The sequence below is a fragment of the Lactuca sativa genome, chromosome 2 (genome assembly GCF_002870075.4).
Source record: "Lactuca sativa cultivar Salinas chromosome 2, Lsat_Salinas_v11, whole genome shotgun sequence".
NCBI lineage: Eukaryota > Viridiplantae > Streptophyta > Magnoliopsida > Asterales > Asteraceae > Lactuca > Lactuca sativa.
This window is the reverse complement of record NC_056624.2, coordinates 113,647,893-113,719,981: the sequence shown is the minus strand read 5'-3', so window position 1 is coordinate 113,719,981 and position 72,089 is coordinate 113,647,893. Positions and strand designations below refer to the sequence as shown.

General features: G+C 36.3%; 3 protein-coding genes and 2 long non-coding RNA genes across 7 annotated transcripts; 4 read left to right on the top strand and 1 right to left on the bottom strand.

Moving 5' to 3' along the window:
* Window positions 1–20,653: 20,653 nt before the first annotated feature.
* LOC122194402 (F-box protein At2g02240) lies at window positions 20,654–22,117 on the top strand. Its single transcript, XM_023889929.3, has 3 exons — window positions 20,654–21,084; window positions 21,364–21,482; window positions 21,572–22,117. Exons 1-3 carry the CDS (start codon window positions 20,812–20,814, stop codon window positions 21,984–21,986), a joined length of 807 nt encoding a protein of 268 aa, XP_023745697.1. The 5' UTR covers window positions 20,654–20,811; the 3' UTR covers window positions 21,987–22,117.
* Window positions 22,118–26,937: 4,820 nt separating this feature from the next.
* On the top strand, window positions 26,938–31,458 carry LOC111893848 (uncharacterized). Of its 3 annotated transcripts, none has more exons than XR_002850974.3 (5): window positions 26,938–27,567; window positions 28,482–29,606; window positions 29,844–29,904; window positions 30,505–30,566; window positions 30,663–30,902. It is a non-coding gene; the product is annotated as an uncharacterized LOC111893848 (long non-coding RNA). The 3 variants fall into 3 exon arrangements; XR_008230215.1 differs by lacking the exon at window positions 30,663–30,902 and adding an exon at window positions 31,206–31,458 and having other exon boundaries at window positions 26,939–27,567; window positions 29,026–29,606; XR_002850975.3 differs by having other exon boundaries at window positions 26,939–27,567; window positions 29,026–29,606.
* A 12,192-nt stretch (window positions 31,459–43,650) lies between these two features.
* On the bottom strand, window positions 43,651–45,579 carry LOC122196604 (uncharacterized). The gene is made up of 3 exons (XM_042899704.2): window positions 44,919–45,579; window positions 44,638–44,816; window positions 43,651–44,517 (listed from the first exon to the last, which is right to left on the bottom strand). Exons 1-3 carry the CDS (start codon window positions 45,577–45,579, stop codon window positions 43,651–43,653), a joined length of 1,707 nt encoding a protein of 568 aa, XP_042755638.2.
* Window positions 45,580–47,551: 1,972 nt separating this feature from the next.
* Window positions 47,552–49,721, top strand: LOC111893845 (F-box protein At2g02240). Its single transcript, XM_042899703.1, has 3 exons — window positions 47,552–47,780; window positions 49,006–49,124; window positions 49,232–49,721. Exons 1-3 carry the CDS (start codon window positions 47,592–47,594, stop codon window positions 49,626–49,628), a joined length of 705 nt encoding a protein of 234 aa, XP_042755637.1. The 5' UTR covers window positions 47,552–47,591; the 3' UTR covers window positions 49,629–49,721.
* Window positions 49,722–51,772: 2,051 nt separating this feature from the next.
* LOC128132191 (uncharacterized) lies at window positions 51,773–54,669 on the top strand. Its single transcript, XR_008230214.1, has 10 exons — window positions 51,773–52,411; window positions 52,483–52,565; window positions 52,724–52,867; window positions 52,951–53,051; window positions 53,122–53,317; window positions 53,399–53,517; window positions 53,716–53,901; window positions 53,988–54,101; window positions 54,206–54,384; window positions 54,469–54,669. It is a non-coding gene; the product is annotated as an uncharacterized LOC128132191 (long non-coding RNA).
* The last annotated feature ends 17,420 nt before the right edge of the window (window positions 54,670–72,089 follow it).

Sequence of the window (72,089 nt, the reverse complement as noted above, 5' to 3'; positions counted from 1 at the left end):
TAGTTTAAGCGAACTAGGAATATGGATTTATTTCTAGACTTAAACTTAGAATGCTAAGCGATGATTGTGAGGTGTGAGCACTAGCTTATTTTAGGAATTGTGCCTAAAATGCTTTTATGTGCTAAATGCTTGTGCCTGATATGTTGTTATTTGTTCGGATCTATGGTTTGTTGCCGACCGGATCTGGAAAACCTTATGTGTTTAGGATTCTAAGCGTTTAACTACGATATTAGAACTAGCATATAAACGTTTCGGAGTGATAAGAATGATTTAAACGTCAATCCTAAGTAAAGGTCTAGATTCACCTTATTCGGCGTATAGATCAAGATGGCAAGAACCCGTAGCGGAAACGTGAATGCAAATGGGAACCGAGATCAACCCCCAGCGATTGAGCAAATACCGGTTGTGGTAGCCGCTGCTGAGCCAATAACGATGGCAGGAGTGCAAGCGATGATCCAAGCAATGTTGGATCGTCAAATGGAGGAAACCAGACGTTTGCTCCAGCAAAATCGAGAGGAAGCGACTATTCAGATCGAACAGCCCAAGTTGAACGAAGGGCAGACTGAGGAAGGAAACTACAGTGGGACTGTTGGTCAAGTCAACCCACCAATAGTTCGACAAAACAACCAAGATGACGAAGTCGAGAGGAATGGATGCAAGTACAAGGATTTTCTGACTTGCAAGCCATCGACTTTCACTGGAAAGTAGGATCCGATCGGGGTCATGGATTGGATCTCGGAGATGGAATTAGCTTTCATGACGTGCGGTTGCAAGGGAAAACAACAGACCACATTTGCAGTGCGTCAGTTTCGAGGAGGTGTTGTACGATGGTGGAATACCTTGGGAAAGACGTTGAGCCCCAATGAGCCCCTGCAACTAACATGGGTAGAATTTCTGGTGCATTTCAAACGTAGGTAGTGCTCAGCCCAAAATCTGCTCGAGCTAGAAAACCAATTCCTTACCTTAAAGAAAGGAAGCATGTCTATTGATGAATACACCAACAACTTCACAGAGAAGATGGAGTTCGCCTTACGTCTTGTTCCGGACGAGCTGACAAAAATTGAAAAGTACGCAAAAGGACTTCCATGGGAATATGCAGTGCCAGTGCGTCAGGCACCTACTTTGGAGGCAGCTATCTGGGCTGCCAAGTCGGTTGAGGAGATGATCAAGGGAAGAGCCGCCAACAAGACCGAGGTTGGCGAAAAGAGGAAGTTTGAGGGGTCTGCGAAGCCCGATGAGAGAAGCAAATCAAGTACCAGGAAGTTTAGAGGAGGAGGGAGTGAAGAAAGATGGTGCGAGAAGTGCAAAAAGAAACACTCTGGAAAATGCAGTGAGGAGGTAACTTGTTTCAAGTGTGGGAAGCATGGGCATTATGCCAACGAGTGTAAACTCAATAAAAGGGTGTGTTATGAATGTAATGAGGAAGGACACTTCAAGCAAGATTGCCCAAAGAGAGAGGGGGCTACAAAGCCAAATGTGCCGCCAAAGCCAAAGGCGAGAGCATTTCAAATGATCCTTGACGAAGCAGATGACAATGCGAGGATTCAGGAGTGACAACTTGACATCCAAAGATCGAGTTATGAGGTAGCCATAGAATCGTATGATGTAGCCTGTTAGAGGCATATTCTAGGGTGAACTTGAACACCTATGTAATAGTTTCAAGGAATAATAAAAACCTTCGTTTTGATATCTGATGTGTTAAGCTGTTATATGATTTTCTTGTGTGGTGACTTGGAAAACTGTGGGACAATACTTGAGACGAGTATGAGTAGGTGTGAATGGTAGTAGAGGCCTATACTACCGGAAGCACAGGACTCACACTTGGATCAGGGAAAGTCACAAGGTTACCAAGAAGCTAGTAACTGATTTTGTTTTATTCAAGTATGTCGTTACCATCGTTTCGGTAATGACTAAGAAGATTGTTGATATTCCGACCCTAGTGGTCATATCGAATCGAGTCCGACTACGATGAGTATGTTGTGTGGTTCAGAGAACCAAGTTTGATGTAGCGTCCGACTTAAACCAAACGGTTGAAATCAAAGCGATCAATAGAAGTATCGCACTCGTTGTTAAAGAATTTGGTGGCTAGAAATGCCTAATGTTAAAGTGTGATTATATCACATTAGAACATGAAGGAAGGCATAGTCTGTTTTAGAATTTAACTCAAAGAGACCTAAGTCTAAGTGTTGCAACATACGATGATAGGTCATTAGAACATGACACATCGATCTATAGTAGTAATAAAAGAACTTATCTCAAGTCCGTATCCAGCAAGGATCGAGATTGTGACTTGAAGGTCATAATTTGGAGTCTAACCTGAGGTAGAGAGCAGGTGCCCGATCGAGTACTCTTACAGTCAATGAGTTTAAGAGATAGAATTGAAGGAATGTAGAAGTTATAATTATTACCTAGGATGAAGAGATGACGTATGGAGTCATTATACGACCCTGTTTCGTTGATGATTCCGGGACGTAATCATCCTAAGGGGGAGATAATTGTAACGCCCGCAAATCTGGGCTAGTCAAATTAGAGGCATATAGGGGTCGAAAACGACTTTTTGACAAAAGATTATTTAGAATAAATAATCTTAACCAAGTTGTAGAGTATGTTACAAGGTCTTCGTACATATAAAGAACGCCGAAAACCGAGTTATAACGAAGAAGTTATGACCCGTTGAAGTTTCGCGACGGAACCGGCACGATACCGGGAAACGTAAATAGTGAATTTACGATAGAGCGAGATTTAGCCTTAGTGATCTAAACGAAAGTCATAGAATATGTTAAACTAAGAACATTGATAAAAAGAACGCCTAAATCTGACTTCGTATGAGGAAGTTATGATTTTTCTAAGATTTAGCATAGCAGTGCACAGCCCGAAATCTGAATTTTAGATCGGTCGATTTTTAGCCGACGGGATCTAAATGAAAGTTGTAGTACTCGTAAATACCAACGCGTGGATATAAAGAACGTCGATAATAGAGCTCGTATGCAAAAGTTATGGATGAAGCTTAGTCCCTACTTTTCGAGCGCGGCGAATTCGATACAGTTTTGTAAATACGAGATAGAATGAGAATTAGCCAACGAGGTCTAAATGAGAGTTGAATATCTCATTAATAGGAACTCAACGGTAAAAAGACAGACAAAAATGGAGCTCGTATGCGAAAGTTATGGACGAAGCTTAGTCCCTACTTTTCGAGCGTGGCGAATTCGATACAGTTTTGTAAATCCGAGATAGAATGAGAATTAGCCAACGAGGTCTAAATGAAAGTTGAAGATCTCATTAATAGGAACTCAACGGTAAAAGGACAGACAAAAACGGAGCTCGTATGCAAAAGTTACGGACGAAGCTTAGAGACTACTTTACTATAAAACTCCTATAAATACAAGGGTGAACTCCTCATATTTTCTTCACACCATAAGCCTCTCTTTCTCTCTCTAACTTCTCTCTAACCTCCCTAAACCCCTCCCAAGTCTAGGGAACCTCCCTATCACGAGAAGAAAGCCCCGGAGCGCCCGACGGCTCCGAGAAGAAAAGTTTTCGGCTCGGAAACGCTGCTCCAGCGAAGCCCGGTTTTTAATAAAAACCCGCTGTAAGTGAGCTATGCCTATAGTATATTTAATATAGATTTTATTTAATTATAGTAACATTGTTAGGACCTTAAAATAATTATTTAGGCTATTATTATGAGTTATATTGAGTGTTATTTAACGCTTATATAATAGTAATAATAGCTAGACTATTAAATTAGTCTCGTCAAGCGTTAGACTAAACTCTAGTGGTAATGATACTAGGTTTCGTCAAGGGATAATTGTTTTAAGAGTAACGAAGTGTTGTCCGAGTGCCGATTCACCACCTTTCAAGTGAGTGCATAGTTACTTTCATCTTACACATAGATACGAAGTATTTTATTATAAATTTACATGCTATGTGTGCATATTGTCTGAATACTTGCTGTCTATGCTGGTGAAAGATTTTTATACATGTTTTAAATGATGTAAATTGTATAAAGTATTTTATATCTACAAGATATGTTGGGTAAAACATGGGTAGATGAATGATGATGGATAAAAGCTGAAATAGAGGAACATTAGTAGTACGGACCTAGTGCCCTATAGGTATACATTGGCAGCAGTGGACCTAGTACCCTATAGATGAGCACTGGCAGCTGCACCACAACCCGTAGATGATTTAGATCTATGGTAAACGTCCTAGCAGCTGCGCTCTAAGGATAGTATCGGCAGTTGCGCCTAATAGGTAGCCTTATGACCATGACATTAGTGTTTAAAGGTCAATACCGGCAGAAGCGCCTCATAGAAAATGTCCTAATTCTGGCAGCTGAGCCTAAGTGACAATATTAGCAGCTGCGCTTGACCAATGTGTCATTGGCAACAATGGACTTCATGTTGTTTCCTTAGGATGATCCTTAGGAATGAATGAATGAGAAATAGCTGATTCTTAGGGTAGATCCTTAAGAATAAAGAAGATAATGGGGACGGGTAATTGGGTTGATTGTTTGATTGTTTAAACATAATAATTATATTATTGTGGGTTGAAAACCCTATGTACTCACCAGGTTTCCCAACCTGACCCACTCAGTTTATTTATATCACAGGTGTTGATATGAAGTGACATTACACTGAGAGATTTAAAGAGATGTAGATCACTAGTGTAAATAATTGTAAGTTCTGTTTATGCTTGTGTTTCTGTATTAACGATGACATCCCAAACGTTTTAAAATGAAATAAATACGTTTCTTCGAAAATGTTTTAATAACATATTTACCATGTTTTTCTGGGAACAAATTCCGCAACATTTTTATAAAATGAAGTACTCTGATTTTTATAAAGCATAAACAACATCGGTCTTTTCTGGCCGTGAAAATGGGGATGTCACAGTCATGAGCCACATGCAGAAAATGCAAAGGTATGTGGATCGTTTGCTGAAGCTTAATGTGAACTTCCCTGAGGAGCTTGCAATAGATATCTTTTTGCACTCCTTACCATCGTGCTATGATCAATTCCGCATGACATATCACATGAATAAGGAAGAGGTCACACTCAGCAAACTTCAGGGACTTCTCAAGACCGCAGAAACAGGTCTTAAGGGGAAGTCGGTTGTTAGCACTCCTACTCCAAACTCTACTCCGGTTTTGGCAATCGGGAAAAGTCGAGGGAAGAAGAGAAAGAGCTCTTCTAAGGGTACCAAAGCTCGGACCCTTGATGGCTCTTCTTCAAGTGGAACCAAGAAAGGTTTCGTCACTCTTTCTTCTGACCCAAAAGAGGCTGAATGCTTCTATTGCCATGAAAAATCACATTGGAAGCGGAACTGCCCAAAATACCAGCAAGATGTGAAGGATGGGAAGTTAAACCCAACCATGCAAGTATTTACACTATCATTTCTAATAACTCACCCCAATTCTTTATTTTAAAGCATTACCTTGTGATGGCATGTATGAAACAGTATCTGTGGTTGATAACTTAGGAAATCATGTATTGTGTATTGATTCTGTTAATAATAATAACTTGGATAAAGCATCATTATGGCATTGTCGTCTTGGACATATAAGCAAGAAACGCATAGGCCAACTCCAAAAGGATGGAGTCTTGGAGTCATTTGACCTAAAGTCAGATGATAGTTGCGAATCATGCTTACTTGAAAAAAATGACAAAGTTACCCTTCACAGGCTCGTGTGAGAGGGGTGAAGGTTTGTTGGACCTTGTACACACGGATGTGTGTGGACCATTCAAACATACCACAAGGGATTCTAATCGTTATTATTTGACTTTTACTGATGATTACAGTAGATATGGATATGTCTACTTGATCAAGCATAAGTCAGAGACTTTCGAAAGGTTTAAGGAATTTAAACAGGAAGTCGAGAATCAATTGGGCAGGAACATTAAGATGCTTCGATCCGATCGTGGTGGTGAGTATCTTAGTTCAGAGTTCCTTGACTATCTAAGGGAATGTGGGATAGTCTCACAATTGACACCTCCCAGGACACCACAGTTGAATGGTGTGGCTGAGAGGCGTAATCGAACCTTGTTTGATATGGTTCGTTCCATGATGAGTCGAGCTTCGCTACCAATCTCATTCTGGGGGTATGCCTTAGAGACTGCCGCCCATATCCTTAATCTAGTCCCTACAAAGAAAGTTGCCAAAACTCCTCACGAGATGTGGACTGGTAAAGTACCCAAACTAGACCACATCAAGATTTGGGGTTGCGAGGCTTTCGTGAGACGTGAGACTCATGATAAGCTCGAACCCCGAAGCGAGAGGTGTATTTTCATCGGCTACCCACAGCAATCCTTTGGTTACCTCTTCTACAGACCTAGTGAAAATGTGGTCTTTGTAGCTAGGAGGGCTTTCTTTAGAGAGAAAGAGAGAGTTCATAAGCCAAGGAAACAGTGGGAGGCAAGTTGATCTTGAAGAAATTCAAGAGTCAAGCGGTGAAGGAACTTCAAACCCTAGCACCCAACTTGAGGAGGAAACTCCTGTTGAGCCAATTCACAAGTCTGTACCTCTGAGGCGTTCCGCAAGGGTTAGGAATGCTCCTGAGCATTACTATGGATTCCATATTACTGCAAAAGGAGATACACTTATCAGTGATAAGACACTGATAGGTCTGGATGAACCTAACAGTTACACGGAAGCCATGGCAGGCCCTAAGTCAGCCAAGTGGAAAGAGGCAATGGACAGCGAAATACAGTCCATGTATGACAATCAAGTTTGGAACTTGGTTGAAAATGTACCAGGTCGTAAGACAGTTGGGTGCAAATGGGTCTTCAAGAAGAAGACCGACATGGATGGTAAAGTACACACTTATAAGGCTAGACTGGTTGCAAAGGGCTTCTCTCAAATTCCTGGAGTGGACTATGATGATACCTTTTCTCCAGTAGCCAAGATTAAGTCTATTCGGGTTCTGTTGGCCATAGCTGCATTTCGTGACTATGAAATATGGCAAATGGATGTCAAAACCGCTTTCCTTAATGGAAAGTTGGCTGAAGATGTTTACATGAGTCAGCCAGAGGGTTTTGTCAGCAACGAGTACCCTAATAGAGTGTGTAAGCTTGAGAAATCCATTTATGGATTAAAACAAGCACCTCGCCGATGGAATCTTTGCTTTGATGAAAAGGTCAAGGAATTTGGCTTTTCTAGGAGTGAAGATGAGTCTTGCGTGTATGTCAAGGCTAGTGGGAGTATAGTTAGCTTTTTGGTATTGTATGTGGATGACATACTATCATAGGAAATGACATCCCAACCCTGCAGGAAGTTAAGTCCTGGCTTGGGAAGTGTTTCTCTATGAAGGACCTAGGAGAAGCTACCTATATTCTAGGGATAAGGATCTTGAGAGATCGGAGTAAAAGACTAATTGGACTTAGTCAGAGTACCTACTTGGATAAGGTGCTGAAGAGATTCAACATGCAGGACTCCAAGAAAGGAGAGTTACCCATCCAGAGTAATGCCAGATTGAGTAAGACACAAAGCCCTAGCACTGAGGCTGAGATAGCAGAAATGAGTCGAATACCTTATGCTTCGGCTGTAGGATCGATTATGTATGCTATGACGTGTACTCGACCTGATGTAGCCTTTGCCCTGAGCATGGTTAGCAGGTATCAGGCGAACCCTGGCAAGGCACACTGGACTGCGGTAAAAAATATCCTCAAGTACCTACGGAGGACTAAGGACTGGGTCCTTACCCTCGGTGGGAGTGATGACTTGAGAGTTGTAGGGTATAGTGATGCTAGCTTCCAGACTGATAGGGATCATTTCCGCTCTCAGTCGGGCTGGGTCTTTACCCTAAATGGAGGAGCAATTTCTTGGAAGAGTTCCAAGCAAGAGACAATGGCTGATTCAACTTGTGAATCAGAATATATTGCAGCTAGCGAGGCGGTAAAGGAGGCAATATGGCTGAAGAACTTCATTGGAGACCTTGGAGTTGTACCAGCTATTAAAGAGCCAATGGAAATTTTCTGTGATAGTGAAAGTGTTGTTGCCTTAGCCAAGGAACCAAGGGATCACGGGAGATCCAGACACATCGACAGAAAATACCATTTTATCAGACATTGAATAGAATAAGGACTCCTCATGGCAAAGAGGGTATCATCGGATGACAACCCAGTAGATCCCCTCACGAAGGGACTGACTCGGGTTAAGCATCTCCAGCATGCTCGGAGCATAGGGCTGAAGGATGATATTAGATTTAGTAGTTAGATAACCTCGAAATTTGTAAAGTGTAATTGACATTAGATGATGAATAAAAGGTGTTTTATTTATGAGTAAAGTGTTGCTATCTCTTGTCGATCGTTTACTATATTTCTTTTGCATGTTTTGACTTCCAGAATAATTTTGTTTGGTATAACATATTATTCAAACCTCCACAGTCGGTCATATGTCGGAAGTAGGTATGAATCAAGACTGTCATGATTAGTTGCAGAGGTCTAAGGTGTTGGACAAGGCTACAACAATCATGAGTGCTCATAAGTTCTGAGCATTGGACTCAACCCACGCTCACTGGAATAACTTCATGGAATTCTATCTCGAGTGATCGTGAGACGGTAATATCATATAAGTCTTCAAACCTAGAGATATGATTTGTTACTTACAAGTTGGTTATGCATTGATTGTACGAAAACGCATTGGTAACTCGATGTTATAAAACATGCTTTTGTGTATAATTCAATGAGTGGTAGAACAAACATATGAGTCGAAGTTTATCTGTTCCTTCTTGGATTAGAAGCTGATATCTGGGCCCCTCGATGATTTTGTTTTGACCTATGTACCGGGCCCGGTCAGAACTAAGTTGATGTGTTCAATTAAGTTCTTTGTCAAACAAATCGGAAATCGGGAAACAAACTGCTGGACAATAAGTAAGACATTGTTCCATGTATTTGTCCGGCTGATATCTAGAACAGAGGATTATATGATCACTTATCTTAAATGGCGTATCAACATCTTCTCAGTTCCGAGAGACCTTGAAAGAGCTACGATTGCCGGTCAGTTCCTGAAGTACTGGAGTTATAGTTATTAGACTTATCCAAGTGGGAGACTGTTGGATAAGGTGTCTAAGTCCATAACTATTTCTGGTTAGTACTTGACCCGACCCGGCATGGTCCATTTGGGTTGCATGGCACCATGCAATTGGATAGACTAAATGAGAGGAATAACACTTGGAGATTATTAATATATTATAAGTTCTAATATATTAATAATATTATTTGATTAGTTTGGTCAAAGAATTAATTTGGAATTAATTAAGTGATCAAAAGATAACTAATTAAATATATGGGTTGATTATGTAAATCATATCTTGTATAGTGGGCTAAGAGGCTCCATGGATTATCAAGTTGGGTTCTACCCATAGGATGCTCCATGGATGCTCCATGGGAGTTACAAACCCATGGGTCATGGAAATGAAGAGTCATGACACATTAGGGTTTACATGGTGTAACCCTAGATGTGTCAACACTATATAAGGATCCCATTCTCCACCAAAATTGGCTATACATATGAAACAAGAGGGCTAGGCCGATTTCAAGAAGTGTGTATTCTCTCAAAAGTCTTTCCAAGAGCATTTGGTGTTGTGTGAAGCATTTGAGGCATCACACTTGGGGTGCTAGGCTCACAAGGTTTCAAGGAACATAAGCAACAACAAGGTAAGTTATTCTATCTTTCATACAAGTTAGAAATTGTTCCCCATGTATGCTAGATAGGAATATAACCTTGGAATTCAACTTTGCATGATAATTAGACAAACATAGATCCAAGGTTATTAGGGTTGTATGTACACTTAGGAAGTGTTAGAATGCTCAAAACCCATCAGGATTGCCTTATATTATAAGGTGGACGAATTCTATGGGGAAGCCCATATGAAATCGTCCAAGGCCTTAAGGAAAGGGCTCCATGGGTTGCTTAGGGCTTAAGCATCCAAATTAGGGTTTCCTTGTTAGATAACCCTAATTGCCTCCTATATATATATGGATCCCTTATGACCCAAAAACGTGGCTAAAGCTTCTTGCTAGGGTTTCACACGAGTTTTGGTAGCCTCCATCCTCTCTCCTCTTCATCCTCTTGCATATGGTGTTTGTGAACCATTAGAGGAGTGACACTTGTGACTCTAAGCCTTCCAAAGTCAATACAAGGAGATTTGGGATTGTTATTGCTACATAAAAATCAAGGTAACATTATAAACCTATTCTCATGTTAATATGATTATTTGAATGCTAGAATTAGGGTTTATAGTCTTGGATAACTTTCATGTACAATAGAGAAACCTAGATCCAAGCATTAGGGTTTGTATGAGCACATAGGATGTTCTTAGGACCAAAACCCATCACTTATGACCTTCCAGGGTCGGGTTTGGGTAACGTTTGTGGGCGGGACGCGTACCGTCTTGATGGAGGAGGCGCATAGATCGAAGTTCTCGATCCACCTCGGGGCCACTAAGATGTATTTGGACCTGAAGAAGGAGTATTGGTGGCCCTGTACGAAAAGGGATGTTGCATGTTTCATAGAGAGGTGCTTGACCTGTCGCAAGGTTAAGGCCGAACACCAGTGCTCGCATGGTAAGTTACAGCCGTTAGAGATTCCTGAGTGGAAGTGGGAACAAATCTCCATGGATTTTATCACCAAATTGTCGAGGACTGACAGGGTTGTCGATGCGATTTGGGTGATCATGGACATGTTGACGAAGAGCGATCACTTTCTTGCTATCAGTGAGAGCTCTTCTTCTGAGAGGTTGGCAGAGTTCTACGTGAGGGAGGTGGTATCGCCGCATGGAGTTCCGATCTCGATTGTTTCAGACCGATATGTGCATTTTACTTCCATATTTTGGAAGAAGTTTCACGAGGAGTTGGGTACAAGGTTGCATTTCAGTACCGCATACCACCCACAGACCGACGGCCAGACCGTGTGTATTGGATTTCGGCAGGAGTTGGGACATGTATTTTCCCTTGGCACAGTTTTCCTATAACAACAGCCATCACTCGAGAATTGGTATGCCAACTTTTGAGTTGTTGTATGGAAGGAGGTGACGTACCCCCATTTGCTGGGGCGAGGTAGGGCAGCGTGTGATGGGTAGTATAGAGATAGTGCTTCAGACAACATAGCAGATACAGCAGGTTAGACAGAGGTCGTTGACCGCTCAGAGTCGCCAGAAAAGTTATGCAGATAGGCGACGATCCGAACTCGAGTTCCAGGTCGGTGATTACGTGCTCCTGAAGGTATCTCCTTGGAAAGGAGTGATCCGATTCAGGAAGAGGGGCAAGTTGGGACCCCGATGTATTGGGCCATTTAGGGTGATCGCGAGGTTGGGTAAGGTAGCATATCGTTTGGAGCTACCTGCGGAGTTGGACCAGATTCATGATACCTTCCACGTGTCGCAGTTGAGGTAGTGTATTGCCGATGAGTCGGCAGTGGTACCATTAGAGGATATCAAGGTGGACGCAAGTCTGAATTATGCTGAGAAGTCGATCGCAATCTTGGATCAGAGGATCAAGGTTCTGAGGAACAAGGAAGTGCCCCTGGTTCAGGTCCAGTGGCAACATCGAAGAGGGTTTGAGCTGACCTAGGAGCCAAGGTCGGAGATACGGGAGCAGCATCCAGAGTTTTTCACAGCATGAGACTTCGAGGGCGAAGTCTGGTTCTAGTGGGGGAGAATTGTAACAGCCCAAAATCCAGGTTAGCTTTATGACCCTTCTATTTTGGAAAGTTGAAAAATTATTCCCTTAAACTTGAAAGGTGGATTTGGTGAGTACACTGGGCGTACTGGGGGTACGCCGTGCGTACTCGCGCGCTTATTTTGTACGCGGGTTCATCCGGGTATGCTGGGCGTACCCAAGGTTACGCCGGGCGTAACCGGCCCAGATGCAAAACCCTAATTCCTGGCCTTGCACTATAAAAGGAACATGTAGTCCTTTGCCCTAGCCACCATACACCCTTGAGTGAGTCCTTGGAGAGATGAGATTCGTGCTTTAGCATGTGTGTGTGTGTGTTTAAGCTTGAAGTTATCTTTTCAAGGTGAAGAAGGAGAAGAAGGAGCCATTGTTGGAGCTAGAAGTTGAAGAACAAGTGTAGATTCGAGTTCTACAGTGGTTGGAGATCCTTTCTGAGGTAAAAAACTCAAAGCTTTCCTTGTTCTTCATAAGTTTTGCCTGTTGGACCATTTTTAGGGTTTTTGGTTCAAAGTTGGAGACTTTATGTGCAAAGAGTCTCCATAAGCTTAGATCTGACCTTTTCTTGTGTAATATGTGTTGAGGAGTCACAAAAATCTAGTCTTGGACATGGATCTTGTGTCATGCATGAGTTATAGTCTCATTATGGAAAGAGGAAAGGTGTTTTTAGCACAAAGAGACCTTTACAACCATGAAAAGGCTTAAAGGTTTCAACTTTATGGATGCAAGTCTTAACCGATTAAGACCTGAATGTGTTGGATAAAGAAACTGGGCATTACGCTAGGCGTAATCCTAGTACACGCTGCGTAGGGGGTCGCGTACCCCGTTTCTGGAATGCAAGGGTACGCCCCGCGTACAATATATGGTACGCCCTGCATACTGCTTGTTGTTGACTTTTGTTGACTTTTAGAGTTTTAGTCAACATGTGGATTTTTGGTTCAGGGAGGGGTAGAATGGTCTTTTACCCTTCTGTGGAATTTTAGAAAGGAATATAGTATAGCCTTGAGAGCCGCTAATGATTTGGAATAATTACTTGATGTGATTAGGCGAGGCTAGGTCGTTGTTGCGAGATTCAGAGATATCTTGCATGTGAGACACTAGACATCATACGGGGTGAGTCTTCTCACTAGACTGTACCTGGAAGGGTACCTATGTGTGACCGGAAGGTCTGGTATGCTATAAGATATATGCATTGTATGATATTAGTTGCATGTTTTGTATGTGTTATGTATGCTATGCTTGATATGGGCCGGAAGGCATTATATTATGGTTCGGAAGGCATTATGATGTAGACCGGAAGGTCAGAGAGTTATGGACCGGAAGGTCAACACGGGTAGGACCGGAAGGTTTACCGGGTTGGGACGGAAGTCCCCTGAGACACATGGACCGGAAGGTCATGGCCTGGAAGGGCATAGGTGTGTAAGTGGTATTTTGGGGAACCCACTAAGCATTTATGCTTACAGTTGTTGTATTATGTGTTTCAGGTACTAGCGAGGACCGTGGGAAGGCGCCGACATGACTCGTACACACACCCGCAGGCGGATTTGGATTTAGTTGATCTTGGGATTTGACATGTTTTGTATTATGACTACGTTACATTGGATTTTTATGGTTTTTTTGAGTGAAATTATTTTGCAAAATTACGTTGTTACAACATTTCCATGATCCAACAATCTCTCCCTAAATGCTCACGAATGATGAGGGATACAATAAGTGATAAAAGGCTAAAATACAATAATCCGACTAGCAAGTGTGGTAATAAAATGAAACATAATAAGAACCAAATACTGAAATGTCTCTGAAACTCTGAAGTGTCTGTGATGTCTGAAACTAGCCATGAATCTCTAAACAGTGAAGGTCTTCAGCTTCAAAGCACCACCAATGAAGCAGAAAAATAAGATCTAAATCTTCAAACTAGTCATAAGCACCATGAGCAAGTAGAAGATCCAATAAAAGAAACACTTCGGCTTCAAAAAATCTGAAAAACATCTCTAATTCTCGAATCATAATACACTCAAAATTCTTCAAAGAATAACCTGCTAAAAATATGAAGCATCCATAAAAATGAAGTCCGGATAATAAATAACGTGATTCCACAGATTCAACAATGTTATTTTAAAACTCGTGAAAATATCATGCAAATAGTTCCACATGGAACATAAAATTATTTAATTATAAGTCTTTTATTTTTCTAATTACTTACATATAAATTAAAAATTTGATGCGGCTGAAAAAACAACCTACCGTCTACAAGATTAATAATAAACTAAACAAACACAAATAAAATGACAAAAATTATGCTAATCTACAATACGTCTACTTTTTATTATAACAAAAGTTTATTTAAAGATTAGGACATTGATAAAAGGTAAATTGTAAAAAATGATTTTTTTTTTTGAAATAGAAAATTGACAAAACTGCAAAAATGGTCCCTGTGGTATGCACTTTTTTGGGGTTTTAGTCCAAACCACGACTTTTTTGGATTGGTGGTCCTTTTGAGCTACTTTCGTTGCGTTTTTGGTCCCTCTGAATAGTGAAATGACTGTAATACCCTTGGGGTATTTATTTTCCATTTTTAAATTCATTTTTTTTAATTTAATAATTATTTATTCATTTTAATTATTAATTTAATTATTAAAAAAATGAAAGGGCCCACCTCTGTCTCTCTCTCTATTTCTCTCTCTGTCTCTCTCTCTCTCTCTCTCTCTCTCTCTCTCTCTCTCTCTCTCTTTCTCTCTACAAAGTCCATCCCTCCTCGTGTTCAGATAATCAACCACCACCACCATTTATGTTGCAAGGAAGGCAGGAAACCGCCATCCACCATCTTCATTGGCGAGAAAACCACCCACAACCACCGCCACTGTTGATTCCGACCACCACCGAGTTCCCCCTCCTCCTCCTCCACTCGTGTCTCGATTTAATTAAAATAGAAGGGAAGCAACAGAAGGTCGTCAAAGCAGCCCCCTGTCGCACGCCATCGCAAATCGCTGCCATTCGCTGTTGTTGCCGCTGACAGCCTCCAGCCACCGTCGTCTGCTGCTGCCGGCGTCGCTGGTAAGCCATCCATCCCCTCATTCCGTGTAGATTAGTTGTTTCCCCTTAATATGTTTCACCAGTCGAATCGAGGGACGAAGGTCTCGATTTTTTTTCTTGTGTGTTGAAGACGAGTCTGTCAATCACGAGTTGGAGAATGGTGGTGCAGGTAAGGAAGAAACAGAGAGAATGTTCGAGAATGGTGGTGCAGGTAAGGAAGAAGAAGAAGAACGGGTCGGGAAGTGGGTTTTTTTCAGAGAGAGAGAGAGCAAGTAGGTGGTCCCCATTCTTGATTTGATTTAACATTTATATTTAAATGAAATAAAAATAATAATTAAGTAAATGGAAAAAACAAATTAAAAGGGAAAAGTTGTCTTTTCAAGTTTATCGGGGACCAGTTTTACAATGAAACTAGTCCAAAAGTACCACGAATCCAAAAAACTCATGGTTTGGACCAAAACCCCAAAAAAATGCATACCATAAGGACCATTTTTGCAATTTTGTCTAGAAAATTATATTAAAATACCCAAGCCAAGCAAGTAGGTATACAAGAGCATGACAGGAACAAACCAAGAAAGGAATAAACAATTTACATAAAAGAAAATGAGAGATATTCCACTCAACCGAGTTACAATTTCCCTTGTTACCCATGCATTGGATCCATAGATATATTAGGGATTTGATGTAATATTTATGTGTGGTAGGCAAGGTAAAGACATGTTGGAATAGTCTAACGTTTCTAAACTTCCATCACCCCCCAAATCAATCCATAATATATGGTTTTGAATCTATTGTGTTTTTTTCACATGTTCCCTAATTTACTGCATAATAAAAGTAATTCTTGTACATTATTCATGTCAATATGATTCAATCCACAACATTTTAGATTTTGTTTACGCATCACCTGAGCGTAGGAGCATCTCACAAGCAAGTGATCCGACTGTTCCTTTACGCCAATGTAGGAGCTACATAGAGAATGTAAGGTTAACCCTATTGGAATAAGTGTCCAAGATGATAACAAAATTGGTCAACGTCATGACTAAATTGATATAACTTTATGTCATAAAAGTAAAGTCCTCTTTAGGTTGCCTTCTTAAAAAAAAATAACTACAATTCATAATAAGAGAGATATAAAATGATTTCGTTAATATATTATATGATTAATATAATGATTAGAAATTTTTAATTAATGATTGATTAATTTATTATATGATTAATAGATTAATTAGAAATAGATGAAATTAATTAATTATTCACCAGAATTAATTTAGGATTAATTAAAGGTGCAAAGGGTGAAATATAATTGTTCAATAGTTGAATAGAAGAGACAATTCTAGAACCTCCCATAGTAAGGATGGTTTTAAGGAGCATTCTAGGTTTCTACAATCCTTTTGGTAGCATATAAGGAAAGGATTGAATTAAAGGTTAAATATAATATTTAATTATTCAAATCTGGATTTATCTACATATTACCTAAACTATAAGTATGACCCTTTAGCTGTGATTTTTCTTTCATGACATTACCTGAAAGATAAAATATGATTTTACTTGTATCTCCTCTTTTTTTTTTGTAGTGTTCTAGGGTTTTAGGTGTGAACCATTAGAGGCGTACATACTTTTGGTGCATGCTTTCCATGGAGCATTCGAAGAACTCAAGAGATTGGTATATTTGATTTTTGTAAAGGTATGTTCTCCTAATAGTAATTCGATCATAGTCGGATAGAAGTTTTTTTTGTTTCATAAGTATGTTGCTATTAATGGTGAAAAGCCATAGATCCATTTAGGTAGCATGTACCATTAAATGTTAAGTTAAATTTCGCATGTACAATGTTATTGTAACCTAAAGTACCCAATAAACCCCTCTATGAATGAAAGCCATGGAAAAATGTATTCTATTTTGAGCTGCCCTCCAGGTGAAGGAAATTACTTTAATTGAAACCATATTAGCGCAGACTATTGTCAGGTTTGGGACCAATATATTATAGTGGTGAATCTTGTTCTATAGACCCTCAATTATCTTTTTCCATCTGATGCCAACACACACGTCCACTGATCAGTACCATTCATGATTTATATGGAAGCAATATCGGTCTATAACAATTCCAATTCATGAGATAGACCACCTACAAGGGGATACGATCTCCATTGCCATTGACTTTTTGGTGAGTGTACATTTTTTGTGGTTCCAGTTCGTACAGACTGGATATTTTCTTTTCATTGTTTCATTTCCGAGCCAACTGTCTTGAAAAAACAATGTGTTTTCATAGTGGATTATCTGTAAACGTCGTTGGTACAAATCCTATGTTTATTAAACTCTTTTTTGGATTTAATGATGATGTTCCTATGATACTTTCTTGTCTCGTATTATGAATACATGATATTATACAACTCCATAAAGATGAAGGTTTCGATTTCAACCTCCACCACCATTTAATTATAAAACCTACACTAAGAGCTCGAATCAATCCAACTCCAAGACCCCCTACCCTCCTTGGAAATGGTGATCTTATCCCAAGACACACAATGAATCTTTCCCTTCTCTTTATTTCCTCCCTAGAGGAACTTTCTTCAAATTTTCTCAAGCTTTTTATATTGAGATTAGTGCCTATAGTCATAATAAGCCTGATAATATTACTATAAATAATAGTGTCCTTTTGGGTTTCACACTAGAACCAAATAAAGCAAATAATAAAATATATTTATCTTACAGACTTATTTTGTAAATTAATTAATTGTTTAATTAATTAGTAGTAAATAAAGTAATATGGAATACTCCAATATGATTTGAATTCCATAAATAATTATAGTTAAGTTTAGTAATTATATCTACGGTTTCAAATCACCTCCCTACAAGTAGAGGGCTCCAAATCCAGATTTACAACATGTGAAATATACCTTTCCGTCACAAAGTCTCGGAACCCTCAAAAACCTTGAATCGTTGGAAACCCAATTCCTACGACATGTACATTAAATTGCCATGATGTGGTGATACTCAGATTCGTTTTTCACGAATCTGCTTATGGTAGAAGTTCAAAGGTGGTTTGGATCCGTTAGTATTTTGGTGCTTAGGTGCAATTATTAAAAAGGAACTCTACGTTAGGTTCTCCAGTCCAATGAATTGGCTCATCAAAAGAAGAAACCTACAAAGAAATCAAAGTATGTTTTTCCTACTTTGTGTGTCGTATGAAAGTTACATAGATTAGTTGAGTTAGATCTATCTCGGTTTGAGTCTTTGATCAGAATTGTTTATGTTTCCGCTGCCCAATTATTGATCTCTATGAGTCTCGAAACCCTTTATTTCTAACACCCCGATTAGGGTCATAAATAGGGACAGAAAGTAGGTTGGCAAGTTACATAAAATGTATTTTATGAGTTTTAAACGTCCTCCAAATGATAGTGATTTTGATTTTCCTGATGATAACTTGGAGTTAAATTTATTTATGATGGGTTTCTGTTTTTAGTCAAATTCAAGTTAGCCCCAACTGATACCCCGAGGCAGGTGAATGAAAGGGATCCAGCCTCATATCCCAGGATGTTTGCCCAATCCATTGTTTCCAAATTAGAGGCCCCAATCCCAAAAACTATAAATTTATGGAAACTAACTTTAAGGTCGGAGGACACATGGAAGCACCTTAGAAAACGAGAAAGGTTTTTAAGGTTGGATTGAGAACATTCGCCAACAAATAGTGCATCATCTGTATAAAATAAATAATAAACTATTAGGCCACCATATGGAATTCATACTCCTTTGAAAATGTCTTTTTTTTCCTACTAATTTAAAGGGCACATTTAATCCTTCCATAACGATTATGAATAAGAACGGAGAGACTCAATCGCCTTGGCGAACACCCCTAGTTATGTTGAATTCCTTAGTAGGTGCGTCGTTCATGATTATTGATGCATAAGACGAATGAAGACATCCTCGAATCCTAGATCTCCATCTATTACCAAACCCCATCTATGAGAATATTGAAATCCACCTTGAATAGCAACACCTTTTTCTTGATCTTCTTAGCCTATGCACATATCGTGTTGATGATCAATAGGTCATCCAGTATGTCACGCCCTCCACATAGCCCTATCGATAATAACCGAAACCTAAATTACCCGGTCGACCCGTTTTCAATCCGGGTAATTCGAGTTGGGAAACTCGGGTATATATTTTCAGGTATTTGGGTTACCCGATTTTTTTAGACCAGGTATAGGGTATATGATTTGGGTTTCGGTTATACCCGAAAATACCTGATTCATCTAAAAAAACAAAGGGCCCGTTAGGTAATAACCTCACTTATCCATATGTTGTTTACGACTTTACCCTCATTCCTGTTCATTGATTTAAAAAAAAAAAAAAAAAAAAAAAAAAAAAAAAAAAAAAAACCTTGTCCGTTTCTTGAGTCTTCCATCGAAGTATCGAATCCTATGAAGACAAAGAGACATCTCCAGTGGACTTCAAACTTAACTTAACTCGTCGTCACTGGTTATGAAGTCGTCACCAACAGTCAACGATTTAGACTTCAAACTTCAAAGTAAGTGATTACTTGATATTTCAAGTATTAATGACTAAAAAATCTCAATATTCAATGTTTGAGTAACTTCGTTTATGTCTCGTTATTTTTATAAAAAAAATACTAATTGAGCACGACATATTTACTTAATTATATTTATTTTCCGGTAATACCCGAATTACCCAAACCCAACCTACTACCCAAATTACCCAAATTTAATTCGGGTTGTGTAAAGGTATCTCTTTTAACATGAAAAACCCGAATTACCCGACACCCGAAAAATTTACCCGATCAACACCCTTACCTCCACTGCTCCACATTAGAGCTGACAAAAATCGACCAAACTCACCAATCCAACTCGAACCCAATCCAAAATTAGTAGGTTGGGTTAAGATTTTAAACATATTTAAGTTAAATCGACAACATGTCTAACCCATTTAATTAAATAGGTTAGGTCGGATAAAAATTATCAACTTGTTTTTAACCCACCAACCCATTTAACTTTAATTTATATTTAATTAAATAATTATTTAAATATTATCGTGTATTAATCTATGTATTAGTTTATACATTATAATGTTCCTATTATTATTTACATTTAAAAAAAAAATGAAATCCTAATTCCTACTTTTTTCTTGGCAACCACAACTCTAGTTACTCTCTAATATCACTTAGAAATTAAATATCTTTAATGTTATTTGAACAATTTCTTTATATATGTGAATTGAGATTGTGTTTTTGTCATATTTTGAAATGTTATTTAAGTCAGTGGTATAATCTTTAGTTAATTAACTTATTTATTTTTATTTTAAATGAATCAATCCAAATTTAACCTATTTATTTAATAGGTTGAGTTACGAACTAAATAAACATGTTAACCTGATAACACCCATTTATCTAAAAGGTTAGGTTGAATTAAAAATATCAACACATTTAAATAAAAAAGCTGGATTGGTTTGAAATTTTCAACCAATTTAATAAATATATTGAATCTGAACCCAACCTACATGATCCATTGCCATCTCTACTACACATAGACATTGTACATTATCGATTACTCCGCCAGCTCTACTCCACATAGACATTGTACATCATGGATTACTCCACCAATTACAGATTTAATCCTAGCGGCCAAAATCTTGGTAATTATGTTATACACGCATCCAATAATTATCTTATACCGTCAACTAAATGTCTCGAAAAAAGATGGTATTGATCAAATTGTTCTAAAATTACAATTATAGAAATTTACGTAAAATTAATTAGTCTAAAGGAAAAAATAATAAAAAAGATATTAAAATGAGTCAAAAGTTGATAGAAAAATTGATTTGTTTAGACATAATTTTTACAACTTTTTGATAAATAATTTATTTTATTGGACTGACGGTGGTTTTGACTTTTTGACCACGTTTTATATGGTGTGCATATTGAATTCCTCACCCTCCGAACACTTCCTGTTCCTGAAGGCAAGAAAGTACGTTTGAATTCCTCAACATTCGCCATTTGTAAACCGAGAGTCCGAGACTAGCACACACAAACATACACACACACACAAATAGAGAGAGAGAGAGAGAGAGAGAGAGAGAGAGAGAGAGAGAGAGATGATTAACAAAGCAGCCAGTCTCTCGGTGTTGCCGGAAGGATGTCTGTCGGACGTACTATCACTAACTTCACCGAGGGATGCGTGCAGTTCTGCCTCCATCTCCAAAGGATTCAAATCAGCAGCAGATTCCGACGCTGTTTGGGAGCGGTTTCTGCCACCGGATTACCGTGAAGTCATTGATAGGTCGGTTTCTCCGGTGGTTTTTGGCTCTAAAAAGCAACTCTATCTCAGCTTATCGGACGCACATATCCTCCTCGATCGTGGCAATTTGGTAAATCGAACATCCTTACATTACATTATTTTCTTTTTCATCGTTAATTGTTAAGTACGTCTACATATCCTCTTCAATCTGTGTGCCCAATTGTATAAAATTTCCCCTTAAAGTCAACTCTTGAACTCTTGAAAAAACTTGTTGGAGTTAGTTATATGAAGGGTAATCATTGAAATTAAATATTTTTTTGTTCAAATCCATTAATACCTTGCTACCTTGTAGAGTTTTACGATGTAAATGTTAATCAACTAATATTTAGCCTCATAATTCCACAAACAGAGCTTCCAGCTAGATAAGGAGAGTGGGAAGAAGTGTTATATCTTAGGAGCAAAAGAGCTATCAATTACATGGCAACACGACACTCAATACTGGGAATGGGGTCATATACCTGAATCAAGGTCTCTTTCTTTCTCTCTTTAGAGTCATCACGTTGGATTCTATCATATGTTACTATTTTACATCCATACATAAATTGCCATTTGTGCAGGTTCCCGGAGGTGTCCATACTTAGACAAGTATGTTGGCTTTCAATCCATGGAAAAATAGCAGCTGTAATGCTGTCCAAAAACAGCACATATGTTGCGTATCTTGTCTTTCGAACTACTGATGATTCCTGGGGACTTAATGTTCCAGCAAAAACAAGGGTAAGTTTTGGTGGGATAGAAGTGGAGACTGAAAATGTTTATCTCCGAAGACCACATCGTGTGCAAGAAAACTATGTGTTTCCTCATAGGAGAAAGGATGGGTGGATGGAGATGACGTTGGGAGAATTTGAGTACAATGAAGGAGATGATGGAGATGTACAGATGGCGTTTGAGGAAGTTGAGCATTTAAACTGGAAGAATGGTCTTATCGTGGAGGGCATCGAACTTCGGCCTAAAGAACTTGCAATGGATCTTTAGGTTATCTTATTCATGGATGTAATACAAAAACTCTTTTCATCTCTGTGTCATGTCAATTTTACAATTATCGGATTGCAACAATGTGATATATTCGACTCCTTACTTATAATTTATAATACATATGTTACTCATTTTTAATTTGTAATATTTATTCAAATACTAAAACTGATATGGTACATTGGTACTTTGTTATTTAATTGCTAATTACTAGGGTTGGGGGTGGGGTTTACTCTATTTTATATACACTAAGCCACTAAGGTATGTTTGATGGTTGTGCTCACGTTGGGTAATGTAGGTGTTTCCTTCACAAACGTGTGCAATATATATATATATATATATATATATATATATATATATATATATATATATATATATATATATATATATATATATATATATATATATATATATATATATATATATATATAAATAAAAGATCAAATAAGAACCATTAAAAGTTAAAAACCATAAAAACTATTTACTTTAGCTTATACTAATAAAGTATATTTTTCAATTCTAAATTTGATTTTTTTTATGTTTGATTACCGGACAAAAAGCAACGACATTTAATATCAAACAAACTCGTAACATCTCCCTATCTAATAAACAAAATCAAAACTCCACGTGTCCAAACACCAGAATAATTCCAAAGTAAAATACCGATAATACCGCTACTTTGTTTTAACTACAAATCAACATATATAGAACGCCGTGTTTTCTTTCCATTTACTAGGTGATAACAGCTGTACATATTAACTCAAAAATTCATTACATACCCAATTCATAGCATGTTATTATGGTATCCAATTTCGTATATAAGGTATCATATCAATTGCATTCATTTTGATCGTATTCTGCTCAATATATAATTCAAACATATGATATCAATCGTTTCTTTATGACATCGTGTTTCCAAGGTTTACAATCATCACAGTCGAAAATGGTCCACTTAATTCTAGATTTCAATCCTTTCGGTAACTTTATAAAAAACCTACTTCCAGATTGTTTGTTTATCTTTTGTTTCTTTTTGTGTGTGTGTGTTTTTTTTTTTAATTTCTGTGTTGTTTTTTTTTTCACATCAGTTTCTGCTTCTCAATGTGCATGATGTGTTAATCATAATCGAAAACTGTTTCTGCTTCTTAATGTGTATGTGTGTGTGTGACTGCTTAACTGTTGCTATTTCTATTTATGAACTAAATTGTTTTTTTAAGCCCTTGTTTCCCAGTCATCGAAAGAACATGGCGACCTTTATTTGCTCCCTTGTTGTTGCTATTTATGTTTAATATTAACCATCATCTTGATCTGAAAATGCATGTGTCTCGCTAGGGTGTTGTTCTTACATGGTTATAGTGATATCCATAACGAAAGTATTACTTTTAACATGAAACTTTTAGTAAGTTTTTTTTAACACAAAAGTGATAAATCAAACCTAGAAAATGTTTATTGGAGTAAAGTTATTGACTGATTGGATATATATTGACATGTTGACGAACACCGAGTGGATAGATATCGCCATATGTGACATTCCATTCGAAGAATCTGTATGGATCTTCAGCGCCAGTAATGGCGATGAGGAAAGCATTGACAGTGATAAAAACCGCCATATTTCGAGGCATTATCTTCATCGGCGATGGTGATTTACTAAAATAATTTCTCTTTCTATTTTCGAGAGAAACAAAATGAGATTTGAGAAGATTGAAGTAAATGAGGAATTGAAGTGTCGTACAGAGTGATGTAGGTGCAGTTGCTTATGTTGGGAAGGAGAGGATTAAAAGAAGGGGGTGAAGATTCGAGAGTGAAATTAAAAAAAGAAAATCAAAAGTATGTCTGTTGGGAATATATATATATATATATATATATATATATATATATATATATATATATATATATATATATATATATATATATATATATATATATTTCAAATGATTTTATGAGTCATATATTTCTACATGAATTCTCAATGTTAAATTATATGTATTTCTTAATCGTGTATATTGAAATATAAAGTTTTATTTGTGTTTTTAACAACTTTTTCATAAGAGCATATACTATTTCCAATATAACATACATTATTTCCGTATGTGTTTTTTTGTGTGTATTTGTTGTAACACAATACATAATTAGCATCACGATTTACTTTTTTGCCCCTACTTGATTAACTACTTTGTAATAACTCATATTTCTACAGTATTTTCTAGATATACCTACAATTTATGTAAATAAAAACTTATGTTTTTTTTTTCCAGAAACTAGCATGTAATTTACTTAAATCGGTTTATATGCATATTTTGTTATAAATTCGTTCTTAACAATAAAACTTTACAAATAACCCACAAAATATTACTGAAGTTTCAATTTACAAATATGTGTCATATGTGTGTGTATTGATGGTGTAAAGGAAGGACACAAAAATGTTTTTAAATAGTTTGATTAGCAATATATATGCAATAAAATTCGAAAAAAATAACAATTAAGGCATTGTACTTTTCATTTTTTTAAGTTCATTTATAGCATTGTACTATTTAAATGTCATAATTTTGATATGTCTAGTCAGATTCTTCAAAAATGATAATTTTAAGTTCATTAATAGCATCCTGCTATGTAAAAGTCAAAATGTTGAGATATTTGGTAGTAAATTTGTTTATTTAAGTATTGTACTTTGAAAGTACATTGCTATAATGCAAGAAATGTTCTCTATGTGTTACTCATTTAAATCAAGTAAAACAGGAGAAAAAAAAGTGTGTTTTCATCCTTTTAAACGTGCATTATAGGTACTAAAGAACTTAGTTGGACAATTTTGATCATTTTGACCATTTAACTCTATTTTGATATTTTGCTCAAAATGACCATTTTGCTCATCTCAATTAGTTAAACCATAAAAAATTATTATTTTCATCATTTTAAACTCTGCATTACATGAACAAAAAAACACAATAAGACTGTTTTGGTCATTTTGACCATAAGTCTATTTTTGTCATTTTGGTACAATGCTAATTTTGTTCATTTCAGTCGAGTATAAAAAGTTAGTATTTGAGTCATTTTTTAACTTGCCATTACAGATACAAAAGAACACATTTGAACCAATTTGGTCATTTTGACCATTTAAGTTTGGTTTTTTTTTTTTCGTTTGGTAAAAAATGGTAATTTTTGTCATCTTTCTAAATTTCAAAACATAAAAAAAGTATTTTGGTCTATGTATTGAATGTGTCACTGGAGGAAACTATGTAAAATGTCAATTTTGGCTTTTTTCAATCCTTTTGCTCAGATCTAGAAAAATTAAATTTCAATTACAGCTTCACACTTTTAGAAAAATTAAAAAGCAACCTTTAGTGTTTTAGTTTACCTGCTATAAAAGGTGTTCAGGTATCCATAAAACTTTGGATCTTTTGCATTTTCTTGGTTTCTAAATAAAACCAACGCCAAATTGAAAAATACAACTTTCCTTTTGTTTGATACCGTTGGTTCCTTTTTTTGGGGTGTTTTTTTTTGTTGGGACTTTTTTTGTGGTTTTTTTTGGCTTTTTTTTTTCAGTTTGGATTTGCACTTTTTTGTGTTTAAACCATATTGATGTAGAGTGTAAACTATCTTACTATAAACCGAAAATAAACACACATATTTATGTTTATAAAATGAGGGTATTACATTGTACATAAATAAATACATAGCATACATGTATACACTACAAAGAGCAAAAAAAAGGACGAAAATGCCCTCCACCAGACATCAAAACAAAAGTCACTCCACCAGTTGATAAAGGACAAAAATGTCTTCGCCAACCTAATAGAAGATAACTTTAGAAAGCTTGTTTAGTTCCATGGGATGTAATAAATGCAACCTAAATTACATACCATACCACTATTTTAGTTGATGCCACGATCGTCTGCAATCTCTTAGGGTATTTGAGACAGTTGTACATCTTTAAATTACATACCACTATTTAAGGGATTTTGAGTCGAAATTAATTAAATAAATCAGTTTTTATAAAAACAGTTGTGTTATTAATGATTTTAAGTCAAGTGACCAACTTAGAATCAAAGTGAAAGTATATTATTCATTGTGTTTCTCTTTAACATCTATTTAAATTTATATACTTTTTTACAAATATATATTAATATTAATTTTAAATAATCAATAAAAAAAGTGTTAAACAAACTTGACTCTTATTAATAATATAATTTTTTTATAAAATTTATACTCGTGGTTCTCATGGGTTGTAACCTACTATTATAATAAATCACACACTTTACTCTACATTTATAAATCATCAACTTATAAACACTTTTAAATTCTCTCACCTGGGTCGATCCGTTCATTTTGAAGGCCCCGTGCGAAGAATAAAATATGGGCCCCTATTATATATATATATATATATATATATATATATATATATATATATATATATATATATATATATATATATATATATATATATATATATATAACATCATCAATTACTTGAAAATATATGCACACAGATTCTTAATCTGTTTTGGATTCATAGAAACCAAATAATAAAGGGGTGATGAATTGCATGAGGAAAAGTAATACTTAAATCGATTAAAAGAAACCAAACCTGAATTTATCAAAGTTAGATAGGTGAAACTTGAAACTTATGAAAGATGATTTACCAAATTAAATTTACTATTAAACTTGAAGGGTCAAAGATGTAACTTTCATTAATTTGCTTAAAAAGATATAGAATGTAGAACGAACCCATGTCACACAATTTGTTTGCTTAAAAATGGGGATCGAACCCGTGTAACATGGAAAAATAATTGCATAGATGAGCGCTTTAGCCAGTTAAGCTAACCGAAGTTTAGTTTCTTACTTGAACAATATACATAAAATGACTAGATAATTTTTATTAAAACAAGGGCCTTATTTTTTTCCGGGGCCCTATGCGGCTGCACATCTTGCACACCCTTAGGCTGGCCTGCTCCCACCAACACAAAGCACCACCATCGGCCATCATCTCCCCCGTCGTTGTCTCGTATTCGCGGTGAACCACCACCTCCGCTTTTTCGTCTTCGGTGACGTGATTCCGTCGATTCTCTTTTGTGTTTTTTGCTTAGATCTATTTAGATCTAATGCCTCTGTTTCCTCATCTCTAGTGGTATTCTTAATCTAGATCTGGTAAGATCTACAACCTCCGTCGATGTCCATAAAACAGCTCTACTCAAACTTCCTCCTCCACCTTCCATCGAAGCATGTCGTTGGCCTCCAAAAGTTTTCGTTTTCATCATATCTAGAGTGGTTCGGTCCAGATCTATTATCTCTGGCAATAGATCTATGATCTACAACGACAAATATACAATTTTTGCCTCTAAATTTATCCTTTTCGCCTTCAAATCTTTGTGCTTCAACCAGATTTGCTCTGGTGATGTTTCATAGAGATCTACAAAAAAAAGATGGAGACGAGAAATCGGTTGCCTCTAAATATACCGGCCGCTGCTTATTTTTTAATGTCGCTCGCGATCACAACTCCGACCGTCTCAAGCTCTAATCGAACTTGACCATCGGCCGTCGGTGCTACAACTGGAAAAATGCGCTGCTTCTCTTGCATTTGATTTATATTTAGGTATGTCTTTTTCCTTTTTTTAAACTTCAGGTTAACTTGCTTATGGCGTATGCAGGCAAAGAGGGTGTTTGGCTTAACTTTTCACAGCCAAAAGTCCTTTTTAGAAAAGAAAAAAAAAAACAAAAGATGTTTGGCAAACTAGTTTTAGAAGCTACTTTTGAAGTTTTTACATAAGGAAAATGAACTTTTTGGAAAAGTCAGAAAATCCTGACTTTTTGTAACTTTTCCAAAAAAGACTTTTAGGGTTTGAAAAGCTAAGCCAAACACCCCCAAAGTCTACCTACATATTAGAAGAATCAACGTCTAAACCTACTTTAAAAAAAAAAGGCTAGCATTACTTTTGTAGCAATTATGTTTGACATGAGTTGTCTTGCTCCTAAGTATAATAAACAAATGTAACTATTAATTTAATTTATTATAATAAAATCATACTGAATAATATATGTTTGAATAAATAGATTGACGCGAATCTAGAAATAATATACATATTTATGGATTTAATGTCTTTGATATATAACATAAGAAAGTTTGAATGAAACCAAAAGGATATACTCTTGTTGTTAGATATAATAAACAATTATGACTATTAATTTAGTTTACTTTTTTGATTTATTTTTTATATATATTATTTGTCTTTGTCGCTTATAGATATATAGTTAGACAAAATTACAAAAATGGTCTTGTGGTATTATTTTTTGGATTTTTAATCCAAATCATGACTTTTTTGGTTTCGTAGTCATTTTGGATTAGTTTGTATGTGAAAATAGTTTATCTATAAATTGAAATGACTATAATGTATTTATTTTTCATTTTTATTTCATTTTTTTATATTTAATATTTATTTATTTATTTATTTTAATAATTAAAAATAATAGAGAACATATCTCTCTCATGAACATAACACCAAACACCAGAACCACCCCCACATCCATGAAAAAACGATGTGAATCTCGAGCACCACCGCCACCAAAATTGTAACACTACCACTAATTCGAAGCTACCTTGAAAGAAAACAAAAGTTTAGGAGATCTCAGTCTCTGTATGGAAGGAAAAATCTATAAAATCTCGAACGATAGTGTCAGTTCCTTCTAGTGTTGACCAACATCCAATCTGAAGGAAGAAATCAGACGAAAACTCGATGATAAGAACAGAAGGATAAACAATTTCAACACCCATCCTACCCTTTTAGCCCTGCAAATTCAGTTTCCAAATAGATCAGCGAATTGCTCCTTTTAAAATACGCATCATCATCCCTCAACTGTGTACCACTCCATCACATCTTTTCCACTATTACTACAACAACCGCACAATCGGACTACCGTCTCACCACCATTGCACCTCCAGAAACCCTAGCTGTCACAATCATTGCACCTGTGTCAGCCACCCCAACCCAGAAATGCAGCACTGCCACGCCTCTGTCTTTCATTCTGTATTCATCATTTCGATTTGTTTATGCAGATAGGTTTATGCCTTGATGAGACGTCCTGCAGCTTCTGACGAAGAAAAACCTCCGACACAACTTGAATTGAAAGAGCTGGAGCTCGAATTTGAATAATGATAGTTACATTCCCCCTACAGATTACATAAGCAAATGAATAAAGTTGACTGATATTTAGACCACTTGGCCGAAGCACACCCAGCTCCACCGAGTTCATCCCTTAAACAACGAGATCTTGTTGTCTGACGGAGTGAAGATTCTCAAGGATAACAGTTTCCCTGATCAATTGCTCTCCATCTCTGTCTTCTCAATTCTACATATCATCATCCCTAAACGCATTCCATTATCTTCTGCATTTCTCAAAAGGGGTTAGAAGAATGGGAAGTTGATTTTAATTCAACTCCTGCTTGGTTTTTCTTGTTCATATATGTCGCTCTTTTTTCCCTTCTTAAAAGAAATTCATACTTCTTTTTCTCTCTCTTCTTTTAGACGACCACAATGGAGGGAGGAGGAAGCAAGATTATGTTATAGAGGTGGTTGTCAGGGAGGCGATTGTGAACGGAGTGACAATGATTATGGCCATGACCATCAATCGATGACTGTACGTATGGATTATTTCCTTCTCAAAACTTTTCTCAGTATCTAGCCCTAACTTCGTACATTGATTTTTTTTTTTTTTTTTTTTTTTTTTTTTTTTTTTTTTTTTTTTTTTTTTTTTTTTAGTTTGTTAATGTTGTAAAGATGGTTTTGGTTTTGATATCCCGCATTAATAGTAAATTCAATTTAACAAACATAATTATTATTTATCCCCTTCTATTGCAATAATCATTTTGTATAGGTTTTGATATTGGGAGAAGGAAATTATATAATTGAAGAGAAAGGAAAAGAAAATCCCCCATGTAAGTTTTGAATATTTTTCTCTCCGTTTTTTCGGATTAATAGTTTAATATCCTTATTTCTTAATTTTTTTCTTGAAATGTGAAAAGAAATTTAACAATCAATATAAGGCGACAATAGGAGTGATATCTTGAGAAAATAAATGGAATTTGAGGATAAACGATTCACTCTAAGGTTAGTTGTTAGTGATGCTTATTTTGAAAGCATTATAAACTTGGTTATGTGGGTATCAATCAGAAACATAAAAAAGATGTAATTAAATATCGTGACAAACTTGAAAAGGTTTAGGCTTTAATATTCTAATTTCTTGATTCTCACTACCGATTAGGAATATAATATCAACCCAAATATTATCCCATGTAAATTGGTTGAAGTTTTTTCTTCTATGTACATCTAAGTATCAATCTTTCACCACTCCTATGATACCATCTGTAACATCACATACACGGTAGCTAAAGAGTTCATTCAACCTCTAAATCAAATAAAGTTATGATGGAAAGTTAGTTATAAAATATACCTAATTCATTATTGAAACTAACACAGGCCATGATGTACAACACCATGATTACATTTTTTTTTATTCTTGCTTGTTTTTCTTGCAGAAACTTACCTATTAGTACACGAAGAAGATAGATCCATCTTCAAACAACGCTGCTTAACTGTGGTAACGTATTTTGGATTATTTATTAGCATTAATAACTTTATATACTAATACTAACTTTTATTATAATTGGTTTTCTTTTGTTGTATTTCCTACAAGCTATTTCAAATTATTCCACAAACACACAAGGGTCAAAAGACTATGCAAATGATGATCTGCTTTGTTTTCTAATCTTTCATACTAGCACAACATTTAGATTTATTAATTTTTAAACTTATTTGTATTTTATGTATTGAGAATATTAATGTTAGAGAAATTAATTTGAACTTAAGTAAAGATTTTGTGTTTTTCCATTTAAATTTATAAATAAAATAAATGGACCTAATTATTAAATATAAATATTTTATGATAATAGAAAGTATCCTAAAAGCATAAAGATTGCTTTTTATTTTACCACTTATAGTATCATTAAAGAAGTTTTACAAAAACCAAAAGTGTGATAGTGGCATAAAAAAAGTGTCGCTAAAACCCAAAGGGCTACAACAACATAACCAAAAAGTGCCACTAAAAGCCTTTAGTGGGAGCGCTGCTAGTGACACTTCTTTTTTGTGTCGTTGATTGTAAATGGGAGTTTTAGTGGCACTTTTTATTTTTATTTTTAGTGACACTTTTTTGTGCCACTAAATATCATTTTATTTGCAGTGGGGGGACTCACCTGACCAAATGCCCACAAGCGGATTTGAGAGCCGCCACTAATACCGTCAATGCTTAGACTCACATAGCAGCAAAACTTAAGATCAAGGGGGTGATCTTTGGGTGAATGTTTTGAATCTGGTAGGTAATGGAATGGAAGCACGATGTGTGTGTGTATGTGAGAGAGAGAGAGAAAGAGAGGTGGGCCCAAATTAATTAATTATTTTCTTTTTCAATTAAATTAAATAGAAATATATTAGAATGGTATTATAGTCATTTCAATTTTACGAGGGACCAAATCTATATACAAACATGGCCAAAATGACCATGAAGCCAAAAAAGTCAGGATTTAAACTAAAACCTCAAAACAATTCATACCTCAAGGGACCATTTTGCAATTTTGTCATATATATATATATATATATATATATATATATATATATATATAAGAGAAAGAGAAAGAGAGAGATAGAGAGTTAGGATCATATATAATAATCAAATATTATATAAATATGTGACGAGAGAGATAGAGAGTTAGGATCATATATAATAATCAAATATTATATGAATATGTGACTGATTGTGAACCACTCATTTGATAAGGATATAATTGAAATTTTAACGTTACATAATTATGGTAAAAAAATTAAATAAATTAACAATCCTATAAACTAGGCATATTAGTTTCATATATACCGTCTTGGAAAAACCCTCCCTCTCCACCACCGTAGTTGGAAGTGCCGCCTCATCCTAACATCTCCCTCCGATCGTCTTCCTCCTCCAATGCCGGTAAGTTTTTTTCCTCTTTCGTTTTCATTCTTGAACAATTGTTTTGCTTGAATGATTCCTAAATCATCTTTTTGTTGTCTTTTATGAACGGTTTTGAAATCATTTTTTTCATACTAGAACGATTATGATTTTATTAAGATTGTTTGTAGCCTTAAAATCAATTCATCAAAGCTGGTTCATTAATTCTTATGCAATATATTAATAATTTCATAATCTTTGATTTTTTTGTGTGTTTCTCGTAACCTAATTAGTCTATTGGTTATACCTAAAACTATAGGTTTCACGGCAATTACATGTCCATATTCCTCTATTTAGCTATGATACATTAATCGATGGATGGGTGTTATGTTTTTTTTCCTATATGTTGATGCTTTTGATTTAAAATTTATTTTTTAAAATATGTTTTTTCTTTTAATGTATAGTTTCTCAAATACTTATAAGTTAATTTAATTATGAAAAACATGGACAGTTGGGAAAAAGGGAAAAAGCTTGACAATAGCTAAAAGACAAGTATTTGGATGAACTTTTAAGAATGTAAACGATGGAATGAATTTGGTATTGAAACAGATTGTATATATATGTTTACTAATATAATGTATATTTGAAAATTGCAGGCATATTGTTAAAATAGCTTAGCAATATCGAAGAACAGAATATTGGTTTTGAAAAACCATTGAGAGATGAAGTGGAAAAGTTTTTAGATAATGCAATTGATATTTTTGTTATTGTTTTAGAATGTTGTTTATTCCATTCTTACATATTAGCATTTTTTAAGCATGTCATGATATAATTGAACTGATACTGAAGTATTTTATCATATATTCTAAAAGAATAAGGACACATGTGTAGAGTTGAGCTACACGTTGATTTATTTTCTCATGGAAATTTTGGTTTAGTGGCTACAAAACATTTCCAGATCAACGTATTCAAGAATGATGATAGATTCTTAAAGAATTTAATATAAAAGATTGTGTATATTTTTTAAAATGGTATATATATATATATATATATATATATATATATATATATATATATATATATATATATATATATATATATATATATATATTTTTTTTCTTGTTTTATGTTATGAATTTTTTTTATGTTAGAAGTACGGTTATTGTTTTATAATGCATTCTTAATTATATTGCAACACATTTGTTTTAAAGAATGATATATTATTGTGTAATATATACAAATGTATTATTTAAGAATGTTACTTTTCAAAAAATTGTATTCTTTAAGAATGAAGGAATGATTTTTTTTTGGAAATCGTATTCTTTAGAATTGAAAAAAAGAAAAAATGCGCTAATATACAATGTGTATTTTTAAGAATGTTACTTCTAAAAAAATTATATTCTTATGGAATGAAACAATAAAAAAAATATTGAATCTCAAAAAATTGTATTTTTATAGAATGCAACAATAAAAATCTATTGAATAAATTCACATTCTTTAAAAATAAAGGAATCAAAATACGTGTTGATGAATGAATATGTATTCTAAAAAAATATGTTTTAACTTAAATGTGTTGAATAAAATAGGAGATTTGATTTTTATTAATTAATTTTAATTAGTTGCTTAAAATATAGATTATTTTCAATTCTCTCTCTTTAGTTACCTTATTTATTTAATAATAGAAATTATATGGTACGTGGTAGTCCGTGTTAATAACATGCACCTTATGATCACATTCGTTCATTCTTTTTATCTAATGACCAGAATTTTATCACACATTCACATAATAATTATGATTCACATTTGATTCTATATATATATATATATATATATATATATATATATATATATAAAACCCGTGGACATATAGAGGTCCATGACTTTCAGAATTACCACAGCGAGTCGCAACCTAACCACTTCTGATTACAACACTTGTAATCTCTCAATCAATCTTCCGACTTTAGCAATTTTCTACTTTATATAAAATCATCTTATATTAAAACTTACTTTAACATCTTAAAAACAAAATAGAGTATTTAATTTAAGAGGGTTTCTCTGCACTCAATGACGTAGTTGTCTAACCCTTATGAAGCGTATACTCCGCTGTAATCGTGCTTGTTCGACTATGCTTACACTTTACACTCAAAAAAGGAATCACACGAATAAAATTCGCTTGGACTTGGTCTATGTCTGAATCATCTAATTATATAACCCTCGAGCAAAAAGCAGCCATAATAAATCCTCCTATTTTCATTTGACTCTTTCATAGCTAGCTGACCCACACGTTTGTATCTCAGTTTAAAAGTTACAACTGGGATGCATTTATCGCATGCAGGGTTGAGAATACAATAAATATAAAAAGTGCACTATTACCAAGTCCAGTTTGATGTTCGGTTGAGGAAAGTCCAAATTCTGTTTTTATTATGTTGACTTCGAGTTTTCATTTTCACCTTTATTTTGACACTTACACCTATTATATGATTTTTATAAGCTAAAATATACAAGATACATCATTTAACTTTTAAAGCAGTTGATGCTAGTCAACGGTTATAACTCGCTTCTAAAGCAAACTCGGTTCTATATATATATCGACAGAAAAGCTGCTACCACCATAACCATACATATTAATCCATCAACAATATAAAAATGAATGTCTTCATCAGAGGTAAACCTAGAAGAATGTCGAATTCCAAATCATTCGGGCCACACAAAACTTCAGTTCAGACAATTGGGTTGGAGATGGTGGATTTGGTAACGTGTACAGAGGACAACTCTCTGAACGCTGGACAAACCACTTAGTAGCTATCAAACGTCTTGATCGTAATAGTTATCAAGGAACCAACGAGTTCACTAAAGAACTCAACTTGGTTTCAAGTTTCAACCATCCAAACATCATCCCATTTGTTGGCTACTGTGATGATGCAAACGAAAAAATTATAGTTTTCAAGAGACGTTGTCTAACATGGGAACAACACCTGAAGATATGTTTGGGGGCAGCAAAAGGAGTCAAGTACCTTCACTCGGGTGTTGAGGAGCACAACAGAGTAATTCATACATATTTCAATAGTGCAAATATATTGTTAGATGATAATCTCGAAGCCAAAATATGTGATTTTGGTTTGTCAAGATTAAGTCCAAGAAATCAGCCAGATACCCATGTCAGTACAAGAGCTGCTGGTACAAGGTTTTACATGGATCCGATATACAACGAATGAGGTATGCTCTCTAAGGAGTCCAACATATACTCATTTGGAGTGGTAATGTTCGAGATATCTAGTGGGATGATGGCTTATCATGCAAGGCGGTTTGAAGATACTAACGAACTATATCTGATCGACCTCGTCCGAAGCAGTGGCGGATCTAGAATAAAAAAAATAGGGTATGCACATAATAAACTTTGATTAATAATTAAAAAAAACATTTAATATCAAAACAAAATTTTACAAATGTTGTCGTCGATTGCTTATATTTTGGTAGTGAGTAACAATAACTTCATCACTAACTTTTGAAAACACATCTTTCTCTATATAAGTTACTAAACAATCATTTAATAATTGATCACCCATACTGTTGCGTAACTTATTCTTCACAAAAGTCATTGCCGAAAATGTTCTTTCTACACTAGCTGTCGCCACCGGGAGGATCAACACCAACTTAATAAGTAAATAGACATGATCAAAAACTTTATCTTTATTAGACCTCACCATCACCTTAGAGAGTTCTTTAAGATCCTTCAATCCTTGAAATCTGTCGTCTTTTTTCATATCGTAGATGTAGTTATCAACCTGATCACCTAGACGAACTAATTCAACACTTGAAAACTCACTAGGATAAAGTTTTGCAAGTGCAATAACTTTTTCTTTCTCAAAAGATTTAAATCATCAACAGGGCTTAAACTAGCCATATTAACAAGTAATTCCATACTAACCTCGTCAAATCGGTGTTGGATTAGTGTCTAAGTCCATAACTATTTTGGTATGTACTTGACCCGATGGTGCATGGTCCTTTTGGGTTGCCTTCACCAAAGCAACTTGATTGGAGAAATAAATAAAGAGAGAGAGGTTATTATGATTTATTAATATGTTATAAGAATAATATATTAAAGGAGAAATCATATTTGTTTAATTAATATTGGTCAATAATTAATTAAGAATTAATTTTGTGATCAAGTGTAATTAATTAAACTAGAGGGGCTGAATTGTAATTATGTGATAGTTACAAAATAAGGTAAGGATTATCTTATATATATGGTGAATGAATTTGAGGTGTAAATCCCTTAGAATTCGACTAGGATAAGGGTTTCTAGGACTTATCTTATGGTTGCTTGGTGGACAAGCAACTAGATAAGGATAAGGACTAAAACCTTAATCTTTACACCTATATAAACCCTCTAGGGCTTAGGAATTCGTCTAACCCTTCCCAAGAGGTCCTAAGGACGAATTCCTACCTCCCTCCTCTCTCTATATACCTTCTCCACTTGCTTATGGTGTTTGTAAGCCATTAGAGGAGTGACACTTGTGACTCTCAGCTTTCCAAGGTCAATTCAAGGAGGAATTGGATTGTTATTGCTATATAACAATCAAGGTATGTTCTTAAACCTAATTACCTGTGAATTTTGATTTCCATATGCTAGAATTAGGGTTCAAAGTCTTGGATTCAAAGTATGTACAATAGAGAAACCTAGATCCAAGCTTTAGGGTTTGTATGAGCACATAGGATGTCTTATGACCAAAACCCATTAGTGGTATCAGAGCCATGATTGGTTTCTATTGTATTGATGCTTGATGTAACTGAAAATCGTGTTTTGGCCTCACTGTTCGACCTGACTTGGCGAGTCACTCTTGGACTCGGCGAGTCAGCCCTACTCGGCGAGTTCCAGAGGTGACTCGGCGAGTCGGTGCGTCAGATAGTGATTATCTCGGGATTTCTTGCTGTTTTTGCATTGGGATAATTACCTTATCATGTTAGATTAATATTAATCCGATTATATGATATATTTGACTATATTTTTAATCTAATTGAAGATATTTATCAATTAATAAGATAATTGTTTCCTTATAAGATAATTGATTAATTATTTTTAAGTAAATTGATAAATTGTTTTGCAAGAAATCATCAAATATGGATAATTATATAATTAAATGTTAATTTGAATTATTTGTTATTTGATCCTTGTTGTTATGAAAAGTTTCATATTTGGCGCTTTAGGTTTTATAGTTTAAATTTGAACCCCAAAAGTTTTGTTGTTTTGAAATTTAAATAGTTGAAACCCTAATGTTTTGAAAAAGGTTTCAAAACTTGCCCTCAAGTTTTGGAATTTAAATTTTGATTAAATAGTATAATTTTGATGCATATTTAAATTCTAAACCCTAATGTGTTGAAATGTTTCAAAACTTGCCCTCAAGTTTTGGAATTTATAAGTTGATTAAAAGTTTAATTAGGAATGTTAAATTCTAAAACCCTATTATAGTTTTGAAAAAGTTCAAATCACACCCTTATGGTTTTATTAATTAATTAAGGAACATAATTAAAAGAGGTTTAATAAATCCATAAAAGTTTAGGTTAACAATTTAATTGAATTAAAAGTATAATTGTTAAATTTAACCACCTAGTATTTTGAAAGTATAAAATACACCCTATACTATATATAACATTAAAAGTCTAACATTATATATATGTATGACTAAAAGTCAGTCTTACCGTTAGTAGGCCTCATTCTCGAAGCTAGTCTATAAGGGGTGTTTAAGGAAATTGCCTATAAAATGGCGATTGAATGGGTATCCACTCTTACCCACCGCACTCTTGACTAGTGGAGGGTCATTAGCCGAACGGGTAGGATAGGACGAAACCTTCCATTATATGTATAATGAATTACTAAAGTAACTAAATGTTTTCATAAAATTCTCAATCTTAGTTACTTAGGCAAAAGTGAATTGATGCAATTCCATGAAATTACACTTTGTGCCCTTGCGAAGACGTTAGTGGAGCGTGTGTGGTTAACCGACACACTAAATGGGTCTAAGCAAAGGTAGCAAAGGGTGACTCAATGTTTGTCATAGTTCGGTGGAGCATGTGTGGTTTACCGGCACATCGAATAGGTGACTGTAACATGTGAGGGCACCATGTAGTTTGCATGGTTATTCACACCCGCTTTGTGATCCTCGGCATCCCAGTCACAAACAAGAGGGGCATATCGAGATATAAACATGCCATTGAAAGTTCAATGAATCTCAAAGGATCTAGGAGTTTTCATAGATTTAAAACTTAAATTTCTTTTTCGTTTTTCATGGTGGAAATTAGTGAATCGTCATTCACTTACCTTCAAATATTCTGCAATTAGGGTTACGGCATCCCTCTCCCGAGTTGTAGAATATTATGTTGGGTCCTAGCCTTAGTATCTCATTTGGGTGATTTACTAAGGACTCAATCAATCAACTAACTTGAATTCGTTTTCTCCCGTATTGTAGATGTCAAAGTTTGACAACTATGGTCTTCTCAAATCCCGTGGAACAAGCATTCCACATGAAGATGATATTCCACGATTCGATCGAGGAACAAGAAATCATTCTTCACTTCCTCTACCTCCTCCAATTATTCTCCTTAACCCACAAGTTCAAAGGCTTGAAAAGTTCAAGATCACTCAAGCCCTTTTGGCAAGTAAACATAAAGAAGGGAAGTCCGTGTGTGCACACGTCCTAGGGATGAAGTCACACATTGATAAGTTAAGAATGTTGGGATCCGTTGTCTGTGAGGAAATGGTTGTTGATTGGGTTCTTCAGTCACTTCCCAACTCATATAGTGAGTTCGTAAGAGAGTACTATATGATGAACTACGACGTGACCCTTATAGATCTCACCTATATGCTTATTGTTGCTGAATCTGCAATGATTTGGCGCAATAGAAAAGCAAAGTTGATTGGTGAATCTGCCTTCGAGACCTCTATGAATATAGACAATGGCAACGAAAGACATGCTATGATCGAAAAGTTTGATCATAAGAGAAAGGCGATGTCTGAAATAATTCCATGTCCTGTTCCAAAAGAGTCGATTTGCTTTTATTGCCAAGAGAAGGGGCATTGGAGACGAAGCTGCCCCATTTACCTAAGAGATCTAAGAGATGGGAGAGTCAAAACGTATGGCTCTAAGATACGTAAAATCCATTAACTAACTCTTTTAAGCTTCTATTCTAGATTCTTAATACATAATGTGATAATATTAAATTCATGTTTTGTAGGATCGAAGAAAAGAAAGGAAGCTTAAGGGAAGAAGTGAGCAGAATCTAACCGTGAAGGAATGGATTTTGATCGCATTTCTCGAAGATTAGATTCTTGAGCTACTACTTAGAGTTAGAATTAGATTGCTAAGAAAGATGTATTAGCATAAGTTTTTCAATGAGTTGCATTGTAAGGACAAATTTTTCCGCAATAAAATAAATTTTGATTTTAAATTTTATTTATTTCTCCTTGCAATGGCGTGTATGAAAAATTGATGTTAAAATGTTTCTATGGATTTGGTTCTTATGGAAAGTCGAGAATTTACCAAATAGGGAGAGTTTCTCATCGCCCAAGTTTCAATTGGATAGAAATTTGGAATCATGCAACTTGGTTGCACGATGAATGAGAAATTTCATATTTGATAATTAGACTAACTCATTGACAAAGTGTCAAGTGAAGGACTTGGAGATCGAATACACAAAGTTGCGTGTTGATCAAGTCCACCATAAGAGTAACAAAGACATTCGTCATGATTTACTAAAGGTTTAGTAAATATGATTATGCTTATAAGATTAAGTGTAATTCTGAATTGATTGAAAATGTTTAAATCAATAGCAGAACGAATAAGAAGAATCAAGTAGGCAGAAAGATAAAAGTTTCTCCATTCTAAGAAGAAGGGAGAGTACCTTTTATGCTTTATGATAAGTCTTAATGGTTAAGAACCATATCTCAATTGATCCTCTAAGTGAGTCTTGGTACAATTGTATGTCCAAGAAGAGGAATCAAGAATTGAAGAAATGGTTAAATCAAAAACTCAATCATACTTCGTTCCAAAACAAGTCTTAAAGTTAAGATTGTGACATTGAGTGAAAAAGTATTAAGAAGGTTTATAACATTCATTAAATGTGGAAAGTTGTGATGTCTTGGATAAGACAAAGACCAACTAGGACCAATTTATGAAGTGTTTTGGTAAAAGCTACACTAACTTTTGAATATTTGTTTGTCAAGAAATGTTTTGGCAAGAGAGTCGTATATGTCAAGGAGTCAGTGGGAGCCTTAATGGTCTTGAAAGGTTTCAAGAACAAATCAAATAAACCTTATCAATCATCACTAGCACACGAGTTGAGGTTTACAACCTATCGTGATAACATTATTTGGTTTCTATGCCAATCCAATCGAGTTAATTATGCATGAGAGTTCTATGAGTTCTCATTTTGAACGCATAAAAGGCAAAGCACCTTAATCAATGAAAGGTACATTGATAGGAAAGGGTGAGCTGCTTAACTACTTAGAAGACATGGTGGGCAGCTGTGCTACCATAAGGCAAGAAATCAAGATTAAGAAAGTTTGGTCCATATGAGTTTGAATTTGTCGTAAACTTTGGTTTTGACAAATTCACATGGATAGGAACAAATACACCGTTTAAATCTAAGTGTCACAAGATTTCCTCCTTCATGAAAATGATTGTGAGAAAATGCTTTCACTAAGAAAGATTTTAAGAAGATAGTGATTGTAAAATTGCATTCTCAAATTCGATTATGGTTACGGCATCCCTTTCCATAATTTGAATTGTGAGGTTTGGCAATTAGTCTTAATTGTTTAGACACACATATGAACTATCGAAGGAAAAGGTGTATAAGTTCAAGAAGCATTGATAAAGGATTATCAAAGCACTAAGTATTAGAAACATGAACTTAAGAAATTTAATAAGTATTGTTTTCTGAATGTTAAGATGTCTATGAATACATGTCGAAGCTAGTGGGAGCATAAGTGTTATGTTTTATAATAATCATCAAGATAGTGGGAGCATAAAAGTTATGATTGTATGATTATTAAGGAAAGTATTGCATGGTTAGCAATATTAATTATAGAAAACAAGAGTCATACTTTGCAAAGTCGCAATAGTTGAAGAGTTGTTTTGCTATAATTAAGGGAGAAAATATTATGCTTCATTTCAAATTTAAAGGTTTAGGTTGAGAAATGTTAATAAAATTTAGTCAAAGGTACAAAGTGTCTTCTTAAAATTTCGATTATGATTACGGTATCCCTCTTCACTATTCGAATTTTGAGAACATAGCAAATAAAACATTATGCGTCGTGTCCCATACGCTTCGGGTATAGGATCGATTGCAAATGCTTTAATGTTTGACCGTTCTAAAATTTTCCAAATGTCGAGCGCATTTAGAGGGAAAAGGGACTAGAATTGGTTTTGACTAAAACAATTAAACAACTATCAAAGGACAACCCAAAGTTCGACGAGGATTGGTCGCTTGTGAGTAGTTGGAAGTATAGTATTGGAAAATATGGAAATGTTTCCATATTGGATGGACCGTATCGACATCATTACGAATAGATAAGATTCTATTAAGAATGAGTTGTCATATGGAACATATGGAAGTGTGTCCATATTGGGAATTGAATATTGAGAAATCTATGACTAGATTAGAAACTTCTATGCAAAAGGATGTTCAAAGAATGTACTTTGAGTGAGAGACATCACGTCTATGGAATTGTCTTGTAACAATCTACGATAGAGGACTTTGTAATATCATTGCCAATAGTCTTTGTGACTTTGGTGCAGTGACATTACGAAAGGATAGTTGCATAGAATGTTAGAATCTAGCATATTCTATAAGTAACAAGAATTTGATATTCTTTAACTTATGAAAAACGGATTTGGAGTTGTGAAATGAGAAGGATTGGAAATGTATTCAATGAGATCTATTTCACAAAGTAAGAACCATAGGTAAACATTGTGTTCATGCTAGGAGCATGGGACAAGTGTTGGAATTCAAGTAAGAAGTTGATTACCCGAAACGAAAAATAATGAGTAATCAATATGGTGATAAATAAAAGGCGTTTTATTTATACTCAAAGGTTTGAGGCCATATGGGATTAGTACTATTCTTGTGTTTCACTTTGCATGTTTTGACTTCCAGAATAATTGAGTTTATTAAGAATAATCGAATTATTCAAACGGGCCACAGTCGTTTATATGTTGGAAGTAGATATGAATGAAGACTGTCGTGAATTGGTGTGTGGATTGTCTAAAAGAGTATTAGACATAAGCAAATGTTTGCTGCAACGTTCATGAGTGCTTATGAATGTGATTTGAGCATTGTATTAGACCCACACTCACTTGGATCACTCCATGGATTGTATCACGAGTGATTGGTGAGACGATAACATCTTATATTCTTGAAACCGAGATGTGTGAGTTGTATCTTGCGAATCGGTTGCACATTGATAATATGTAAACGCACTAGTAACTTGGTGTTATAAAACATATTGTTGTGTGTGATTCGGTGAGTGAGTGCAAGCAAGCATTGTATCAAAGTTTATCCGTTCCTTTTATCCAAGGTAGGATAAAAGCGATATCTTTGGGCCCCTCGATGGTTTAGTGATGACAAACGTAAATGCTCGGCCGGGCTAGGGCTAATTTGATTTGTTCAATTAGTCAGTCGTCATAAATCAGAAATCGAGAAGTAGTACAAAGAGAATGATTTGAAATCATATCTCATATGATATCTAGAATGGAGGAATATATGATCCCTTATCTAAGGACACGCGTATCTGATAGGATCAGAGTTGACAGCGGCTTTGGAAAGCTACGATTGCAGATCAGGATCTGAAGTCATACGCATAATAGTTATTAGACTTATCCAAGTGGGAGACTGTTGGATTAGTGTCTAAGTCCATAACTATTTTGGTATGTACTTGACCCGATGGTGCAAGGTCCTTTTGGGTTGCCTTCACCAAAGCAACTTGATTGGAGAAATAAATAAAGAGAGAGAGGTTATTATGATTTATTAATATGTTATAAGAATAATATATTAAAGGAGAAATCATATTTGTTTAATTAATATTGGTCAATAATTAATTAAGAATTAATTTTGTGATCAAGTGTAATTAATTAAACTAGAGGGGCTGAATTGTAATTATGTGATAGTTACAAAATAAGGTAAGGATTATCTTATATATATGGTGAACGAATTTGAGGTGTAAATCCCTTAGAATTCGACTAGGATAAGGGTTTCTAGGACTTATCTTATGGTTGCTTGGTGGACAAGCAACTAGATAAGGATAAGGACTAAAACCTTAATCTTTACACCTATATAAACCCTCTAGGGCCCTCTAGGGCTTAGGAATCCGTCTAACCCTTCCCAAGAGGTCCTAAGGACGAATTCCTACCTCCCTCCTCTCTCTATATACCTTCTCCACTTGCTTATGGTGTTTGTAAGCCATTAGAGGAGTGACACTTGTGACTATCAGCTTTCCAAGGTCAATTCAAGGAGGAATTGGATTGTTATTGCTATATAACAATCAAGGTATGTTCTTAAACCTAATTACCTGTGAATTTTGATTTCCATATGCTAGAATTAGGGTTCAAAGTCTTGGATTCAAAGTATGTACAATAGAGAAACCTAGATCCAAGCTTTAGGGTTTGTATGAGCACATAGGATGTCTTATGACCAAAACCCATCAATCGGTTCTTCAACTCTTGAAGTTGCAAATCAATGATCGCAACAAAGACTTCAACTCGAAAATGATGAAGATTCGTGGTGTGTAATTTGCCACGTTTTTTCTACCATTCGGGACATATACATCTTCCATATTAGGAGCTTCGATGCAATTTTTTTCACAAAAGGATACGACTGAACTTAAGAGAGGTTCCCACCCATTATCTCTTACTTGTTGTATTCGTTGTTTGGTCAACGTCACCAACGCCATAACATTAACTATGTCTTGATCTTTTCTTTGTAAAGCTTTGTTCAAATCATTTGCCACACCAAAAATAATCTTCATCAAATGTATCATGAATATAAAATCAAAAGACTCAAGTGAATAACCATCAACATCCGCTTTTAGCCGGTCATCTGAACTTGAAGATACATCTCCAATCTTATCAAGAACCTTGCATATCACAGGATATAGGGAAATAACATTCACAATCAGTTTATAGTGGGATCCCCAACGAGTATCACCCGGCCTTCCCAAACTTATCTCTTGATTCAATCCTTTGCCACTTTCAAGTTTACCATCATCAAATGCTTGTGCAACCTTTTGAGCTTGAGCTTCTCGCAACATTTCTTTTCTCTTACAAGAAACTCCAATGACATTCAGTAAGTTTGTAAGTATCTCAAAGAGCCAACCACAATCTATGCTCTTTTTTGAAACTGCAACTAATGTTAGTTGAAGTTGATGAGCAAAACAATGGACATAGTATGCGGATGTGGTTTCTTTTAAGATTAGGGTTTTAAGGCAATTACTTTCACCCTTCATATTGCTAGCTTCGTCATATCCTTGGCCTCGAATTTTAGATGGACTTAATGAATACTCCGCAAGCAAAGAATAAATTGCCTTTTTAAGAGATAAAGTTGTGGTATCAACGACATGTACAACACCGAGAAAACTTTAAACTATGTCTCATTTCTTATCTACATACCGCAAGCACAAAGACATTTGCTCATTATGAGTTACATCAGCCGATTCATCCACCAATATTGCAAAGTAATCTTCACCAAGTTCTCTAATAATGTGTTTAGTTGTTTCTTTTGCACAAGCATGTATGATATCTTTTTGAATGGAAGGGGAGGTTACTTGTAAGTTCTTTGGAGCATTTTTCAATACAACTTTATCAACTTCCTCATTATGTTTTGCTAACCATTCAAGAAGTTCGAGAAAGTTTTCTTTATTACTTGATTCTTGACTTTTAGCATGACCCCGGGTTGGCAATCCTTAATGTAAAAGATACCTTATACAGTGTAACGAAGCAAGTAAACGAGTGTGATATTCTTTTTGGGCTTTTGTAGATTGTTGCTCAAAAGCACTTTGTATCGACTTTTTGGGTTTGGTAAGCATCTCAAATTTTTCTCTATCTCGCTTATGGATACTATTAACAGCTCCCACATGTCTATCGAACCTATTTGGCATATTCCAACTTTTAAAGCCATCCGTAACAAAAGCATCTCCACCTTTTCCATTAAATTCATCCTTGTCCCTAAATAAGTAGCATAGAAAACAAAAAGCCGCCTCTTTTTCAATACTACATTCAAGCCATTGATGTTTATCAAACCAAGTAGGAATAAAGCGACACATATAGCCTCCAAAATATGTTTGAAGAAATTGATGACCACGTGGTTGGCAAGGACCTCTTTGTATATGTTCTTTCCTCACTGCATCTTGGTCGTTGGGATGATAATCAATGATATTCTTCCTCAAGCCTGGATCATGTGGAAGTGTATTTACATCAAATTGACTTTCTCTTTCCCTAGATGGAAATTTGGTGCTACCATGTGTGATATTATCGGGCGTCGACGAAGAATCATCTTGAGTCTTTATTTTCTTTTGAGCATTAACAAACCAATCTAACGTCCCATGTTTCTTCTTGCGTTTTGATGACTCGTTTTCATCATCATTCATTGTTATCGTAAGAATATATTTAACCTAAAAGGTTAACAAAATTAATTATCTAAAAGTGAAACAGCAAAGGAATTAATTAGTAGGATTTACATACACATTTCTTAGTAGTAATTAAACCTAATTAAAAGATAAAATAAAACTATAAATAAAAAAGCTAAACATCTAAACTGATAAACCATAGTTTACTTTATCATTTTAATTTAATTCTATATAGCATTGTTAAATATATGTATAGTGTTTCTTGTGCATGCCTAGATGGAAATTGGTTTGACATAATTACCTAGTGACATGCCACATGCCTTTTAACATAGAAAATATAAATTGCCATTGACTCCACTAACAATTACGAATACACATGTACTTTTTAGTCTCTATTTATCAATATAACAATATTGACAACTATATGATACAATTATCAAGAAGACAAGAAAGTAAATTCACTATATCTTTAGCAGTTAGCACATATTCATAAACACAAAAGTGAACGAGAGAAATTGATTTAAAGCTCACAAAATCCAACATGAAACTATGAACCACTGAAGGCGATTGCGAGAGTAAAACAAAAACTAACCTGAAGAACAAGAGGCCAAGAACCAGAGACGATGTTAGCAAGATATCAAGACGAACAAATTCGAAGTTTCTCACTTTCTTTTTCTTCTGTCGAACTCTATGGTAACAAGAGAGGCGAAAACGTGTCCAACGGTTAGGGTTTCTTTGGGTTTGATTTTTCAGATTTATTTTCTTACCTTTTAGTTGGTTTTATAAAAATTATGATTTGTGATAGATATAGAGTTTGTATTTTTCTTGGTTCAAATATTTTGTAGCTTTTATATATTGTTGATAAACCCAACTTGATTAGGATTTCTAACAATTTTATTTTATTTTTTTCATTTGGATTTGTTTTTAATAATGACATGTATTTACTAAATAAAAAAAAAATCGGTCAAATATAAGAAAAGAGAATCTTAGGTTGAAATTATAGTTTGGGCATGCATTTAATTTGACAAGGGTATGCATTTATAATAAATATATAAATATATATATATTTTTTTAATGAAAAAAAAGTAATCCTAGTAATTATTTAAAGGTATGCATTTGCATACCCTTCCAATATGCTACATCCGCCCCTGAGTCCGAAGCTACTATGATGATCATGGACTTGTTGACGGACATGAAAAGTTAATAGATCCCACTATCAGAGCTCAAATTGATATGAGTTCCTTTGAAAAATTTAATTAAATTGCACATGAGTGCATTAACGTGGACGTAAGGAAACGCTCTACGGTGGATAGGATCATCAATACAATTGCGGATGCATTAAATATTCAAGTAAGTCTTTTGTTATACTTATTTTGAAGCAAACATATTTTGATAGCAAGAATGAAAACTATAATGCATATGATAAATTATTCCATATTTTTTTTATTATATTTGCTTCTAGTATTATTTATTATTATTATTCTTTTTATAAGAATACATTCTCTATTGAACTTTTTCATATATATATATATATATATATATATATATATATATATATATATATATATATATATATATATATATATATATATATATATATATATATATATATATATATATATATATATATATATATATATATAGATGCAACAAATTCAATTTATTTATTTATTTATTTTTTTTCAATTCCTTTAGATTAGTCACATCTAATGTGCATTTAGAATTTAATATCAAAATTACACAAAAAGCAACATAACAAAAAAAATAGTACATATATATATATATATATATATATATATATATATATATATATATATATATATATATATATATATATATATATATATATATATATATATATATATATATATATATATATATATATATATATATATATATATAAAGCAGATTACATTACAGGCCACACATATTATTAACGGAGGTATTTTTTTTGTTGTGAAACACACATACACACACGATGAACGAAGAAATATTTATCTCGAGATAATATCACTAACTTCACGAACATATGCATGCAGACATGTGGCATGCCAAAAGGATTCGACTCAGCTGCATATTCTGATGCCTTTTGGGAGCGGCTTCTGCGATCGGATTACCGTGAACTAATTGCCAGGGCAGTTTCTCCGCTGGATTTTGGCTCTAAAAACAAACTGTACTTTTCCTTATCGTACACACATATCCTCCTCGATCGTGGCTATCTGGTAAATCGATCATCCTTGCCATACACTATTTCCTTTATACTTGTTAAAGCTTTCTATATAACCTCTTTGATCTGTTTGCCTGATTGTTAAATTAACAACGCTTCTACAAGTGAAGATTTTACTAAAGTCAACTCATTGACAAAAACTTTGAATCCAATGATGCCTTGCAACATGAGGAGAATGATTTTTTTCTCCGCTATAATTGTTAAACGATGCTTCTGTTAACTAAGATTTGGTCTCACATAATCCCATTAACAGAGCTTCCAGCTAGATATGGAGAGTGGTAAAAAGTGCTATATGTTGGGTGCAAAGGAGCTGGGAATGGGAACACGCACCTGAATCAAGGTATCTTTGGTCCCATCTCCTCTATATATATTGGAGTATAATGTAACTGAACACATATTACGTTTCCATTTGTGTAGGTTTCCAGAGGTCTGTATACTTAAAAGGTTACACTGGCTTTCCATCCATGGCAAAATAGCATCTGTAATGCTGTCACCAAATAGTACATATAAAGCGTATCTTGTCTTTCGAACTAGTACCAATTCCAAGGGACTTTCTGTGACAGCTAAAACAACGGTCAGTTTTGGTGGGTTAGCAATGGTCACATATCCTCCTCCACCCTGGCAATTTGGTAAATCGCTCATCCTTATGATACACTATTTGCTTTATCATCGTTAATTGCTAATTACGTCTACATATCCTCTTCGATCTGTGTGCCAGTTGTTGAATATCAAACTAATGTTACCTTGGTGTCCAAGAATAAAATGGAAACAGGAAGAAAAAGATACAGTGGGATAAAACCCAGAGAAACTTTGAGATTGAGATTACTTGGTAAACGATACTTTATTACTGGAAACCTGATTCTAAATTAAGTACAAAGAAAGGTTAATAACCAGTTTATATAAAATCTAAAATAGTCCTTAAACACAAATAAAACACCTAAAAAAAATGTTTCCTAAAATACCCCTACAACTAAATTTCCTTATTTAGATCAACCGATTAATCCAACACCAATTGTATAAAATATTCCACAAAGTTAACTCATGAACTCTAGATAATGTTATTGGAGTTGGGTCAAGTATATGAAGGGTAGTCATACAAATTAGACAATGTTTTGTTCAACTTCAATCATACCTTGCTACCTGAGAAAGTAGAGTTTTACGATATAAATTTTTTATTAAACAACTTCTACTAATATTTGGACTCATAATTCAAAAAATAGAGCTTCCAGCTAGATAAGGAGAGTGGGAAGAAGTGTTATATGTTAGGAGCAAAGGAGCTATCAATTACATGGCAACATGACACTCAATACTGGGAATGGACACATATACCAGAATCAAGGTCTCTATTTCTCTCTTTATGGTGACAAAGTCACTCTGACATAACATAACATGTAATAGTACCTTAATTTGGGAATCATATATATTCAATGACATTTAATTGTGCAGGTTCCCGGAGGTGTGCATACTTAAACAAGTTTATTGGCTTTCAATCCACGGAAGAATAGTAGCAGGGATGTTGTCCCAAAACAATACATATGATGCGTATCTTGTCTTTGGAACTACTAAGGATTCCAGAGGAGTTTCCGTGCCAGCAAAAACAAGGTTAAGTTTTGGTGGGTCAGAAATGGAAACCGAAAATGTTTATCTTCAAAGGCCACATCGTGTGCAAGAAAACTATGTGTTTCCTCATAAGAGGAAGGATGGGTGGATGGAGATCAAACTGGGAGAATTTGATTACAATGAAGGAGATAACGGGAAGGTTGAGATGGCGTATGAGGAGATCAAGTTGGGACACTGGAAGAAGGGTCTTATCGTGGAGGGTATCGAGCTTCGGCCTAAATAAGTACACAGGGCCGACCTTACCTTATGTCCTCCTGTCCCTCCAATCTCGATTCATGAAAATTAAAAGAGTTAAAGTCTAAAATGCAGCCAACAACCTTCTCTATTCTTCTTTCCCGGTCCATTCTCAGATTCTTGATTGAGATTTGATGATTGTAAGAACAACAATATTTTATCTTTTTAGTTTTTATGTTTCAAATACACTACAAATATATATATATATATATATATATATATATATATATATATATATATATATATATATATATATATATATAGAGAGAGAGAGAGAGAGAGAGAGAGACACACACATATATACCATATTATAAACCATTCATAATCAATGTCTTAATTAAAAATTGTAAAGCCAAAGGTGCAACAAATAAAGCCTATTATCTTAAATAATAATAAAAAAAAAAGAAACATGATCCGGATCGTCGAATCTGCATTAGATGGTGAGGATTATTCTGTTTGTGATGTGTGAAATGCTCATATCCAATCACAATAAAGTGTACCCATATACAAGTAATTAGACATTAGATACTACTCGTTAAAGCTTCGTTCATTCAAAAGAAGTTTGGGCGACATTCTTGTCTCAAAAATAAAAATCCAGATTAGTTCAAACTTTGAATCGGAAGAAAACTAAAAATCCTACTCCAAAATCATTATTTCTTACAACGCTTTTGTTTCTCTCTCTCTCTCTCTCTCTCTCTCTCTCTCTCTCTCTCCATGGGAAACCCTAATCGCCCTTCTGGTTTTCTGAACCAGGTTCATCCCCTCTTGCCTCCGCTCCCATCGGGCCACCACAATCCCCCCCCCCCCCCCCCCCCCCCCCCCCCCCCCCCGCCTATCGGATCGCTAAAACAGTAGCCACCAATGCACCACTTCACTACCTTTCACTCTCTAAATGTTTGCGACTACTCAATGTAATGGCCTTCTAGGGTTCGTTATCCCCTCCCTTACTATCTTTGCGATTAACAGTGAAGAGGATGGCCAACACTACTACTCCATTACTCACATGTCGATCCGTGTACATACATATACCACTACTACGCACAATCGTTTCAAAACACCCTAGCCAAACAAGCCCCTTCCTTTATTCCCATTTGTCACACCCCCAAACTAAGGATTGCGGAAATGTCCGGGGGTGGAGGACTTCATGTATATTATCACAACAACGAGTATAATAGTGCTCAAAGTAAATACAACCATTATAAAAATAATCGAGAAAGTTACATGATTTCACAAGTTACATGTTTCAAAATTGATTACAATATAATGACAAAATGTTTTGATAAATGTTGAAGTGTTCCATCCTCAAAAGCTGGTAGTCACCTGTTTTTATTGATTACCTAAGAATACAAGTAATTTTTGAAAGAGTGTCAACAATTAAGTTGGTAAGTTCATAAGCTGTTGTATGAAGAGTTCAAATCTGTTATTTGTAAATGTAGTGTTTGTACAAGAAAAATCCAATATTTTCCTTATAAAATGTTTTGTAGTCTTAAGAGCGAAAGACTAAAATGTACAAGTATTTTTCATACTTATGATAGTATATGAAATTTTTTAATGAATAAAACCCTTCTTGAAATAAGAAGTCCCGTAAACTATATGTGTCGTCATCTTCCTATGTGAGTCGTTATAACCATACTATGACATAGTAGACCCGCTGCGACGTTCTTCAGGCATCGGAATGTTATCACATTTGTCACCACTGACCTGCTGGCCGAGCTGTTGCAAGCAGCTTGGGTGTGGGTTGTCAATCCCAATATAGATCTATATACAACTATCACGCTCTCCCTACAAGAGACTCTAGTTATAACTTACATGAATTTTAGCCCGTACTTTAAGAGTACAATGAAGTAGTGTCTCATAATTTATGTTAACGAGTTTACGTGTAGAGTGAATGAAAAAACTTTTCAATAGTGTAACTGAACCCCTTTTTGTAGTGTAATTGTAGTCTAATGAACCATAAACTATACCTATCTCTAAATATTATTAAAAGAGAACCTTAAATTCTAAATTGAAGAAACAAGGGCCCTTGATTCCATTTTACTCCTTAGCTCTCCACCTTAGGATCGTTTTGCTGACATCATCTTACACTAAAATACGCATACTCATCGCATTGTAACGTCGTTCTTGCGTCTCATTCCTTACTAGGTTTTCCTCCCCACATAGTTAGCAGCGAAGAGCGTATATCAACATATCAACATGAAGTCATTTTCTTCTTCTTTTTCCCTTTCTATCTCTAATCCATCAATGCATGTAGCTGTGTTCGAAAAGGTGAAGACATTAACGCTCCTCAATGGATTGATTTCACTAATCATGATCCTCCTGTTTATGATGAAGCTTTGGGCATTCACAAATCTCGTTGAATTTTAGGGTTTGCTATCCACCATTTTCATGCACCACTTCTTCCATCAATTTCTAGAAGAACACCTTTTCTCTTTTTCCATCCACAATCATATTTAGTTAATTTTCTAATCCACTATGGGCCTGCAAATACACACCGCTTTTCTGCTTTTTTCTCTATCTCAACAACGATCGGTCTTTCAAGGAGGCATCACCGTCAATCGGGATCGGAATCGGCTTTGTTGCCGGAATTTGATCACCCCAGTCTCATATTATCCTTTTCTATTTAATCAAGTAACTTGCGTATTCCTTTTCACTTGCTCCTAGCAACCACCAATTATTACAAATGATGGTCCCACTAATCATATGGTTACATCAAAATAGCCAGAGAAAACCCATACGGACGTCCTCTCTGATGCTAGACGAACCTGCTACAAGGTAATTATTAGTCACACATCATCTGATTATGTTTAATATATAAAATATTTGTGAAACTTTCTTTCCTACAGAAAGAATCAAAGATGAAAGCCACATTACTGAAAAAAATCATCGTCCTCTTCAACATTCATGTGGTTATAGAGGTTCTCTGAAGGTATTTTCTTAATCCTAAGTTGAATTCATTAGATGTAAGTATAAATATTTGTTGGAAATTTCATGTTTTGATTTTTTTTAGGATTTTAAATATGGCTAGGATGTTATAAGCATCGAATGATTCATGGAGATTTGAAACCAGAAAATTTTTTGTTGCAGATTGACACCACAGGTCTATCTGTGTGCTCTTAAACTTATTGTCAAATATGCTACTGCTTCTCTCAGATCACTATCTCTTTTGATGAGACAACAATGATTGAAGATGTTGATAATTTGTTCAAAGTTTTCGCCTTGGGAAAACCCGTGAGTTTGCCCTTTCTTTTGATTTAACGAACCTTTATATAAATCAAGAAACTTGATTCTTGATTCTTGATTCTTTATTCTAGGTGGCATTCAGTGCCATGTCACTTGCACCAGAGGTTGAGGATAATATCCCTTCCAGATTTGTCTGGGAAACTCCATATTTGACTCATTTGATTTTCAACACGTATGGATCTTTTTCAAAACTTAGATTACATAATTTAAAGTCAACTTTTTTATTAATAATTTTATTTTAGTTATCATACGGAGCATGAGCTACTAAGATACATTAGTAAGTTGTAGTCAAATGATCTGTCATTATGCCACAATATGATTCCTCTGGGATCTTGTACCATGAAGCTTAATGCAACTACAGAGATGATGCTTGAGACATGGCTAGTCTTTGCAGATTTGCATCCTTTTGCTCCTACCCAACAGGCACAGGGGTATCAGGTAATTTTGACTTAAAATTCCAAATTATATTTCTATTGACATATTTTTTTTAACTTGAGAGCAACATAAAATATCTTGCAGGAAATGTTCAAGAATTTGGGTGACATGTTGTGTACCTTAACCGGATTCGTCTCCTTCTCTTTGCAACCAAATGTTGGAGCTGCTGGAGAGTATGTTGGAATGTCCGAGCTTATCATATGGTATGCTAAATTGCTAAATTATTATACCCTTTTTATATTGGTTTTAGTTTAATCACACACACACACACACACACACACATATATATATACATATATATATATATATATATATATATATATATATATATATATATATATATATATATATATATATATATATATATATAAAGTCAAAGTCATTGACTTTGTCAACTATAGGCGACAGGAAATCATCATCGTAATGTGTGTATCATCCATGTGTCTACACGTGGAACAAATCCTGCAAGTGTTGCTATGTGTGGAATGAAAATTATTACTGTGGGAACTGACTCCAAAGGTAATATCAATATTGAAGAGATACGCAAGGATGCTGAGGCAAACAAGGAGTATGTATATGCTCTTATGGTAACCAATTTTTTTTTTATCAAAACATAAAAATAGATAATAAAAAGAAAAAGATTAATAACTAAAGTAAATTCTCTGTTTTTTAGGTTTCCTATCCTTCTACTCACGGAGTTTATGAGGAGGGTATTGATGAGATTTGCAAGATTATTCTTGACAATGGAGGTCAAGTTTACATGGATGGAGCTAACATGAATGCACAGGTACATAAAAATTACACTTCTTGTGACGTTTTAATTTAATTAAAACATCATACAAACAAATGAAAATATATAAAAAAAATATCTTTGGTTTTGATTTTTTACAGGTTGGTTTAACAAGTCTAGGGTGGAATGGTGCTTAACAAGTCCAGGGTGGAATGGTGCTGATGTTTGTCATCTAAACCTTCACAATACATTTTGCATTCCACATGGTGGTGGTAGGCCCGGAATGGGCCCCATTGGTGTGAAGAAACACTTGGCACCTTACTTGCCTTCACACCCTATGGTACGACTAAGCAATAATTAGTAATATATAATATGTAATATGTTGTTGAGATTATAATTTTAATTTGTAAATCTTGATTTAAAGGTTGCAACCAACCCCTGAATCAGCACATGTTGAATTAAGGATCAAGAACATAACGGAGACTACTATGGGCTTTTAGCTTTTTGTTGAATGGAAAAGTAGTGAATGGGAGGACTTGTGTTTTTAAGGTTTGTATTATTAACCATTTGAGCCAATTTGCTTTTGTAAATGGTGTTACATGATCCTATTTCTCGTGTTTCCCTACCATTTCATGTATCTTAAAAGTCAACCAAAGTTAGCTAAAAATACCATCAAATACTAAATCCATGTTTTCATTTAATAGTCAATAAAGTCAACTTCTAAATAATACCATTAAAAATACTAAATTCATGACCTCATTAGGATCTAGGGCCACCGAATCCAACACTTGTGACACATATGCTCAAATTGGGAACCAATCTTCTTCAAGTGGTGGGCCAGTTCAATGGTATATTTATACTTTTAACGCTTTTTTAATATACATATAATTTATATACTTGAATCCTCCATCTTAAATAAAAAAATATTATAAATCTTTGTTAGGGAAATGTATTATAATTGTTGCCTTCATGAGTATGATTTCAAATCCAATCTCTTCCATCCTTCCCAACTATGTGCCACGAGTTGCTGCTGCTCCTGATCTAGATAATGAATTACCTGAAGGGACTTCTACAACATCACTAAATTGCCCCATATGGTTCTAGTTTATTTTTAATACAAATAGCACTTAATTTATCTTAACTAATTAATATGTCTCTAAATCCAACTTCTTATTTTTATACAGCTTCAAATGTCTCAAGACACCTGTCAAAGGACAATTGTGTAAACATCATCAGGTGAGTGTCAATATTGCATTTGTTACACAATATGAGAAGGGCATTTATGTCTTTTTGCACAGACGAGAATTTGCAAGTTACCATATTTACTCTTTGTAGTGTTTTGATTATGACAACTATGTGGACATAAACTTAAGAAGACCATCGTGGAAATGTCCCCATTTTGTAGTCAATCGGTCCGATTCACCACCCGTAAAGAACCCCTACCATTTTACATGAAACTGAAGGAAGGCAGAGCTTTGTTGGGTAGACTTGAGTACCAGAGAGGTAATTTTGATGCTGCACTTCATGTTTTATATGGAATCAAAATCAGAAGCATGTCACGACTGATGATTAGGGTGATTAGTAACAAAACCTTGCAACAAAATTCCAAAACCAAAAGGGAAAAAAGAAATATATTCTTTCACAAAATTCCCCTTCCCCATCGGTGTCGTAGATGGGACCGGAATCTTCTTCCTCCTCTTCTTCAAAATTCTCTTCCTCTATTTCTTCTTCATAATATAACTTATGCAACATGTTTGGAAAACAATTTCTGAATAGGAACTAAAATTAAACAAACCTAGAAGGATTTTTTTTGAACAAGATCTCCACAACACCCAATCGGAACTGGGCTTTGATACCACTTATGATACGTGTATGGGCTATTTAGTATTGAGACTGAATAGTGTTTGAGACAAAAACAATAAAAGGATAGATTTGATAAACAAACTAGACCTATAGCTTGTAAATCTGAAGACAAACTAAGACCTATTAGTTTGAATTCGATCAACTCAAGGATCACGTCCGAAAGATGATAATTTGTGAACTATGACAATCATTCAAAGTGAACAAAAGGGTTCTTTGATAAAAATTCGTCTATCACCTTTTTCCATCCATAAACTTGGCTTTATATCAAGCCTTTATTACAAATTTGGTGGTTACAAGCCAACCAACCAATTATTCATTAAAAGTAGTCAATGCAAATTAAGGAAACTCTTGAAATAACACAAAAAAGACGTCTACCACACTTAAGAATGACAAAAATAAAAAACGTCCATGTCTTCATATTGCTAGTAATTGGTTATGAGAAGATGTAGAGAGTTTAACATCCAAGGATTAAAGAGAGCCATCAATGATACGAGTGTAACTCCCAAAGTTTAAAGAGAGTCATCAATGATAAGAGTGTAACTCCCAAAGTTTAAAGAGACTCATCAATGATAAGAGTGTAACTCCCAAAGTTTAAAGAGAGTCATCAATGATAAGAGTGTAACTCCCAAAGTTTAAAGAGAGCCATCAATGATACCCTTCCAAATGCTTCCATAACCACCCAAGCTTTGAATCAAACAATCAATGAAGTTTTGGATTTATTAAACTTTTATTAATTTAATTAAGAAAACCCTAATCCATCAACTACGTCACCATGCACACCCCATAGGCCATTAATCCCAAACAACTTTCTAGCCTAATATTAAGCTACCCATAACCTTTTGGGACTTCATTATCCAAACACGGATCATTCCCTCCTTCTTCGAAAGGAATTGTCCTCAATTCAGTAAGGACCAGATTAGTTGTTCTCCTATATAAAACTTCCATGACAGTAGGTCTTGAAAACAAATATTTATTACAGAATGTGACCTTTTCTTTACTCCAAGTTGGTAACTTCTTTCAAACGAAGGATATCTCAAGATGACATTACCCTTCTTAATATCAGTTTTAGCCATATTGAAAGTATCATCACTCAACTCTTCTTTTTTCAAACTAACCTTTTTCTTTGGCTTAGCAGCTCTTATGTCATCAATCTCACTCTCTTTTTGATCCATAGAAGTATGAATCAATACTTGCACTATTTTGAACAAACCATCATAGAAACGAACCAAAATATCTTCTTGTCCCTCTACATACCCATTCACAAGTTTGTAATAACAGTCCTTTTCCAGCATTGATCTTGATTGATGCACCACATGGCCGTGGGTTTTGAATTCCACCCATGTGTACTTATTTTTAGATGGTTAGCTGATACGAGCTCCTCTTTTGACCCGGGACACGAGCCATGCTTGAAACCTCCAATTTTATATTTTAACACTAGTGAAAAGTGCAAATCATGGAAAAAAGTACCTTCATTAGATAGGGTGTTGCATAAAAGGATCATCCTGCGATCAGTGTTCTTGAACTTGAAAAGATAAAAGAATTTTTTCCATATTAACATAGGAGCAGCAACCACATGTTTTTCATTCATTCCAAACAGCCTTGTAGTGTCCCTCTTCCCTATGTACATGTTCTTCTTCAAATAACTCAAAGAATTCGCTGAATTCAATCCTAACCATATCTTCCATTTGTGGATCAAAAACCACTTTTGTGCACTCCTATGAACAAGATTAGGACCTTGTAAATAATCCTTGTAATAACTTAAAGGATTAACAATGGTCATATGAAATAATGGATCATGGTTTGTATTTGTGGGTTTATGACCAACATGTTCCAATAACATGGTTTCCCAATTAAAGGTACACCACAAGATTAGGAATATAAGAATTATGAACTCCATCCCTTGTAACCGCTTGGAACTTGGAACTTGATGGTTCATTCCTTCTTTTAGGCTCTTAGAAAGAGGGTTTGTTATAAGATATGTATCATCCTTCTTAACCACAACCACATCTTCGTGGTCAAGAACCTGCTCCACCTCTTCTGATTCTTCAACCATTTCTTCAACAATTTTGTTCGTAACAACAAAATCTATTTCTTTCACAAACATTTCAACAATTTCGTTTCCAGCCACAAAATTTATTTCTTCTTCAATTTCTTCATGATCCTCTTCAAACAAGAAATATATTCTTTCACAAAATTCCCCTTCCCCATCGGTGTCGTAGATGGGACCGGAATCTTCTTCCTCCTCTTCTTCAAAATTCTCTTCCTCTATTTCTTCTTCATAATATAACTTATGCAACATGTTTGGAAAACAATTTCTGAATAGGAACTTGAAAGGATTAAAATAACTTTTAATCTATGAAGATCGATTAGATCTTGAACAAGTATATGAATATAAAACAGTAAAAACGCAATAATAAGAACAAGAAAGCTTGAATCAAACGTGTCGAATGATTAAACAAAATCCTCAGAAGAGCTCGATTAAGAACATCAACTGTAGAGGATTAGAAGATTACAAGAACGATTGAAGAAAAATCTTGTACTCTGGATGAATCGCTTTGTCGATTATCTCTGCAATCTTAACCTAATATGCATGCAAGCATTAACTTATATACAATACATAAAAGGCTCTCGGTTGGACAGGCCCAAACCGGAGTATACATGGCTAAACTAACGAGCCCAAAAGACGCAACAACAAAACAATCTTCAGCCCAACAATCTCCCCCTTTGTGTCAATTTGGAGCGAGACCTTCACTTGTGACTTGGGCCGGCAGCTGAAGCTGGTACCTTCTTCTTCACGGTGCTAAACAGACACTTGGTTATGGAGAGGATGGTCTGTCTAAACCGGATGTACCAATTGATCATATCATTGAAGTACTTGATGTCATCAGCCGAATTCTCTTTACACCGCTTGATAATTGATAAGACGTGCTCCAAGCAAGCTGTGGTGTAAAGGTGCTTGTCAACTAAAGCGAAGAGACATTTCTGTCCTTCGGCTCTAGTGAACATCACTGAGTTTCGCCTCGAATCTATCTTACCCATTTGCGTTTGATTTAGATCACTGGCCGATCCCACATGTGCGACTTTCGGTTTCTTCTTAAAAACTGTGGCGACCTCCTGATCCATTAGGGCAACCTCCATGATGTAGCAAGCCAACATCCTTTTGACATGGTCTATGATGGGACCATATTCAGATTCATCTGTCAGCAGGATATTGTACAAGACAATCCAGTCATGAGGATTCAGATTCGGCAGATCCGCCAGGGAGATAATGTGAGCAGTTCTTGCTGATCCACGGATGAGCTTGAACTTAACGTTTGTGAATCTCCCCACGGCATAAGGCTTCAGCACCCGAACATTAACAATCTTCTGGGCGCTCCAGGTGAGGTATTGAGGGCGAGCGGCCTCCAGGTAGAAGTCAATGAGCTCCCTGTCAAGCTCATCGTTCGGATGCGGGACTTCAAAAATGTTAGAGAAGGCGTGGAAGATGAACGCCTTTCGAGTCAGCGGCATATCAAACTGCGAATCGATAGAATTGTTGCAGTCGAATGATATAACCGGATCGAGCCATAATATGCTTGGAGTCTCTATGGCCTCTTTTATCATACGATCCCTGGTCCAGGCAGGGAAGAGCAACTTTCGGCTCTCAAGGAGATCATGGGCTTCTTTTTGCTTTCGTTCGGCTTCTTCAGCCTCACGCGCCACACGACTGGCATCGTCTTCAGCATTGCGACTGTTCTTTCTTTTTAACATGTCCGCAATGGTCTCCTTGTCTTCATCTTCATCTTCATCTCCTCCCTCAGCTATGTTTTTGCCCTTGTTCTTCATACCCGAACCCGAGGCATGACCAGTTGGGGATGGTTCGGTTGTGTGAGTAGCTTTGGAGGAAGGAGGTGGTTTCGATCCTTTCTTCTCATCTCCCCCTTGTTTCGGAATGGACACGAAACTCAGTAGGCCTTCAATCTTGCTTAAAAGGTCCATGGCCGGAGAGAGTTTTTCAGCGAGGGTACGCCTCACCGAATGGTTCAGGATGGGGTCGTGTGCTTCCAGGATGTTTGATAATGCTGCGTGGACATCTGAAACACACGTCTTTATTACCTCCCTTTCGGATCGAAGAGCTTCCAATTGTTGCTGGGAGTTGGAAAGCTGCGTGCTCTTGACCTTAAGGGCGGTAGTCTTGCTCGCCAAGACGTCCATCAGAGAATTTTCAGCTGCAAGATCCTCTTGTAGCTTTGCCAGGCGGGCATCGATGGAGGCACGAAGTGCCGAGTTGTCGTCGCTAATATGTTGTCTGAGAGTAGCGAAAGAAGACAGCTCCGTCGAGACAAACTTGGCCAATTGTTGAACAACTGGTTCCAGAGTTGTCTTAGTGGCGTCGACGCTCTCCTGCAAGGACTTCGGCAGGACGGAAGCGTCGTTGAATAGTTTATCGACTTTTTCGGTCGCAGCCTCACAGGCTCGGGTGGAGGCATCGATAGCAGCAGTTGCTGAGGCCACGGAATCATGTTGAGCCCTTGAGAAGGCGTCAACAATCTTCTGAAGGGCAGCTTCAGAAAGAGATGACTGCTGGTTGGTGGAGGAGGCGAGAAGTAGATCAACCTTCTCGTTTAGCTCGCGAAGATTCTTCTTTGTCACTGGAGCATCATCCTCCTCATCACTCTGAACTTGAAACGGACTATAGTAGACCGAATCGAAGTTCATGTGATCACCACCAAGGTATTGATCGTCGCCATCGGAGGCGTCTTCTGGAGATGGAGGTGGTGGTGAGGCTGGGGGTGTTGTGGGTTTGGTTTGTTCAGGTTGAGTGGGTGGGGGGTTAGTTTCGGGTGGTGGTTGTGTATGGGTAGTTTGGGTGGTATGGGTTTCGGTTTGTGGTGGTTTGGTTACTTGAGGGGTTTCGGTAACTGGTGGTGTTTCGGTTGAGGTGGTGAATATTGGTGGAGGTATAGGGAATGAGGTTGGGGGAATAGTGGGGTTTATGGTGGGAATGGAAATAGGAATTGTTGGTGGAGGTGAAGGAACAGGAGATTGATGAAGTTCCATCTCTGGGGTTGGGGACCGAGGTGGTGTGTTGCCTCGTTGAGGAGATTCGTCTCCTTGTGATCCTTCAGAGTCCGAACTCCCACCTTCGGATTCGCTTGAAGAGGAGGGAATAACTAGCTTTCGCTTCTGTTGGGTCTTCCTTCTCTTCGGCTGTGGGGATGAAGCAGCCTTCGGTTGTTTTCGCTTCTTGGGAGAAGGTCCCTTTGGAGCTTTGGACACTTGCTTCCCCTTCTCTGCCTTTTTGCCTCTGCCCACCGGTTTGTCGGCATCATGAATCGATCGTAGCATGTCTGGTGTCAGTTCCCTCGGACCAGTTGGCCTAAACTCCTTGATCGTCCTGATCAGTCTGCTGTCGGAGGGCACATCGGCATACATCGACTCCGGGATAGAGCCAATGAAAGAAAATTTTGATGCATCTGAGACGATTATCTTCTTGGTATGGAACGTACCAATAGAAGAAATCGATGCACCATCGGCTGTTGGAACATTAAACTTGTCCATGGCCCATCTTGTGATCAAGATCCAGAACCGGGCCAGCGACACCTCAGAGTGTCGGGATGAGGAAGAGAGGCTCTGAATCAGCTGTTTCCATAGGACAAACCCATAGTCCAGGTTTATCCCGTTGTACACCCCATACATTATCGAAAGGAAAAGACGACTTGCACCGTCAGATACTGAGCTCCTCTCTGACAGTCCCTTGAAAAGAACTGTAAATAAACCGTTCCACTGGGGCGGTAGGCAGGACTTCTTAAATTTGGCGACGGAGGTGAGAACCTATGTGTAGCCCATGTTGTAAAACATGCTGTACAACATCCCAACCGGAATCGTCTCCGGGTGAACTCGCGATGGGTCAGCAGCAAACCCTAACATAGTGCAGAAACGGGGGCGAGAAATCGAAGTCTTGTGTTCTGCCACTTCAAAGAATACCCGGTCGATGTCCTTGTCGTAGTAAGCCGTCGCATAGACCTGTGATAAGGCCACCATTGGCACCGTTTCAATTCTTGACAGTGCAGGAGCAAGCTGGGAGTACTTGAGGCATTCTATGACCGGCGACATGTAGGAATCATACGCCAGTGGGTTCAGATCAATGACTAGGCATTGTTGGGGTCGGATGGGAAGAATCTGAGAAGTTGCATGAACAGAAGAAGATTCAGCCATTGTTGCAGGTTTGGAGAAGAAGATGAACGGGAGAGTGTTTGGGAGTATTTTTGCTTTGGAAATTATGGAGGCAGTAAAGAGGTAAAAGGTGGTGTTGACGGCCTTTTATAGTGGGTGATAGGAGAGAGAAAAATCGTTTCAAATCTCTTATGGAAATACGAAGCGGGTTTTTTGAGTGACTGATTGGTGACAGTTGGGGCGTGCGATGATCACGTAGGAGAGAGAGTGTCAGATTCCTAGGATTACGCCGCCCAATAAGCGCCGGTTCAGAGAAAGGAACCGTTTCCATTTCCACACGCGCCTTCAATGCCAGAGTGATGACGCTTCAATATTGCACACGCGTCCTTTAAGTGTCAGAAAAAGCGCGGCCGATTCAAATTCACGCGCCCTCCTTTTTATCGTCGTTTGAATATTTATCCTTTGAACTCCTGCCGCGTCAGCAACCTTTCGTCTTATCCCTTTTAAACGGCATTGTAGAATAAATGAACCACGTGGATAGTTTTTGACCACAACTTCATTATTAACCATCCAGTAATAATCCAACCTGTAAAATAATTAGTAACAGAAGTTTTGAAAATCTAGGATTTTCGTGCAAAGAGTGTAAATGAAAAAGAAATAAAGCAACTCTTTTTAGGATAATGTGTGATGTCAATAATGACACGAAACTGATGATCCCGGGCACGAATCTCTTCCTTCAAGGTCAAGAGAGACCTCAAAGTGTTAGTGTGGAATCCCGTTGAATTACGATCAAACATTTATTAATAAATGTTCAAAGGCATTTTTTAATTAGGCTAATTAAGGGTGTTTTCGCTTGGATTCATCAATTCAATTCTTGATATAAGAAAGAAAGTGAACAAAGTACTTGTGAGACCGGTGTAGTCTGTTGAACAAGTAGGTAGGAGTTGATTTTGTAGTGGCTTGGATTAATATGAAATCTCAGATAAAAATTTAAAACTGGATCCCTTGGGAAGAAATGTTATGGTGTGTAACAATTTCGTTGAAATCACGCAAAAGAAAAATTGAGATTCCATGAAGGTACATTCTCCAATTCATTGGTGAAAACTTGATCAAATTAATTGGTCACCGTCAATTCGTTGGTGTTGAATTTTGGGTTTCACTCAGCTCGTAGTGGCACGAAACTAAGATCATAAACACAGATGTTGTATAACCATAAACCTCAGTGGTAGTTTCTGAGAGTCTCAAGGGTTACAGTGATGAAACGAATGTAATGGAGAAGTGTAATGGGGATGGTGTAAGAAAACATAGTACCTCTGCTGCGAAAATAAGGACCAAACAGGAAACTCTTAACTCATGTGAGAAGAGAGTGAGGTAGCTCACGATTAGAATAAATATGTTAGCCTTGTTGGGAAGACAAGGTTTGTGTATACCAGGTCATGAAGGCTATTATTCAAAATCTTATGAGGCTTGGGACACATACAGCAGCATGCTTCTAGGGATACTTAAGTAAGTCATCAAATATATCCCCATAAACGAATGAGCACACAAAAAAAATTAAATAAAATATTTTTGGAGTTTTTGAAATTTATAATAAATAAAAAAAAATTAGAAGAAAAAAAATAAGACATAAAAAAAACTTTTGAGAAAAAAATGAAAAACCGAACCCGAACGTTCGGTTGAATTCAGTTGGGAAAAAGTTGAAAAACCGAACCCGAGCGTTCGGTTGGTTTCGGTTCTAGAAAATTTTGAAAAAACCGAACCTGAACCTTCGGTTGGTTTCGGTTTAGGAAAATTTTGAAAAACCAAACCCGAACCTTCGGTTGGTTTCGGTTCCACAAAATTTTGAAAAACCGAACCCGAACCTTCGGTAGGTTTCGGTTTTGGAAAATTTTGAGAAACGAAAGAATTTAGATATACAAGAGATAAATACTTTTAACACAAAGAAAAACAAAATTGTACAAGAAATATACAACACAGAAAAACTACCTTTGAAGTAATGAGCGAGTCAGATGGTTGAACCGAACCCGAACGTTCGGTTGGTTTCGCTTCTTACGTTTGAGGTTGAGAGGTAGTGTGAGGTACTGACTCTGATTCCATCATACCTAGCCCTTGCAATATTTTATTGAATGATGCTTCTGGAAGAGCTTTGGTAAAGACGTCAGCCAGTTGATCAGTGGTTCTTACGAAGTGAACTTCGACATTTCCATCTTCCACATGATCTTTGATGAAGTGATACCTCAATGCTATGTGTTTGGTTTTAGAGTGTTGCACTGGGTTATGACAGATCCTAATTGCACTTTCAGAGTCACAATATAGTGGGATCTTCTTCATATTGAGTCCATAGTCTCGAAGTTGACTTTGGATCCAAATCACTTGTGATGTGCAGGATGCAGCGGCAATGTATTCCGCTTCGGCAGTAGACAGCGACACACACGTTTGTTTCTTGGATTGCCAGCTGACCAACTTCCCATCAAGAAATTGACAGCCACCGGTTGTGCTTTTTCGGTCGAGTCCACATCCTCCAAGGTCAGCATCAGAATAGGCTTGAACGAAGAAGCCTGAATTGGATGGATACCATAGACCTAAGGAGGTGGTTCGCTTGAGATAGCGTAGGATGTTCTTCACTGCCAGCATATGAGGTTCACGAGGGTTAGCCTGAAATCGAGCACAATAACACACAGAAAACATAATATCAGGCCTGCTAGCAGTTAGATACATCAGTGAGCCTATCATTTGACGATAGAGCGTGATATCGACAGCCGGTTTGTCTAGTGAAGGGGTAAGCTTGGTGTCGAATGCCATTGGGACTTTTACTTTTGAGTCGTCCATCATTCCAAACTTCGCTAGGAGAGTCTTCGTGTAAGCTTCCTGATTTATAAAGATGCCTTCGGGTCCCTGTCTTATGTTTAAACCAAGGAAAAAGTTAATAGGACCCATTGAGCTCATTTCAAACTTAGTCTCCATCAACTTTCTGAATTCAGCTGTTAAGCTGGGATTCGTGGAGCCAAAGATGATGTCATCGACATAAATTTGAACTATCATAAGGTGGTTACCTTCCTTTTTGCGAAAGAAGGTTGGGTCAATCGAACCTTGTTTGAATTTAGACATCTTTAAAAATTTTGTAAGCGTTTCATACCAGGCTCTCGGAGCTTGTTTGAGGCCGTACACAGCTTTATCTAGAATATAGCAATGATTTGGATACTTTTCGTTCACGAACCCAGGAGGTTGCTCCACATACACAGTTTCTTTGAGTTCTCCATTGAGAAATGCACACTTGACGTCCATTTGGAAAACCTCAAAGTTTTTGTGAGCAGCATAGGCCAGAAATATTCTAACAGATTCTAGCCTAGCTACTGGAGCGAAAGTCTCTTCATAGTCTATTCCTTCCTCCTGACAGTATCCCTTGACCACCAGATGAGCCTTGTTCCTTATGACATTACCTTCCTTGTCCATTTTGTTCCTAAAAACCCATTTGAGACCAACAACCGAAGCATCTGGAGGAGTTGGAATGAGGCGCCAGACCTTGTTCCTTTCAAACTCGTTCAGTTCGTCTTGCATTGCTTGAACCCAATCAGAGTGATCGAGGGCAGTGTTCACTGTCTTCGGTTCAACTTTTGATACGAATGAGTTAAACATACAAAACTCAACCTTTGAAAATAAGAATGTCTGTTTTGCCTTCAGTTGAGATCGGGTTAGAACCTTTTCAGATACATCACCAACTACTTGAGAGATGGAATGATCTCTGGTCCATTTGGTAAGAGGAGGGTAATTCGGATCAAAGGTTGGATCTAGTTCAGCGTTGATCATTTCTTCTGGCTCAGATTGGCTATCGTAATCAAGCGTCATATCATCATGCTCCCCCTCAATTAATGAGTCTTGAGAAACATGAGGTTCAGGGGTTTCTTGTGGTGCAGGACTTTCAGGCATTGAAGCACCTTCGTTTGGAGGGGCATCTTCGGTTGGAGAGGCACCTTCGGTTGGAGTTGTAGAGTTTGGCTCCCCCTGGACTTGTGAGCTTGGCTCCCCCTCGACATGGGAACTTGGCTCCCCCTCGACTGAAGCATTGTTGGATGGAGATTCATCAGTGGGCGATTCTCCTTCATGCATTCTTCTTGCAGCATCTTCGACAATCTGCTTCATATGATCAACTTTGTTGTCAGCTGCACCTGTTTCTGAGAGAGAAGCATTTTCCGGTTCATCAAAGAGTTCCAGAAATTTCTCGTATAAATTGGCGATTGAGACTGTGACTTGGCCAGTTTGAGGAAAGATTTCCATGGCAGTGTCTTCTATGGCCTGTAGCTTCTTGACATAGCTATCGTCGAAGGTCACATAGTATGTCTCTTCTATCCTTCTTGAACGTTTGTTTAGGACCCTGTACGCCTTGGATGTGAGTGAGTAACCCAGACAGATTCCCTCGTCGGCTTTGACATCAAACTTGTTGCGGTGTTCTTTAGAGTTAAAGATGAAACACCTTGAGCCAAACACATGGAAAAATTTCACATTGGGCTTTCTGTTGTTTATTATCTCATATGGTGTGAGCGTGAATCGCTTGTTGAGATAGGACCTGTTCTGTGTAAAACAAGCAGCAGAAATAGCGTCAGCCCAAAAATAAAGAGGTAAGGAAGCGAAACTTAGCATAGTTCGGGCAGCTTCACACAAAGACCGGTTTCGCCTTTCGACTATTCCGTTCTGTTGTGGTGTGTAGGGAGCTGAGAAATTGTGACTAATTCCCTTTTCTGCAAGAAACTCTTCAAACTCCCTGTTCTTGAATTCAAGACCATTGTCGCTCCTGATGTTGCGAACGACCTTCTTGAGCTGGACTTCAATTTGTTTGATAAACACTTTCAGCTTTTGAGTCACTTCATATTTGAGCTTTAGAAAGAACACCCATGTAAATCGTGAAAAGTCATCAACGATAACAAGAATATACTTGCTACCACCGATGCTTTCGATAGATGAAGGACCACACAAATCGATATGAAGCAATTCGAGTGGTTCAACAACTTTTGTGTTGATTACAGATGGGTGACTTTGACGACTCTGCTTTCCCATTTCACATGCAGCACACAAATGCTCTCTGTCGAACTTGAGCAATGGAAGACCCCTAACATGACCTCCAGTGACAAGTCGGTTGATATCTTTGAAATTGAGATGAGAGAGTCTTCGGTGCCACAACCAGCTTTCGTCGGATTGAGCTTTTGATAACATACATATGGTTGGGTTTCCTTTGATGGGTTTCATGTTCAGAGGAAACATTTCACCCTTTCGCTCTGACTTTAGAATCACTTTCTTTGTCTTTTTCTCTATGATTTCAGAACCTTCATCATCGAATGAGACTTTGAGACCTGTACCTCCAACAAGCTGAGATACACTGATGAGGTTGTGTTGGAGTCCTTCCACATAAGCCACCTTCCTTATAGTGAAGTCTCCATTTGTTGTCATTCCATATCCCTTTATGGTGCCGAAAGAGTTATTTCCAAACTTGACGTTGCCACCATTTGTAAGAGATCTGTATTCGCTGAGCTCCTCTTTCCTCCCTGTCATGTGACGCGAGCAGCCACTGTCGATGTACCATTCTTCGTCAAACTGCTCGTCACTTATAACCTGCAAAAATTAAGCAGATTTAGGAACCCAAAGTTTCTTGGGTCCATGTGAGCTTTTCATGAGAACGGGAATAGTAAGAGAGATGTCAACTAGATATGTTCGTTTTATTAGAGTTGTTTCATCTTTCTTTTTAATGGTAAAGACTTTTATTTTGTTAGGTTTGGGTGTGTTCGTTTTGGATTCATTGACCTTCTGCTTTCCCTTTTGTTCAGCTGATGAATGAGGCTTTTAAGAACAAACGGAATTAGCTTTAGAGCAAGATGGAGATGAATCGGTGGAAGTAGAAGAATTGGTGGAAGAAGAACAAGAAGAGTTAGAATGAGAGGATTTGGATGGAGAGGACTTCCTGGCTGGTGACTCTAGGTGACCCTTTTGCTTTTGTTCATTGGTGGGACTGACCTTAGAGACTTGCTCTCTTTTGACTTCAGAACCGAACCTCTGCGTTCGGTTGGAGTTGTTCTTGGAACCGAACCTTTGGTTTCGGTTGAAATCCTTTTCAGAACCGAACCTTTGCTTTCGGTTGGTATTTTCTTGTGAACCGAACCTTAGCTTTCGGTTGGTATTTTCTTGTGAACCGAACCTTGGCTTTCGGTTGGTGGAACTTTCAGGCTTTCTTTCTGGATTGTTTTCATACTTCAGATTCTTGTCTTGGTGTGAGTAGTATGCATTTTGGGAGTGCCAGAATTGTTTCCTTTCAGAAAGGTTTTTCCTGTATCTTTGGTTCCTTTCTATCTTCTTATCCCTCATCTGCTTAGGTTGATGATGAACGTTCGCTTTCGTTTTTGTTGTCTCCTTGGCTGGTTCCTTTTGAACTTCAGGAGTTTTACTTTGAGCCGAGGGAGCAGAGGGAATATCCGAAGAAGATTCAGTTTGCACTGAGGGAGTAGAAGGAATGTCTGAAGAAGTTTCATTTTGAGCTGTTGGAGTAGAGGGAATGTCTTCTTTTGCTGAACGACCATCCTCCTGAGGAATATCTTTCGTACCACTGGTACTTGGCTCATTGAAATTATCCGGCTTGTTCAATGGTTCAGGGATGTATCTTCCTTTGCTCATCCAGGAGGTTCTTTCAGATAAGCCAACGGTTTCGTTTGCATTATCAATTGGAGCTTCCCAGAACTACTCATCACAGCCATCAGCATTGTCTTCATTAACAATAGCTGTGAGTTCAGCTGTTTGATGTTCGGTTACTCCAGTCACCTTGTATACTTGATTCGGAGTGGTCCTGACCTTTTGATACACAACAGCTTTTTCTACTAATTTCGGGGACTTTTGTTGGGACAATCTAGCGAATTCCACAGAATTTTCAGAAATTAGATTTTTGTGGTTTTCAGTTTCGCTTTTAACAAATTCTGACCAGTCAACCGTATCCTCTACAGAAATTTCACTCATGTTTTCGTCCTCGTTAAGCTCAGATGCATTTTCAACATCGATTTTGTTTTCTGAGCTTACGTTGGCGTTTAGAGAGTCAAATTTTTGCATGGTTTCGGTTCTCAGTTTAAGTCTGTCATTTTCGTCCAAAAGATTTTTGAGCATGTCCTTGTGGTCTTTGGATTTAATGAAGGACTCAATTTTGTCCAGTCCATACATGTAGGTCGGATTGACATCATCAGACGATATCACACTCTCACAATTGTAGGCTTCGGCATCAATTTCATCCTCCTTAAACTCTAGGAAGGGCAAAATCATGCGATGGATCTTTTGGCCTATCTCACAGTCCAAGTGAAGTTGAGTAATATTGGAATATAAACGTTTAGCAATTAAACAAAAAACATTTCGTTGTTTTAACAATTTTAAATTGTCTCTCTGCAAATAAATGTTTTCGTCTTTAACTTTAACTAATTCCGACTCTTTTAACTCAATCCACATTCGCCGCTCCTCACTCTTCGACGCCACCCTGCTTAATTGATCAGTCAGGTTAGAATTGGTGACTCGAGTTTGAGTTAAGCTACTATCTAAATGAGAAATTCTTGTATTAACATTTTTTAGTTCTTTCTCATATGAGGATGGTGGTACTTTAGATGAAATAAAAACAGATTGTACCTTCTTTATCAGTTCATCGAGCTCATTGAACTGCTGGCTGAGTGGTTTGGCCGTAAAGCACATATCCTCCTGTACCTTCGGTCCATCGCTTCCTCCATCGGTGTTGTATCCCCTCATTTGAGATACGTCAGTCACCATGAAGCATTTTCCTCCACTGCTTTCCTCCTTAGCCACATACGCCTTTCCATGTGTAGGCTTCCTCACTTCTTCGTCTTCTGAGTCGGTAGACCAAACTTCTGTGCTACCGAACTCATCGTCATTAACCGAACCCTGCACAATAAGAGCATTAATAGAAGGGTTAGCGGTAAACTTCTTCTTTCTCAACTCATCCAATCTCTTCTGCAGCACGACTTCCTCATCATTTCCATCGTCCTTTTCAGCCATCTTCTTAAGAACACAGTCCTTAGCATAGTGGTTCTTGCCACCACAGTAGAAACAGCTTACTCCGGAATCGCCATCTGCCTTCGGTTCCTTCTTGGGACTTTATGATTCTGGATGTTGCAGAATGAGAAAACGGTCCATTGATGATGGCTTCCCATATGAGGTAACCATTTTCCTCTGATCCAATCATGTAATCTTCAAAATGATGCGCCCATACTTCATAGTCATGGGTGTATAAGATTGGAATCTTTGTCGTCGAACCGATGCTGTTGGAAATATTAATAGGGTTTGATTGCGTCGCGTCCATTGTGATCGTAAAAACCTGTTCAAAGATCAGACTTGTAATAAAGCAGATTAGGGCAAAACAATAAATATTAAGATACGTCAATTAAGATGACGGCTCAATAAATAACGATGATTGCGGAAAACCCTAATGGAAATCTTTTTCACAGAACAGATGTGTATCGATTACATAGCCTCCTGCTCTGATACCAATTGAAGGGATTAAAATAACTTTTAATCTATGAAGATCGATTAGATCTTGAACAAGTATATGAATATAAAACAGTAAAAACGCAATAATAAGAACAAGAAAGCTTGAATCAAACGTGTCGAACGATTAAACAAAATCCTCAGAAGAGCTCGATTAAGAACATCAACTATAGAGGATTAGAAGATTACAAGAACGATTAAAGAAAAATCTTGTACTCTAGATGAATCGCTATGTCGATTATCTCTGCAATCTTAACCTAATATGCATGCAAGCATTAACTTATATACAATACATAAAAGGTTCTCGGTTGGACAGGCCCAAACCGGAGTATACATGGCTAAACTAACGAGCCCAAAAGACGCAACAACAAAACAATCTTCAGCCCAACAGAACTAAAATTAAACAAACCTAGAAGGATTTTTTTTGAACAAGATCTCCACAACACCCAATCGGAACTGGGCTTTGATACCACTTATGATACGTGTATGGGCTATTTAGTATTGAGATTGAATAGTGTTTGAGACAAAAACAATAAAAGGATAGATTTGATAAACAAACTAGACCTATAACTTGTAAATCTGAAGACAAACTAAGACCTATTAGTTTGAATTCGATCAACTCAAGGATCACGTCCGAAAGATGATAATTTGTGAACTATGACAATCATTCAAAGTGAACAAAAGGGTTCTTTGATAAAAATTTGTCTATTACCTTTTTCCATCCATAACTTGGCTTTATATGAAGCCTTTATTACAAATTTGGTGGTTACAAGCCAACCAACCAATTATTCATTAAAAGTAGTAAATGCAAATTAAAGAAACTCTTGAAATAACACAAAAAAGACGTCTACCACACTTAAGAATGACAAAAATAAAAAACGTCCATGTCTTCATATTGCTAGTAATTGGTTATGAGAAGATGTAGAGAGTTTAACATCCAAGGATTAAAGAGAGTCATCAATGATACGAGTGTAACTCCCAAAGTTTAAAGAGAGTCATCAATGATAAGAGTGTAACTCCCAAAGTTTAAAGAGACTCATCAATGATAAGAGTGTAACTCCCAAAGTTTAAAGAGAGCCATCAATGATACCCTTCCAAATGCTTCCATAACCACCCAAGCTTTGAATCAAACAATCAATGAAGTTTTGGATTTATTAAACTTTTATTAATTTAATTAAGAAAACCCTAATCCATCAACTACGTCACCATGCACACCTCATAGGCCATTAAGCCCAAACAACTTTCTAGCCTAATATTAAGCTACCCATAACCTTTTGGGACTTCATTATCCAAACACGGATCATTCCCTCCTTCTTCGAAAGGAATTGTCCTCAATTCAGTAAGGACCAGATTAGTTGTTCTCCTATATAAAACTTCCATGACAGTAGGTCTTGAAAACAAATATTTATTACAGAATGTGACCTTTTCTTTACTCCAAGTTGGTAACTTCTTTCAAACGAAGGATATCTCAAGATGACATTACCCTTCTTAATATCAGTTTTAGCCATA

Bases quoted from the DNA above. Each gene is read 5' to 3' on its own strand.
- LOC122194402 (XM_023889929.3), top strand. From the start codon at position 20,812: ATGATTAACAAAGCAGCCAGTCTCTCGGTGTTGCCGGAAGGATGTCTG. The intron at 21,085-21,363 runs GTAAATCGAACA...TTCCACAAACAG, and splicing joins TCCTCGATCGTGGCAATTTG to AGCTTCCAGCTAGATAAGGA. The intron at 21,483-21,571 runs GTCTCTTTCTTT...CCATTTGTGCAG, and splicing joins GGTCATATACCTGAATCAAG to GTTCCCGGAGGTGTCCATAC.
- LOC122196604 (XM_042899704.2), bottom strand. From the start codon at position 45,579: ATGAATGATGATGAAAACGAGTCATCAAAACGCAAGAAGAAACATGGG. The intron at 44,817-44,918 runs GTATAAGGTATC...TTGAATGGTTAG, and splicing joins TTTACTTGCTTCGTTACACT to CAAAACATAATGAGGAAGTT. The intron at 44,518-44,637 runs GTAACTCATAAT...TCTCTTAAAAAG, and splicing joins TGGTGGATGAATCGGCTGAT to GCAATTTATTCTTTGCTTGC.
- LOC111893845 (XM_042899703.1), top strand. From the start codon at position 47,592: ATGCAGACATGTGGCATGCCAAAAGGATTCGACTCAGCTGCATATTCT. The intron at 47,781-49,005 runs GTAAATCGATCA...TTCAAAAAATAG, and splicing joins TCCTCGATCGTGGCTATCTG to AGCTTCCAGCTAGATAAGGA. The intron at 49,125-49,231 runs GTCTCTATTTCT...TTAATTGTGCAG, and splicing joins ACACATATACCAGAATCAAG to GTTCCCGGAGGTGTGCATAC.